Source organism: Panthera leo, chromosome D1, assembly GCF_018350215.1.
Source record: "Panthera leo isolate Ple1 chromosome D1, P.leo_Ple1_pat1.1, whole genome shotgun sequence".
In the NCBI taxonomy this organism is placed as follows: Eukaryota; Metazoa; Chordata; class Mammalia; order Carnivora; family Felidae; genus Panthera; species Panthera leo.
In genome coordinates this window covers 11,685,974-11,753,844 of record NC_056688.1, presented here as the reverse complement: position 1 = coordinate 11,753,844, position 67,871 = coordinate 11,685,974, and the positions used below count along the sequence as shown (strand labels likewise).

Genomic DNA, 67,871 nt, shown 5'->3' with positions numbered 1-67,871 from the left:
GCAGGGGAGGGGCAGAGAGAGAGGGACACACAGAATCTGAAGCAGGCTCCAGGCTAGGAGCTGTCAGCACGGAGCTCGACACGGGGCTCGAACCCACAAGCAGTGAGATCATGACCTGAGCCGAAGTCGGATGCTTAACCGACTGAGCCACCAGGTGCCCCTAAGTTGACTTAAGTACCTTTAAAGGGGGAACTTCAAGCTACTGCCTAATTGGAGAGCCCACATTACTTGTAGCAAATAGGTAACAACCATGAAAACACAGAGCAAAAACGAGCCAGGGTTCAAGTCGTCTGCAGAATTTGGCGTCTGGGCCTGCTGTCTCTGTATTTAGGGGGAAGTTGACAGGCACTGGGAGAGCCACAGAGTGGCACCCCATGGAATCTTTCTCCATGATGTAGTTCGAGGGACTGAAGGAGAACCCAGAAGAAAACCCTTCCTCCCCTCACACATCAGCGATTATTTAATGGCATGTCTACGTGCCACCTGACAAGTGTGGGCCCCAACCATAGGACTTGCCACACTTTTGGAAACAATTCCGCAAGAGGGATCCAACACCCCAAGTGAAGTCCCAAAGGAGTACAGATGCTCGGAAGGAATTCTCGTTCTCCCTCAGTCCCCAGGTTGGGGGTGTGCACTGCCCAGCCTAGAAGGCACCCTGCACACTGCAGTTTATACATTGTCCTCTGTGCAAATGGTGGCCCCCCTTGCAATGTGGTCTGGTGCACGACCTGCACAACCTTACAGGAGGCCTGGTTGGTGGAGGCCGGGAACCAGGGCTGTTTGAGAAGGGGGTGAGGAGGAACTGCCAGGCCTGGTTGTTCCCCGAGGCTGAGGGTGAGGTGGTGGGGAAGGGAAGCTGAGCCTGAGTGGAGCCCAGAACCACCTGCTTCTCTACAGACACCGTGGGTGCTGTGTGCCTGCCAGCTGAGAAGCAAGATTTCCCAAGGGGCTCACAGTGCTGGGTGTCTGGCTGGGGCCACACCGACCCCAGCCACAGTGAGTCAGCTCCCAGGGCCCTGGGTACAAAAGGGGTGGGGGAGTGGGGGAGCATCCTCCCCCCAGGTGACGCACCTCTACCTCCCATGTCCACCTCCCCCCCGGGCCAAATGGCTGTGCCAACCCCCTTTTTCTCTGGTGTCATCGTTGGCCTCAGTCTCCCCTGCCTGGGTCTTCCTGGGAGAACACCCCCTGAGTTTCCCCTGAAGCCAGGCCTTTTATACCCCTGCCCTTTTTCTGGCCTTCTTCACTCTTAAGTCTGACAGACCCCTGCCTCCTTCCCGGGGTCCACAGCTCCCACCTTGGGCTCTGCTCTTTGGGTCTCGTGTCTCCGGGGCCTCTAACCACCTTCCCTCCAGCTGCCGTGTCTTCCTGGCCTTGCTTTGTGCCCCACTGCCCGGCTCTGTATCCCTCCATCTCCATGTCTGCCTCCCGCAGCCCACAACTCAGACACGCTGCAGGACACGGTGGTGCCCCTGCTGGGCACCCGGCTCTGCAACAGCTCCTGCATGTACAGCGGGGCCCTTACCCCCCGCATGCTGTGTGCCGGCTACGTGGACGGGAGGGCCGACGCGTGCCAGGTGCAGCAGTGAGCGGGACCGTGGTCGGGGGCGGGGATGAGGGGTTTCCTGCTGGGGCTTGGCCCCTGGTCTGAGCAGCCTCTCTAGGAGGATGGGCGTCTAGGCGAGTTGAGTAGTGCAGCTAAGGATTAATGGAGGGACGAGGCGAGCGGAGATCCGTGCTGGAAGCAGAAGGGGCCTAGCGTAGAGGGCGTGCTTTGGGGAGTTCTGGTGCGCCTCCACCGGGAAGGACTAACTGCCCGCTTCTCTGTGTCTCTACGTCTGGATCCCTCAGGGTGACAGCGGGGGCCCCCTGGTGTGCCTGGACGGGGGCACGTGGCACTTGGTGGGGGTGGTCAGCTGGGGCCGTGGCTGCGCGGAGCCCAATCACCCTGGCGTCTACGCCAAGGTTGCCGAGTTCCTGGACTGGATCCATGACACTGCGAGGGTGAGTGTGGGGGCAGGGGTGGGCGGGCAGCTTTATAAAGGACCCAACCCTTGGGTGATGCTCAGCTCTTAGGTCTGGGCGTTGCTTGGGGCTGGAGAATGGTCCCTAGATGGGGAGGAGGAAGTGATGCTTATAGCACCGAATGCATTGGATTTCTATCAATTTAAGTATTAGCTAGGGAAGAGTGAACCTGAGTTTGTAGCCCAGATCTGCCATTTACTGGGTGAGCTTCGGCCCGTTCCTAACCTTGGCAAGCCCCAGTTTCTTGGTAGTAGCTCACGGCTACCTCGAATGCTCCTGCGACGATGTAGTGAGGTAAGATTACCACGACACAGCCGCGCAGCCCTAGGCTTGTGGTGGGTGGTCCTCATGTTGTTCGTGGGCATATTTCCGACCATCATTCGTTCCTTCTTTCTAAGGCAGTTGTGAGTGCCTGCACTCCCTGCACTTTGGAGAGAGCTCGGCATTTTGCAGTGTGGGTTCAGCAGGGGACTAATTCTTGTGTGACATCAGGCAAGCCACTTGGCTTCATCCGTTCAGTGGGAGGGTCCAGGAGGATAATGTGCATGAAGACAGGTCCTCTGTGTAAAGTACTTAACAGATGCAGGGCGTGATGATGAGAAGCATCTCTCCCCAGGGTTGGGCACAGGGGCAGGTGGCCGGTAGTACATTTTAGAGTTTCAGGGGACACATACACCCCTGTTCTCATTCAAGCCTCACAGAAAACCTAGAGAAATAGTTTTAGCTGCATTTGATAGAAGTGGAAACCAAGGTTCTGAACGGTGGTTTCCTCAAATGGAAATTTCTCGGCTGGTAGGAGTTGGGGCCATCATGGGTCTGGCTCCTTCCTCCGTCAGCCCAGGCCCCCCTCTCCCAGCCCTGTTCCTCCTCCACCGCACCACACGCAGCCTCACACTTCTTCCTGGGTCTCTGGCAGGCCCGCCAGATGGAGGAGCAGCTGCAGACCCAGGTGCCGAAGGCACGGACCTCCTTTCGCACAAGACAGTCATCGCCCGCAGGCCAGCCTCCGGGTCCGGGCCTCTCCTCTCAGGCCCTGGTTTTGAGTCCCTCTTTCTCACCAGGGAGCCTCAGTAACAGGAGAGCCGATGGGGCTGGGCTGGAAAAGTGGGGGGAGGGGCGGGTGAGGAAGATGCTGCTGGCGGCAGCTGGGCACCCGCCTTCCCCCCCTCTGCCCTTCCCTGCACGCATCTTTTGGGAGGATGCTCGGGGATGCCCTGGGACCGCTTTCTCCATGTCTCTCAGGCAAGGAAAGTGCCTCCTTAGAGGAGCCCCTGGCCCCGAGGCTTCTGGGCAGATGGGGTCAAGGCTGGGCAAGCCCATGCAGTCAGGATCCTCCCCACTCTGCATGTTCTCAAGTGGCTGTGGCTGACCCGACCGGGCAGGGTCGGGGACATTTAAGAATGCTCTGGTTGGCCTTCAGTTAGGACTTTGCTTTTATAACGACAGTTCTGTGAACTGGTTCAAGGACTGCTTTCTTGGAGTGAAGTGATACAGGGTCTCAGTCCCTCATTTTCTCTTGCTCTCTGTGTCTCTCTTTCTCTCGTACACACACACTCTCTATCTGTGTCTCTGTCTCTGTCGGTCTCTCTTTCACACACACACTCTTTGTCTCTGTCTCTCTTTCTCTCTCTCACACACACATACACGCTAAAAGGATAGAATTACAGTTTTCCTCCCATACGTGTTTCTTAAATCTCCGGATCTGACTCCTGCTCCTCTCTCTAGAATCTGGGCATTCACTTATTCAATTCTTTATATTTCTTGAATCTACGTGTCATAACCTGCAGCAAAGAGCCCCCGCCGTCCAGATGGGCTGATGCACAGGTTTGAGGACCTTCCCCCCACCCCAAGTCAGTGCTGTCTTGGAAGGCTCTGGCTTCCTCTTGAGACCTCTGTCTCCTTGGCTCCTGTTCCAGCACTGGGCCTTCTGTCTCGGGGAGATTTCTTTCTGAGTTTATGCCCAGTTAGCATTTTCCTGGTTAAGCTTCTCCCCGACTCTCTTCTCTCTAGCAATTAAAATGCACTTGGCATCTTGTTTCTAAAAAGTGCAATGAATTTTTTATGGTGCTTACCCAAGGAAATGCAATTAGCGTTTAGCAATAACAACTTTTTCATGAATTTATCAGCATTTTTTTGGAGGGGTAGTACAAATGAATATTCATTCCTGGAGGGTCTGCTCACTTTTGGAGAAGTGCACTAAAAAATAAGGACCTCGATTTACTGTCGCTGTATTACCTGGGAGGGGTTGCTGGGAGTTGGCTCTCACATTGCAGAAGTGGTGGGGGAGAGACTCTGGCAGGTGACAGACAGCCTCATCCCCCCGCCCCCACCACCCGGCTCTTAGATCTCCAGCCTCTTCCCTGAGCTCGAACATTTACCACCTGACTCTGGTGAGTCCCCATCTCAAGAGGCAGGTTCAGGGCAGCTGATCCCCCTGGGCAGGAAAGAGTTACCTGCAAATCCATCAACCATAATCTTTTCAGTGTTTCTCATGTCCCTGTGAGTGTTTGCTTATTTAAAGGGAGGTTTTCCTTTACCATAGTCATTGTAGCCGGTTAATAATCAGTAACATGGGGCTATTACAGTTTATCAACACAGCTCACGTGTACCTCATTGAGATCTCACACTAGCTATGCGGTGAAGATATTATTATTGTGCCCACTTTATAGGCAAGAAAATTAGTTCAGAAAGATGAAGCATCTCCCCAAGACCAGCCACTAGTAAGCGCCAGTGAACCCTGGATCTTTTTATTCCACACCCACATCACCGTTTGGCACATGGATGAACGAGATGGTCCAGTGTTGCACAGCAGTGTAGATGTGAAAGGTTCTTTATCACCTAGTGGAGTCACCTGCCTACACAAATGCATCGCCATCCCTGCTTTTTATAGGTGAGGCAACCAAAACCTGGGGAGAAGTGGCTCCTGCCAGAGACCCTTCTTAGGCAATATTCTGACAGATTTCCAGTTCTCCGTGAGATTGATGGCCTGACTTAAACGTTACAAATGAGTATCTTCCACAGGAGGACGATAAAGAGAACCCTAATTAGAGAATTTGCTAAAAGTGATTCCCTGTTTACCTTCAGAAGATCCCAGGATCTTTCATCAAGCTACCAGTCAGATCTGCAGACTCAGAGGCTCCCACCTGCTCTTCCTTTGTTGGCTGGCACCCGCCAATCCAACTCTTAGGAAAACGAGGAGAAAGAGTGCCTGGGCTCTTTCTCCTGGGCCAGCTGCTGGAGTGCAGCGGTGGGGATGGGGGCAAGGAAGGGTGGGAAAATTCAGGTCCAGAAGGATTTTAATGAGGACCAGCTGGGTGCCCAGCTGTGTTAAACTCTGTAGGGAATTCAGAAGTTGAGAAACTGACTGCCTTATTGGAGTCAGTATTTGTAATACTGACTTATTTGTAATAAATTATTAGTGGCCAGCCAGGCACAAAGCTGCGTGGTGAGGCAATAATTGTGAAGGGAGCTCTAGGGGACTATCGTGGAATAAGTCAGGGCATTTCTGTGCAGGAAACTTGTCTGTCCCTTCCAAGGATTCAGCATCCCACCTGCCTGGGCAGAGCTTGTGAGCCCCAGGAGAATTCGTAAGCAGGTTGCTCCTGGCTGCCATGCCCAGGGTGGAAACGTTCTCCTTTTCTGTGCTTTCGGGGTCTGGAAGGTATAGCGGGATGCAGGCTCTCTCTACTTGTTAGAACTTCCGTGGGGTCCTGCTTTTCCTAGAAGGGCTGCTGTGAATGAGGGGGCAGGCCTGCCATTCCTGAGGAACATTTCTCAAGCTCTTTCCTACATTTTATTTTTGGAAGTGCTGGGCTCACCCACAGTAGGACAAAACTGGAAATGCTATAAATGCTAAAAGCTGGTACAGCAGCTGTCAGGGGATGGTTTTCCCCAGTCTCTCTATTGCCTTCTGTGCTCTGCCCTCTCCTGGCCATGCACTTAGGACCCTCCAGGCTAGTGAAGAACCCAGCTACACTATTCAGCCTCTCTCAGCATATCTGGTCTGGATCCCCCCACCCCTCTACTCAGACACATCAAAATGCACTCTTGGGGTACACTTCACTCTTGGGGCTCTGCCTCCTGCTGACCCATTGGAGCCCATTGCTCACGGCTGTTTAAACTGTCTTGAATACCATCGCCTCTAGAAGAGTTCCTAGTAGCAGGCCTGGAGTAGCTTCCTACTCCTGAGGACGAGGCTGATCTTTCTTTTTTTTTTTTTTTTAATGTTTTTATTTATTTTTGAGACAGAGAGAGACAGAGCGCGAGTGGGGGAGGGGCAGAGAGAGGGGGAGACACAGAATCCGAAACAGGCTCCAGGCTCTGAGCTGTCAGCACAGAGCCCAACGCGGGGCTCGAACTCATAGACCGTGAGATCATGACCCGAGCTGAAGTCGCACGCTCAACCGACTGAGCCACTCAGGTGCCCCGAGGCTGATCTTTCTTACACATTCCATTACCTGGACAGGAAGACGCGGGGCAGGCGGGCACACTTCTCGTGCGCTGGAGGCCCTGGGTCAGAGCAGCCCAGGGGAAGCCACTGGAGGGTTTGTACCTGGGGTTGGTGCTGGAGCAGAGCAAGCTGGGGACTCAGACGGAATGGAAAGAGGAGTCCTGGCTCCAGAAGGCGCCGGTCTCGCCCTTGTGTGCCTCTCCCAGAGTGGGGTGAGGGCTGCAGGAAGGCAGGGGGGCTCACAGGGCCGGGCTCATCTCCTGAGCCTCCTCCCTCCCCAGGAATCTTTGGCTGTGGCCTCTGAGGGTGTAGAGTCCCAATCTAGGTCTCCAACCACTTGGGAGTTTGCTTTCCTGAGCTAACGACCCAGCCTCCCTCAAACTTGGGCTCTCACCTGTCAAATAGGGAGTCTGGGCCAAGTGGTCTCCATGGGATTTGCCTTGTCAACTTTCACGCAAACCTCTGTCACCCCCGGAGACATCTGCCCCACACCCTGTAGTTGGGACACAATGGACAGCTGCCTGTTCCCTGGGATGGATCTAAAGGACCAAGACTGTTCTGGCTCCTCAGGCCCATAAGAGGAAGGCACTCACAGCTGCTCTCCCTTGAGGCTCACCCTCTGGGTCCTGGGGGAAAGAGGAGAGACAGCACCAGGCAATTTGAAAAGCCGTCTTTCCCCATGTCCGTCTGTCCAGCGTTTGTATAGGGGTGAAGGGTCCCAGGACAGGCTGAGCCCGGTGACTGGCACTGTTTCAGCTGCTCCTCAGCTCCTTCCCGACACCCTGGGCTCTGTGTGGGGCCTCATGGGCCGCAGACTGCTAAAGACACTGAGGGAATTTCCTCCTTACCTCAAAGATCCACGGACACTTTCCTTTCGCCCATTTTCTCTTGACAGCTCCTGAGCTGGCCGCAGGACCCCCTCTGCTCCCCAGCCTCTCCCCGTGCATGAGGACGAGTAGTGAGGAAAAGTTTTGACTACCAGAACCATTAACAGGCAGCTTTGGTCCAAGATGTCTCCGTTCCTGGCCATGTTACCAGACTCACAGAGGGAGAATCCTTTCCCATGGCCCTTCAGTCAGGGTGACCCTATCTTCCCAATTTGCCTAGGATTGACCTGGTTTTAACACTGAAACTACCATCCCGGCAAACCAGTGGGTCACGCTAAGCCTGCTGCCTCCCTTCTGTATAAAAGGCATTTCTGTAAACTCTGGTGCCCCTCGGCCTCCTCCAGTCCAATCGGGCTTAAAAGAAAGCTTCCCTGGTGACCCAGAGTTGGAGGAAGAGAAGGTTCCCGGGAATTCTCGAGGTCTGGATGGTTTTGTCAAGGCTGCAACGTTAGCAGATAGTGCCTTGGCCCTGAGGCCCTCGGAGCAAGTCTCCCACAGACCTGGCTGTCCGTCCTTCCCTACGGTGGTCCCTCAGAAGCCAGGACAGCCGTACCTCGCTTTACCTAATGTTCTGGGCACACAGCCTGATCCTCCCAGGCCCAGAAGCCCTCCTGCAATTTGGGGGAGGCTAGGAAGGTGATGTACATGTAGCGCTGCTCCCGGAAGCCATGAACATCACTTTCCCACTTTGCCCAGGTCTCACTCATGTCTGGTCCCCAGATCCTGGTCTGGGGCTTGGCATGAGGTGCTCACTGAGCCCCCTTGGGAGGAGGATAAGAGGGGGCTATCGCCCTCCTGGGAGGCGGGTGGGTCTCTTCTCCAGCCTCTGCCCTCTGGAGGGGAGCAGAGAAGAGCAAAGAAGAGACTGCCAGACTGCTGGAGCCCACAGGGATTTTGTGGGGTTTATTTTGCCTCGGCACTGTCTGCAGAGGTGAGGGCATGAATAAAAGAGCGAGGGAAGATTTACTGTTCCCACACTTGGCGGTGGCCCTGTATTTGCACAGCGGATCCTGGCTGGGAGGGGCTGGAGCAGGTGGAGGCCAGGCTGGGACTCAGGGAGAAAGCCAGACTCCAGGCAGTCTTTTCGAAGGGACCCTGGGGTGGAGCAGAAGGTGAGGCTGTGAGGGGGCTACTTAGGCCATCTCTGTGACCCCCCAGGGGCCAGAGCGTCCCCTCCACTCTTCTGCTCTGTCCCTCACATGAACCAGTAGCAAACATCTTGAGTCCAAGAACCTCTTAAACCCAGGGGCATGTGGTGGGCCTGGTAGGGTGCACTGCCAATGAGGACCCCAAAAGATAGGGCCCCAGGCTGCACTCATTTGTATTCATGGCCCTGGTAATGGGCACAATCAAGAAGTGACATTAGTCGTGGCCTAGTCTGGCCTGGGGCTGGGACCTGGAACCTTTCAGCTGAGAGTGACCTTGGACGGGGTCTAGTGTCACCTCTGCATGCACGTCCAAGACAGTACAGCATCGTAGTGTCCTGGGGCCAACAAAAGATGGACCACTTTTTGTACACTCAATCCTGATGGGTCAAAGCTGGTGGTGGGAGGTAGCAGAAAAGAGGAGAGTCTGAGGGACTGGTAGCGGCTTCTGGGAAGTGATAGGATCCATACTGTGTGTGTGTCTATGTATCTGTGTGTCTGCCTGTGTATGTGTATCTTTGTGTGTCTATGTCTGTGTGTGTGTGTGTGTATGTGTCTGTGTGTGTGTGGTCTCTGTGTGTTTTTGGGCGCATGTCTGTGTGTATATTTGTGTGTATACTGGTATGTATATTCTATGAAACGTGAAGGTCTGGAGGGAAGAGGAGACATAAAGGGAGTCTGGGATAAGCCTCTACAGAATTTCTCCCCTAACCTTGAAGAGGCAGATCGAACTCTGGCCAGTTTCCATGTACAGGGCTCCCCCCACCTTTAGCTTCTCCCTCCCCATGACACACACACACACACACACACACACACACACACACACCACCTCAACACTTTACCCTGGCAGATGTGATCATAAATAATTAGGAAGAATCACAGTGGTCACATATAAGAAACACAGACCTCTGGTACTAGCTTGTTTGTATATATGCATATGTGCACGTGTGCATACATGTGTGTGTGCACGTATGTGTGGCCATGTCCCCATGGAAGCTTCTGAATCTTAAGTCAGCCTCTCAAGACTGCTTCCCCCAGGTCCACTTGAACATTTGTGGGGCTTGGGCAGGAGCATGGATGGAATATACCATATGTCTAAAGAGTTAAAAGTAACACATCAAACTAGCAGATCATTCGATTGAAAATGTCTTGCCATGACAAATATACCTCCTTAAAGCTGTGGAATACCAGGTTCAAATTTAGAATCCTAGAATCCTTGGATTCTTTCCTGGGGCATGGCGGGATGGGGAGAACTGGCGTGTGGCTACCTTTTTTTCCCAGCTCCTGATCCCTGCCCTCCTGCACAGGGACTCGTAGGCAGCCAGGAGGGCATTCCTCCTGCCTAGGGCTGTGCCCACCAGTGGGGTCTGCCCTCAGGGAAAGAGGCGAATGCAGCCTCAGGGCCACTTGAATTCCAGGGTGTAGAAGGGGGCACATGGGCTCTGGGTGGGCATGTGACCTCAGCCCTGCGAGCTTCTCCTTTGAGGGAGGGTACGATCAAAAAGGTCCAGGACAGCAGGGTCAGTCCTAGGGTGAGGTTAAGTGAGGCATGGCTCTCAGGATCTCACAGGGTGGGCTGGCTCCTGCCTCATCCTGGTCCTGGCCCTATTGGACAGGGTCTTATTAAGTAAGCAGCCCAGAACGAGGCTGGCTTCTCTTTCTGGTCTCTGTGGGGTCTGATATTTACTGTAGCCCATCATGTGAGACAGAGGTGAGATGACAAAAGTAGACCCCCACCCACTCCTCCAGATGCTGTAAAGTGCCCCTGGCTACATTTCAGAGGGCTCCACTTTACATCAGCCACCCTCCCTCCCCCGCCCCTCATGGCAGTCCCCAGACTCATGCTCAGTGGAAAAATAGAGTGATTCATGATTCCCACTCACTGGCCCTCAGAAATTAACTGAGATAAACACAGGAACAAAACTCTAGTGAACAAATGAACTATATTCCAGAACTCTCTCACAGACAGAATTCGCTAAAACGAAGGCAAGCCAAAGCTAATTAGAAAAATGGATGTGTAGGGTCAGGGGAGGTCTGTGGGAGAGGAGCCAGGATACAATCTGTATGCATTTTGGAGAAATCTGGATTGAACTTGTTATGGACAGAATTATGTCTTCCCCAAATGCATGTGTCGAAACCCCAACCCCCAATGTGATTGTATCTGGAGATAGGACCTTTGGGAGGTAATTAAGGTTGAATGAGGTCTTCACTGGTGTCCTTATAAGAAAAGGAAGAGACACCAGCACTCTCTCTCTTTCCTCACAAGCACAGAGAAGAGGCTATATAGGAGGACACAGTCAGAAGGTGGTCATCAGCAAACCAAGAGGGGAGCTCTCACGAGAACCTGACCGTGATGGCACCTTGATCTTGGACTTCCAGGCTCCAGAACTGTGAGAAATAGATTTCTGTTCTTTAAACCATGCAGTCTGTAGTATTCTGTTAGGGCAGCCCACGGCAATTAATATAAAATTAAATCACTGGAGGGACGCCTGGGTGGCTCAGTCGGTTAAGCCTCTGACTCTTGATTTCGGCTCAGGTCACGATCTCATTGTGAGATCGAGCCCCAAGACGGGCTCTGCACTAGCAGTGTGAAGCCTGCTTGGGATTCTCTCTCTCTCCCTCTCTCTCTGCCCCTTCCCGTCCTTGCACACATGTGCGTGTGTGCTGTCCCTCACTCTCAAAATAAACAAACTTAAAAAAATAGAATCACTGTAGAAGATGCTCATAAAACAGGAGAATAAATAGAAGAGGACATCCGGGGTGTTGGAGACTGATGCTGGAGACCGTGGTTTGGGTTTCCATCACATGATGCATGGGAGGCATTTAGGGGAGGCCAGGTCCAGGACCCCTGGAGCTTGGGTTCCGAACTGGCCTTCATCCCTTGTGATTGAGCCCAGCTGTCTCTGGACTTTGCGAAGTTCCTATTTTCTCCTCTATGTAATGGGACTAATAACATATGTTCTACATAACTCACAGAGTAGATGGGGAGACCAAGTCAAATGAAATAACCAGAAGGCCTCGGAGATTGTGTGGAGCTAGGCAAATGTAACAGGTTATTGCTTCTAATCTGTGTTGGTACATCTGCCACTTGTCACGTTTATCCACTCAAACCCCATTTATTGAATGTCTCCTGACTATCATGCCCCATCTTGAGCCTGGAATACCCAGAACTGAATAGAAGAATAGCACTGTCTTCGAGGGGTTCATGGGCTAGTTGCAGGCAAACACTAAAACACGGCTATAGTTATTATTTGCTGAAAGAGCACAAATATGAAATATTTTGAAAGAGTTTGCTACAATTACTGTACAACCATTTACAGATAGTTGCTTGTTGCCAAGAAAGAACTGATGTGGCAAATGTAGAAATTTCCCACCTACTATCAGCATGTAAGGTTTTAAGAAAACCAATGGAGGCAAATGGTGTTTCGATCGTAACCTCAGAAATGTGGTTTCCATACCAACGTATTTGTGCAGAATAAAAAGCCCAAAACAAAATGCTGCCTCTGATTCACAATAAGGCGAGCCTTAGTTGAATCGTGTTTTTAGTAGAAAAGACTAAGCCCCCAGCCCCCACAGTGCCTTGCCAAATTGTCTGTGCTCCCGTACACATACGTGCAAGCACACAATGGGAGGTAAACTGGGGCCCTTAGAGGGATCAGATCAGGCTCTCTGTGGAATCCTGGGGTTCTAACCCTGGCCTATCACTTTACCTGTCTGGGTCTCAGTTTCCTCGTCTGTATAGGAGGAGTGATTCTGTCTCATTACTTTTATTGTCATGAAACTGAAATTACACCAAAGGTACTAGTATCTTGAAAGAGCAACAGAGTAGTCACATAGGTAGTCCAGCCATAGCTTAATCTGGAAGGTCTTTTATGTTCCTAGGAGGTGAGCAGTGTGGCATGAGAAGCCGTGTTTAGTTCTGTGAGGATGATCACTGTGGAGGATCGGGTCCTCCCCAATCTGTCCTGCTAACGTCTGACCATCCCTTCCTCCCTCCCTCTGTCCTCCCTTTTCCTGTCTCCTCTTTCCTCCTTCCCTCCCTTTCCCCTCCATACTCATTTCCTTCATTTTTATTGAATGCTTGTCATGTACCAGAATGTGGAGATAAGTATCTCACTATTTCAGCAGAAACTCATAATCATGTGGGGGAGATTAGAGATGTGCACCAATCATTTCAATAAGGGCCAGGTGCAAGGTGCTTCATTCCGGAGCGTGAATAAGGTATGTGGCTGGGTAAGGAGACTGCTTGAGCTGGGCCTTGACTGATCAATGTCAGCAATGAGCTGGGGCAGGGGCGTGGATATGGCCGGGAGGGGAAGAGAGAACAAGGCCATTTGGGACCAAGGGAACAGCATGAAACACCTGACATTTCCTGGGAAGCAAGTAGTTTCGTGATTGTGGACCTAGAACAGGGTCTGACACCTGTGAATAAGTGGCAGCCAAGCCAAGAAGTCCTCCTTTGTCTAATGAGAAGTGTGGGGGGAGCTTCTGAGACCTTTAAAGCAGGAGAGAGTCACAGTCATGTATAATGGAGAGATTACCCTGGAGGAGATATGCAGGTGGGCTTTGAGGGGAACTGCGGCATACTAATATAACCATTAGTGTAGGGTCTCAAACTCCTTTTAAAGATAAAATCTTTATTTGGAGCCCTTAAATATTTGAGACAAAGCAGTGTTTTATTAGCATGCATTCATTTTATAATTCCACATTGCCGATACCTATGTAGGATAAAATCAGTCAGTGTGAACAGTGATGCCATTTTGATGAGCATCAGCAGTTGAAGTCAGGAACCATGCATCAAATTACAGAGTTATATTCATTTCACGACCCACCTTAATTCCAGATTTTGGTTTCAGTTGCATTGCACCAAGGAATCCTGACTTAACACAGTTAAGTCGTTGCTAATAGCAATGGGGTTTGCACAGCTTGACTTTTAGTCTCAGGGCATGCTTTAATTAAAAGAGGAAAACTTCATTCAGAGGTCTGTATAAAAATGAGTTAATCTCGTATCCTAAGTTAATGGGGTGGTGGTCTCCAAGTACCAAAATTGGTCATGTTACACATTTTCGTAATGGTCTAGATGGCTAAAATATGTTTTAAACGAAATGTAAATCAAATATTTGAGAACCCCATGCCACTTGCAGAAGGTGAAGAGATGAGTGAAGGGTATTATGTGGTTTGTTTGTGTTGGTCCTGCCATGGCCGAAGTTGGACAGTTAGGGTTACGTTAATACATGCTTCTTCAGTTGGATGTTGATGGGGACTTCTCTCAAAACTGGCAGGAGCAGTGCAGTGGGGTAGCTACATTGGGTTCATCTTCCCTATAGACAGCGTGTGGCACTTCTATAATCTTGGTACCTTTGTGACCTATGATTTGTGGGAGTTGGGAGAACCCAAGCCAAACATCAGGATATCGAGAGACCTTATATTCGTTTGCAAACTTCTACCTGTGTATGCTCAGGGAACTCACCAAGTACAAAAGCACCCCCCTCTACCCTCCAAGAGGAAACTGATAACAAATCCTTTTACTGAACACCTGCTATGTGCTGCACACTGTTTTATGCAGTTTATATGTACCAACACTGTTAACCTTTGCAGCAGTCCTATGAGATGATTGCTCTTATTTTCTCCATTTTAAAGACGAGGAAATTGAGGCACAAAGAGGTTAAGCGTCTCGCCCAAGATCACACAGCTAGGAAGTGACAGAGCTGGGATTTGAATCCATAGTCTGGAGCCTGCGCACCTAATCACTATGCTGTCTTGTGCCTCTTCAAGGTAAGAATTTACATTAGACCTCTGAGGTCACATATCTTTTCATTGGAATGAGCATTGCATTTGTCCCTTAATTTTCCCCAGGAATATCCTCAGTGCTGGTCATAGCACGTAGGTTCTTCTGCTGATGTTGAGGATGGGCTTTCAGTGGAAATTGTGCAATGGGCAGTGTAGGTGGGGAAAGGGACTTCACACACGTGTGAACTTTTTGGAAAAGTATTCTTTGGAGGTGGGCTTGGGCCCTCCATGGTCTGGATTCATGATGCTATTATGAAGCATCAGGTATCATGAAGTCAGGAAATAACCCTAGGGGGTCTGTGAGCCACACAGCCTCTGTTTCTCTGTCAACTGCAGGATCCAAGGTACCAAGAGGGTGGGACAGACCCAGTACAGAGAGGGTGGTGGGAAGCTGAGGCTTGGGGTGACCTGTGTTCCCGGCTCCCAGGTCTGCCTCAGATCCACCCTTTTCTGGCATTGGTCCTTCCGAGTGAAGAGAAGCAGCCAGTTAAGCCTGCACTGAATGTAGGAGGTTGAAAAGCTTAAGAGGAGACTGTAATGAGAGTAAGTTGGCAAAGCAGCTAAATTGATAGGAAACAGCAGGGTGGGATCAGCCATCGCAAAACCAGTCTATTAAAAGAAGGTCCCAAGAGGCCAGGATGGCTTTTTCTCCAGAATAAATGCTGAGCTGAGCAGACTGAGTAAGTGAAGGCACATCAGTCAGGGCTGCACGGATGGGCAGGAGCAGCACCCTCTAGAGTCAGGTCATGGTCAGGGTGGCCTCTGACCTGTTTGCCGGATCTCAAAGTTGAAGTTGGAAAGAGTTTATTTCAGCATCAACAAAAGGAATCTCCTGTTGGCAGAGCTTGTAATCTGTGGTGTGAGCACCAGGGAATAGATATACCATCAAGGAAGGATTTAATGAGTTCTTGGAGTGTGCAGAGCAGAAGGCCTGGGGAGGGGTATAGAGAGGTTCAGGGAAGCTGCTTGACCTTGTGGAATGGCCACCAGGAAGTTCAGCCTCCCCGGGCTCCTGGTGGCACCGTGCAGCCAAGTGAACACAAGCCATGATTGCCACCTGGCCTTCGAGGGCCTCTGCTCAGGTATCCGTGGGCTGTCCCCACCCCCGGGTTAGTCTGAGCACCGTGCTCAGAGATCTCACAGCCCTGCTCACAGCCCACAAACCTCAGGGTGTCAACTCCTGGGGATCACACCGAGCTTAGGTCTCTCCGTGAGCAGGGAGCTGGTTCCAATGCAACCACAGCTCTGAGAATGAGCGTGTGGTCTCTTTCCACGTGGCCAAACCACTGCTCCTGGCTGAAAAGAGCAGGGAGGGAACCGTTGCTTGTGGGACACCGCCTTTGTATCAAGTACTGAGCCGTGCTAAGTACCTTGGTTCACAGAATCTGTACAAAACTGCTTTGAGGAGGTAGCCTGTTCTTTGTGTAAACGAAACTGAGGCTCAGCTATGTTAACACACACAAGTTCACACACCTGGAGAAGGTGGGGATGGGGTTCAACTACACATTTTTTTGGGTTCCAAAAATCTGTGGTCTTTGCACTAGCCCTGCCTCCTGAGCAAAAGACAAGAAACTCACCGCTTTCAGTGGCGCCCAGGAGTGGCCGCCATGGTGTCTCCCGGCAGGGCTCGAGCCAAAATGTTCCCCATGGGACTCGCAGGCTCTCAGCTTTTGCCCTTGGGCAAGTTATTTGACTTTTTTGAGCCTCAGTGTCCAACTCGGGTACGACAGAAATAATATTCTCCCCTTCCCCTTGGTGGGTTGTGAGATAGATGAAAGCAAGTACGCAGAAGCTGTCGTCATGGTCAAGGACACATTTGGTGACAGAACAATCAGCACTGAAGTGTCCAGTGAGTTCACTCTCCTCTTCCCCATTATGTACCCCTGGGGATCTCTGGCATAGCACTGATCTCCAAACATTCTGGGCTTGAACGGATGAAGATCTCACTGTTCAGCCAAGAAGTCATTTATAATTCCTCTCGGGGTCTGGTCACTGTGGGGCAGAATGGGGGGAAAATCCATCTAAAGGCAAAACTTTCTTTTGTGCTGGCACCAGAAAGGAAGTAAGTCATCTTTTGATTCGAGGCCTGGGTAGCCAGCCAAGTCCAGGGAAGGGTGGAAGATGCCCAGGCCGGAGGGGAGGGCAGGCCCGGAGTCGTTACCTGGGATGAGGATGGTGGCTCCTGCCAGAACCCCAGGCGCTTCAGGTCCTTTAAGACTTGGGTGGGAGCAGGAGGGCAGTGCTGGTAAATGCGAGAGGGCACTTCCGGGAAGGTCTGCGGGGCTCGGCTTAGCCCTGCAATGGAGGCCGGGTGGTTTTGGGGCCCTGGCTCCCCAGCTGTCCCATTTCTGTCCTCCTCGCAGGACCCCGCTGACATTGCCCCTCTCTTCAAACACTTCCTGCTCTGAAGAGCCCTCATGCATCCTTAGAACATCCCTCTCCTGCCACCTGTCTCTCAGGCCTGTTCCTCACTGCCTGTCAGGGATAGGACACCATCCGATCAGGCCCTCCCACACCCACCTTGGGTGCCTTCAGAGACAGAAATGCTTCTCCTGTGCTGCTTCTTTGTCTCTTCTGTGAGCATCCACTGAACATCTGCTGTGTGCCAGGCACATGGGAGCGGGCTACATGAATTGGCACTTGTGCTAATCATACCTTTTTATTTTCTGATGCTTTGATGCCTTAGGCTTCAGTGACTCTGGAGGGACTGGCCCTCCCAGGGCTCGCTAATTCTTATGGAGAGTAAAGGACTCCCCTCCAAGGGCACCTTCCATATGCAGACCAACCAATCCAGAGCCCAGACTCCCGGCCACCTGCTTTATTGGGCTCTCAGGGGGCCACTAATCACCCCTGGGTTGGGTGCCAGGCAGCTAGGGCAGCCCCTATACCCAGCTCAGTGAATGGAATCATCCTGCAGCCAGTGCCTAAGCCAGAAACCCAGGGTTATCCCTGATCCTCCCTCATCAATCCGCAGAGTTCCGTGAACCCGGCCTCCTTCACATCATCTTCCTCTTACTCCTCCTTCGTGGCCCCTTCCTTCACACTCTCAGCATCTCCCCTCAGGCTTTCGGCTCCAGTCCTCCACACCTGGTCCTCCCACTGCATCACCACCACACTGTGACTTTTCCAGACGTACACGGTGCCATCTCAGGTCTGTCTGCAGCTGTCCAGCGTCCTCAGGATGGTGTCGGAACCCCTGGGTTGGGCACACACACCCTCTAGCAGAATGCAGGTCCACCTTCTTCCCTTACTCCATCTCTTGACCCTTTGAGATTCCCAGCACCCCAGGGTGCTCCTTCTATGGGGCAGGAGGATGGGATTCACAAGGAAACTGCAGTCATCACTGGTTCTCCACACTGGATGTGTGTTAGAGTTGCCGTGGCAATCACCCTAAAAATACCAACCCATTCCAGAAATTCTGATTCAGTTGCTCCCAGGCTCAGGGTCAGACTTAAAATTTTTTTGAAAGTTCTCTTATTGATTGTAATGTTGAGGATCAATAAACCCTGTGGTCAAAGCTGCTGAAGGCTGAGGAATGAGCTGGCTTTGCACCAAGGCCTACCATTGAGGTAGGAGTAGAGGTAGAACCATCTCAGAATTGACCAAGTCAGTCCTGAACATTCTAGTCCCAGATTAAGGGGATAAGAGACATAACCTGGGGGAGGACGATCACTCTTCTACTTCTACAATATTGAGTTTATGTTGAAGTCAGCACAGTGTAGCTCTAATCAGCTGGAAAACTAAAGTGGGAACCTAAAATAATGCTAAGATAAGTCTGGATCTAGGATATTCTGGATTCCTCCAGTCACTGAAGTGGCTCAAGTTTACTGCCCTTAGCACATGCAATACTCCCCTCTATCTCCTTCCTCCACATTTCCACCCCAAACCAGTGATGGGGATGCAGATTCCTATGACCAGAAGTGAGGCCTCCTCAGTCCTGGCCACATGCAGGGCTCATGAAGCGTGAATGTTTCTCTTCATCGAGTTCCGTGTACATGTGTTTCTCTAATTCTACTTGGGCTTCTCTTTCCTGGGTCCATAGACCTCTCTCAGCTCACAGACCTGTAGTTCTTTAGCATGTATCCAAATCACCTGGAGGGATTGTTAAATGCAGACTGTTAGGCCCCACCACCAGAGTTTCTGATTCTGTAGGATTAGGGTGGGGCTTGAGAACTTGTATTTCTAGAAAATTCCTGCGTGGTGCTGATGCTGCTGGTCCTGGCAGCACGTTTTGAGAATTTCTGCTTGAAAGGACAGGCCCTTTTTGGTCTGGATTCTCTGGGTGTTAACCCAACTTAGGGAGAATCAAACCCTGGAATACTCCTGGAAATCCAAGATATAAAGCTGTGCACTGCCCTCTCCTCATGGAAACTGTAGCAGACATTTTCCAGGTTCCTTTAGCATCAACTTTAACCACCACAAAATGCAATCCTTGTCCTCCTGACTGTTTCTTTTCTCCTGCTTCTCAGCCTTTTCCTCTTTTCTGGCTCTCATTTTCATCTTTTCAAACATTCCAGGCTGTTTTATGACTTGGCTGTGCCATCACATATGCTGAGTTCTGAGCCCGGAATTTCCTTCCTTTCTCTCTGTCTGCCTGTTTTATTTGCCTCTTTTGGTTCGAAGGAACAGGTACTCTCTCGAATTACTTCATTCTATAGGAACTTTATTTTAAAGATCCCAAGAGAGGCAGACCAGATCTCAGGAAGAGCAGGAACAGATGGGCGGTTCTGATTTCAAGGTGTCTGAAGGGATATCAGCCACAGAAATTTGTGTGCATTTCCTCTAATGTTTGGCCACTAAGTGACTCAGCAACTCTGGGCATCTGCTCTTAACTCTGCTCTCTTCCAACTAATATATGCTTCCCCAATATGTTTTGGTTTTTTTTCCATCCAGTTTATAGCTTCTGCTTGCTCTTCCTCATCTTATGTAGTTTCTGTTTCCTTATAACTTTGGCTTGAGCCATAGCTCAAATTCTGCCTCACTGACAATCTTTCAGATAGGGCTACTGGGAGGGTGTTCAGGGCCCTTGTGTATGTAAACAATTTAAAGCACTTATAACAATGGTGAAAGAGGGTCCTCCAAAAATCTTCTTCATTAAAGCCATGAGAACACTGGCAAAAATAGTCAAAATCAACTTTCCTAGAATGCTGGAATTTGACCACAATATACAACAATTTGAGGATCATTCACTCAAGAAATGGCCAAATGTCAGCAAGAACATTATGTTTTCATAGTATTTTAGCTTGCTCTATTCCCATTCCCCTCTCCCTTGCTCCACAGCAACCTTGGAAATGAGCAGCCTCACAACTATGGTTTATGTGAAAATTAGCAGCTTAATAGCTGCCAAAAAGGGAAGAATGGGCTTGGACTCTCCAAAAAACCCTATACTCAGAGAAGAGCTTTATTTGAGTTGTATGGATGCTCCCTGGAAGAGAGCCATTCTCAAGGCTTGCCTTTGTTTGACCCAACTCAGAGCTCAGACATGTAGGACACCATCAAGTTACCAACATATAAATAATGGGAGTCCCAGAAGGAAAGGAGTTCGAGAAAAGGACAGAGAGAAAATCTGAAGGAATAATGGCTAAAAACTTAACAAATTTGATTTAGAATACTAATCTATAAAAGCTTGACAAACTCCAAGGAAGACAAACTCAAAGAGATTCACTCCAAGACACATTATAGTCAAAATAACAAAAGCCAAAGGCAGAGAATTTTGAAAGCAGCAAGAGAGAAGTAACTCATCATTTACAAAGGATCCTCCAATAAAAAAAAGAATAAATAAATAAAAATACAAAGGATCCTCCACGAGGTTAACAGCTGACTTCTCATGAGAACCCATGGAGGCCAGGAGGAAGTGGGATTACATGTTCAAAGTTCTGATAGAAAGACTGTCAACCAAGAAGTTTATATCCAGCAAAAGTATCCTTAAAAAAAAAAATGAAGGTGAATTTAAGACATTCCTAATTAAGTCTTGTTTTGACTTTTTCGGACACTTTAGAATATGATTTCTTTCAATGTTGACTCCACTGTAGTACTCTATACACTGCCATCTGCAGGGAGGATAGATGAAGGACACACAGGTGGAGGAAGAAGGAAAGTCCCTTGTTTTAGACAGTTAAAGACTAACCTGGAAGAATATGATGTCGTCACATCTATCAGAATCAAGAGAAGACATTGATCATAAGGGCCTATTGGCATTGTGGAACCATGATCTCTAAAGCCCTTGGAGGAGATGGTCTGACCATCCCCAGAGGATCATCTGACATGTGGCATGGAGCCCACAGAAAGCAGAAGTACTACAGATGGTGGGGGAACATGGGTGTCTCCGCTGTCCTTGGGTGCTATAGATTGAAGGGAGCACCATGGATGAACACCTGATACATGAGCCCAAAGATTGATAGTGAACCTTTGGTAGCCCAAAGTCCTGAATTCATCTTGTGTCTGACATGAGTGAGTGTCACCAAAAGAAATGTGACAATACCATCCTGGTTTCCTGACCTTGTGTAATCCCTTGAAAGAAATACTTTGCATTGGCCAGCAGAAGCAATCCTCTTGCCAAGCTGCCCTCCTAGAATCAGGACCCACCTATGAGGGCCTGTGACAACCACATTGCTGTGAGCCCCAGGGCTCTCAGGGAATCTGGTTAATCCCACATATGAGGTAGAGGGTCTGTGAGCTCCCCAAAGGAAAGAAATAAAACAGGGCCTTTGCAGGTCCTCATCCAGGCTTGGGGTGCCCCTTCTAGATGATACTGATAGTCTCCTTAGTCTGATGCTACTAGGCATCAGAGAGAAAGTACTAGCCTCCCCTGAGGTGGGAGGCCAATCCAGGACAGGGGCCCTGCTGGTTCTGATCTAAGGGTGCTACCTTCTCAAGTTCACTTTTCCCTACGAGCCACCTTGTTGGTTAAGTGTTTCTTGGTTTAGAAAATTTCTGAGAGGGAATCTGATTCCCTAGCTGATCAGTTTTGCTCTAGGCCAGTAGTACTCAGGGTATTGTCTGAGGACCCCTGGGGTCTGAGACTCCTTCAGGCTATCTGTATGGTTAAAACTCTTTTCATGATAATACTAAGATTTCATTTGCCCCTTTCTTAGTGTTGACACTGCGAAAATGATGGTGGGCAAAACTGCTGGTGCCTTGGCACAGATGAAGGCAATGCCACCAAACTGTTCTAGTGGTTTTCCACCATATTTTTCACTACCACAGACATTTTAAAAAATCCAGTTTCACTGAAGCGTATATTTGATGAAGCAATAGAGTACTAGTTTTTTTAAGTCTTGGCTTTTGAGACAAGACATGTATGTCTTTTTTAGGTCTGCGTGGAGCCCCCCTACAGCCCTTCTGCTGCATACTGAAATACAGAGGATGTCTTTAGGAAAAGCACTCATATGACCGAGTTGCAAGCTGAACTAGCCACTTTTTCCCTAGAATGTCATTTTACTTGTGAGATATATTGATAGAAAAACTATGATTATTCAGATTTGATATTTTGCAGACATTTAAAAATGAACAGAGGGAATCTGCCAGTTCAAGGAAAACAACTGATGGGTTGACAACGATGGCATTTGAAGTTTCAAGCGAACAGTAGGGTTTTGGAAAGCTTGTGCCCACCAGGATCTGGATAGCTTCCCACTTCTTCAAGACTTTCTGATACTGGTGGTGATATTAATGAATGTGTACAGATAGAGGGGAAGATCAAACATTCTGATTCCGGCTTGCTAGGTATGAGGTGCTTTCATTATAGAAAGCAGCCTCAGGGAAGGGGCTTGAAGTCAGACTCTGAGAGCCCCAATAGGTAGGGCTCTGGGGTGGACATTGCCTGAGTTGACACTGGTGGTCTGTATCCTTTGTGGGAGCATGTGGCCCACTTCCTCATGTGGACTGAGAGTTTCTCTAGAAGTTTACTTGTATCATCGAACAACTGTAGAGCTCCTATGGCAAAGGCTTAGGAGAGGGTGGCACTTGAGGCTGGGCTCAACTCCCTCCCCTTAAGCTTACTACACTTGTCTTGAAGGCTCTAGGCATCCTGGGAAGTGACCTCTGAGACCCAAAGGGGAGAAGGGGGTTTGGATGGGCCCACTTAACCCTGACCATAACAATGCTAAAAATAAATGGCTCAGTATCTCAAGCTCTGCCTAGAAGTGGGCTAGACAGCCCCAGTCTTCTATAGCATATCAGATACTGTGTTTTTCAGAAATCCCAACTGAATCCTGAGTATTGCTGCACAAACACTTTGAGCCAAAATGCAAGGGAAGACAAACAAGTCTGAAGACCTTGCAGAGTGACTGAAACCAATGGAGCAAGAGGGAGAGAGCTGGAAAAACATCAAAGCAAAGCCAGTTTTCTTCCAGAGACTCCAGGCTAGTTACAAATGCAGTAATCAAATATCTGGAGGAGCAGAGGATTTGTCCTGGGCTAGGGTTGTGGTGAAAGGTCCCCTCTGATAGAGATGCTCATGTTTAGCACTTTTCTACATGTTTCTGCCACTAAGGAGGTGATGCATAGCGTAGGCTGGTGGTCACAACCCCCATACCCACACTAGTCCCACAGAGGTGGCTGTGGTGAATGTGGAGGCGGGTGGGGAGATTGGAGTTTGGCATGGAGGGATTTTAGCTGAAACAGAGATGCTGGTCCTGGGTGCTCTGAAGTCTTTAATGGAAATCTTTCACTTGTAAATAGGTTTTATTTGTCTTTGTATATTCAGTCTAGTGCTGGCCAGCACAGACAGCTGGTGCTTGGTAAATACTTGGGGCATTGTACTGTGAATTGCTTTGTAGGAATAATGTAAATGGGATAAAACAGTCATCATGGGGCCAGCAGCAGAGGAGGCTGGAATTTCCCCAGTGGGCTTATAGAGGAAGGTGAAGCTGTTGGAAGAAAAAAGGTGGGGGCTGGCAGAATGGGAGCATGAGGGCTGACAAAGGAGAGCAGGGAGAGGGCTGGAAGATCCCTGATGGAGGTAAAAATGCAAGGGTGGATTGGCAGGTCTTCTGTTGGCTGGAAGGAGAAGTAGAGAGACCAGTTTCCAGGCCTAGGCTCCCTTGCCTGCCAAGCCCCTGGTCAGAGGCATTAGAAACTAGAGTGGAGATTGCACACTAAGATGGCAATTTTGCCAGCAGGGCCCTTCGGTAAACCACGGTTCTACAGACCTTTCTCAGCAAACATCCCCAAATATTTCCCATGTCCTAACATTCACCAACCGTATGGCCCCCCAGTACTCATAGCTGTAGGTCTCTCACCTTTATCCATTCATATGATACTTACTCATTAATTAATCAATTAAAAAATTTTTATTGGGGCACCTGGATGGATCAGTCAGTTGAGCATTGGACTGGCTCAGGTTATGATCTCACAGTTCGTGAGTTTGCGCCGTGCATTGGGCTCATTGCTGTTGGCACAGAGCCCCTTTGGATCCTCTGTTCCCCCCACCCCACCCCACCCTGTATCCTACTTGCATTCTCTCTCTTGCTCAAAAATAAATAAACATTAAAAAAAACACATTTATTAAGTGCATCCTGTGTGCCAGGCACATGCTAGGTACAAAGGTTAAAATAGCACAGCCATTCTTTAAGTGTGGTCTCTGGGCCAGCCACATCCGCACCATCTGGTGTGTTAGTTACCTATGGATGCCTAACAAATGATTCCAAAACTTAGTGGCCTAAATCAATAATAACCATCTCTTATCCCTCCTAGTTTCTGGAGCTTCTGGCTTAGGATCTATCATGGAGCTGCTGGGAGTGCAGTCAGGAGGCTTGAAGTAGGACTGGAGGGCCTGCCTCCGAGGTGGCCCATTCACATCGCTGGCACATTGGTGTTGGTTGCTGGCTGGAGGCTTCAGTTCCAACCCCTGTGCACCTCTCCTCAGCGTTGCTTGAGTGTCCTCACAACATGGTGGCTGGAGCAGCCTAAGAGAAAAAGCGACAAGCTGCAATTTCTTTTGTAATCTCATCTCAGAAGCCACACACCTTCACTCCCACAATAGCCCCTTGGTCCCACAAGTCAGATCTACTCAGTGTGGGAGGAAAGCCCACAGGGGATTGACCAGGAAGCAAGCATCAGGAGGGCCATTTGTGAGACTGGGAACTTGTTTGCATAACCCCTCCCGGTGCCTCAGATGCATGCTACAGTCTGGGAACCACTGCAGTGAGATATGAAACCTTCTCTGCTCTTAAGCTGCTCATGGCTTAGCTGACGTTACTGAACAATCATGACGCAGTGTTGTAGCAAGGCCATGGGAAGTCAGGGATGTGTTCCCAGCCCAGCATGCCAGGTCCTCCTTAACCTGAGCTCCTCTGCCCCCACCTCTCATTCCTTATTCATTCCCCTCCTACTTGGGCCCTCTGCTGTAGTCTGGTCTCTTCCCATCCCCGTTCCCTCATGTTGTGCTTACTCTCTCTTCTGTGGAATGAGCTGTTAATGGATGTGATGGCATCTGGCATGGTGCCAGACACATAACAATCGCTCCATAAATGCATCCTTGCTTTCCTTTCCCTGTTCTGGATTTCACACTGGGAAGACCCAGCTCCTGCACCCTTCACTTAAGCAGATTCTAAGCTTTCTTAAGGCCCTCCACTTCCATGAAGCGTCTCAGACACTGTTTACCCTAGTTTCTCCCTTCCCTGAGTCTCTGAGCACTTAGCATGTGACTCATACAGCCCAGTCCTTGAGTCCACTGATGCATTTGGTCCTGTATTTTTCCCCTAAAATCCCCCATTTGTGACTATCTGAGATTGCTTTATTATTCTGTGTTCTTGCCGCTTCCTATCACCACCACCTATGTGGCAGCGCCTACCTCCACCACTAGGCTTAGGTCACCTCCCCCCGGGCCCCCCAAGCAGGCTCCTGCTTGGAGAATAGCCTCCAAGTTTGGTTTGTTTTAGCTAATGAGCTCTGACAATGTGCATGGCCCCAAGGTAGGTCCTGGGCTGTGGGCGGGGGTTCTCTTTTAAATGCTAATACCTGTGGAACGACTCTGGGCAGATGAGGCTCCTCACGTGGCAGAAAGAGTAAAGGGCGTAAGGCCTGCTGGCTTCCCGGCTTCTCTGGCTACCTGGTAATCCTGGGCAGGTCCTCCTCACTGGCTCAAACTCCAGTTTTCCATCTGTGAAATGGTGCTCATAGCCACCTACATCTGAAAGGTAATAAATACCTAAGTGAAGGACGGATATGATAGAATTAAACTATAATGTTGTAAGGAAACGAATGCCGATGCTTGAAGGTTATCGGTTATTTAACACTTATTTAATACGTGCTTACTGCACACCAGGACCTGTATCAGGCTCTGGATATAAAATGATGAGGGTCCCTCACTTGTCACTTGAGACTTTGCAATGGTTATCAGGGAGAACGAGGCAGAGTGAAGAAGGAGTGGACTGTGTGTGAGGGCAGGGGGAGGGAACGGGACCCTGAGTGGGTGGGCAGGCAGGGGCTGGGTCCACAGGTAGCTCCCAGGCCCTTCAATGTCCTTTTCTCCCTGGCCCCAGCCTGTCCACTTCCACTGATGCACATTGCTCTCCTGTGTCTTCCTGGTGGACCAGGGCTGGGAAGAGAGGGCAGATGGGGTCTCCGCGGATTTTCCTGAGTTTGGTTTCATGTGGAAGAGGGCCTTTGAAGAGCCTGGCCCAGCAGCCATTATCCCTTCCTTAGGGCCATCCCTCAGGCTCATCCTGCTTTTTCTCCCCCCAAATGTGACAACTGAACTGTGACTAACTTAAATATCCTCAGATTGTTTTCATTATTAAAAGCAGGTGTCCGTTCTAATTGGGTCTAGGATGAAGTCCCCTGAACAGCTGGCTTAGTAGCAGATGTAAACTTGCTTACCAACATCCGTCTCTTCAAAAGCAGGGTAGAGGGTGGTGGTTGGGGGGCAAAGAAGAACCGGGATCAGTTTGAACATGGCTACATCACCACATTGCCTTCTTTCTTATCAAGAACTGTGTTTGGCTCTCTTGCTAAGTGATGCTCTTGTGGTCCCTCTGGCCTGCTTGGGAAGGAAAGCAGTCATCTGCTTGTCTCTGATGATTTCTTGTTCAGGGAACATGACAGACAGGTGTAGTGGGAAGATCATCGAAGTGGAGTCAGGAGACTACACTTTGTCCCAGGCCTGTCACTAGCTGGCCAGTGGCCTTGGCCAACTCTTGGAGCCACCTGGGACCATCTGTCAGATGAGCAGGAAGAATGAGGGTGATTTCTTAAGTTCCTTCTGCCCTCTTGGTCTTGTATTATGGGAGGAGTTTCCAGATTTGTGTCATGCCCTATGATTTTATGAATTCTTCCTGGACCCCCTCAAACCTCTGTCTCCCTCTTCACAAACTAAAATTGCTTTGCACATTAGCATCACTGATGGGAGGAAGGGTTAAATATTACACAAAACATAAGAGATGAATGTTGTAATGCTAATTCCTGGCAGCCTATATGTAATGTTTTATGTCCTATTTCTGTAAGAAAAATTCAAATGAAACATCATGAAGGCAAACTCTGGAGACTGTTCAGGCCTAGATTTCATGACTGGTCTAAATTTGGGTCTGTGTCATTGCCCCAACTTAAATGGCCACCTCTCCAGCCCAATGGTCCTATATGAGGTAATAATATTCTCTATGACAAGCCGGCGAAATGGTTCATCCTTGGTCATTAAGGAATTTAACTCCATTTATCAAATAGCTTCTGAATTCCTATTATGTGCAAAACCTTATCAGGCATGCCGTAGGCAATGAAAAGGACAGAATACTCTTTTCCTTAGGGACGTAATTTTATATAGTGTATTTTATGCACTGATTTTCCAAGGAGATAATCATGTGTTGAACATCTCAGGGTGTTAGCATATTGCCTTCATAATAACAGCAATGACTAATTTTTTAAGTTCACACAAAACTATGTGCCTGCCGTCACGTTAAGCACTTTGTGGGTACTGCCTCATTAACCTTCACAACAATCCTGTTCTAGAGATGTAGGAACTGAGGCCCAGGGACTTCAGTAACTTACCAGTGTCTTAAAGCCAGTAACGACAGAACAGGGACTCAGCCGAGGTCTGTCTGTCCCTAAAACCTGTGACATTTATCATATGAATAGTCTGCTCTGTGTAAAGTTGACAGTCCAGAAATATTAGTTGAGTAATTGAGTAAGCAAAGAGTGAGAACTTGAAAGAATAAATAAATGGAAAGACTTTGGGGTAGTCCCTGAGGGGCTTCAGGGAGTCACAGGCCACCTCCTTCACCTCACTGAATAGGCCCCAGATCCTGTAGTTGGGAACTGTCTTCTGGGGTTCCTTTCCATTCTAGTCTCTGCTCTCACATCATAAATGCCCAGCACACATTCACCAGTATCTACTTTTTTGAGTGAAGCGTCTGCTTTGAGTCAACCGGGTTTTTTTGTGTTTTTTTGTTTGTTGTTTTGGTTTCGTTTTGTCTTCGCTCTACCTCTTCCCCAAGCCTACTTCCAGGTAGGCTATTATGCATCCATTTTCTGGACTCAGATTCTGAGATGCCCTGGGATGTGTCCTCAGAGTTGTTCACTTATCTCCTTTCCAGATGCCCAGAGTGGAGACCAGTCAGAGGAGCAGGGGACAGCCTGATTTATTGCCCTCAGCCCCAACCTGGCACCCTCATCCACACTCAGAGGCTCTGCCAAGCTAAGGAGAGACCCAGGAACTGGGAGGCTCCAGCCAGGGACAGCTCTGCCATTGAGTCCTCCAAATTCATGAGGAAGGGAGAAGCCTGGTCAGATGCCTCCAGGCATCAGCCTCTGAAGATTCAATGAGGGGGGCATGCCTCTGAGGGCTGATCAGGAAGTCTGTGAACTCACCACAGACCATGCTAGAAAATCGAGGGCCTGGTCCTGGTCTGCACAGCCCTGCTTCAAGAAAGGCTGCCTTGTGCTACCTTTGTGTTCACATCGGGAGCCCAGTTTCTTCCACCCTCCTCAGCCTCTCTGCAATCTCAGCCCTGCCTCAAGAAAGGCTGAAAGACCCATTCCCCCTGAAATGCTGAGGCTGTCCTAGAGATGGTGATGGGTTTTGGAGTCGTGGGGGTCCAGAGCTGTTGGCCAAGAAAGAATTCTTGAGATGTCTTTGGAGCAAAACGGTGATTTTATTGAAGCACAGCGATAGGATGCATGGGCAGAAAGAGCTGCACTGGGGTTGTGAAGAGTGACTGGTTCTGTACTGTGGAGTTGGGGGAGGTAAAGGCAAAAGGGAGGCCTCCAGAAGGATTTTTATGTGCTAAAGACTCATAAGATGCCAGGGGCCTTGCTATTGTCAAGCTAAGGCTGTTTTCCCTCTAGTAAGGCATTAATATTAGGACAGCAGGGGGTTCCTGGAGACCTGTTATACTCTGTATTTGCCTCAAGTATTTGTCAATGGGCTGCAGGTTATAAGGAAATTTAATTTTACCTGCCATTTCCTTCTCGCCTTTGTTTCCCTTATCACTATTGAGGGATGATGTTGGGGCTCCAGGAAACTGAGTCTATGGGTTTCTGGAGATTAGGCTGTGGACAAGATTGCCTTTTTCTTTCTTTTTTTTTTTTTTAATTTTTTTTAACGTTTATTTATTTTTGAGGCAGAGAGAGACAGAGCATGAACGGGGGAGGGTCAGAGAGAGGGAGACACAGAATGTGAAACAGGCTCCAGGCTCTGAGCGGTCAGCACAGAGCCCGACGCGGGGCTCGAACTCATGGACCGCGAGATCATGACCTGAGCCGAAGTCAGCCGCTTAACCGACTGAGCCACCCAGGCGCCCCAAGATTGCCTTTTTCTTATAATTTACTAAGATATTTGTAAACTGACAGAGACTCCTGTCCTGCAGGACTTTGATCTCTATCAGTTAACCATTTGTTTTCTTTCCTTTCCTTTGTTCTTGTTCCGACAGGAGTGCCTGAGGGATGTCACACAAGTCCCACCTGGTGGGAGGCAGGGGGGCTGTATTTGCTGGCTATCAGCTTGCCCTATGCTCCCTCATCAATGGGAAGGGCAGGAATGGGCCCAGTGCAAGCTGGAGAGCAGTGAGGAATCAGGGCACCTCTCAGAGGGTGAGTGCCTCCTGGACCTCTATAATTGTGAGTTGACCCCGCAGGCCTGGCCTTCATTGCCAACTGAGGGGAGAAGGGCAAGAGGGAATGTGATTTGTTGAGAGCTTGCTACCATGTCCAGGGCTGAACGGGGACCTCCATACATGGTTCCTTTGACTATTACAATTATCTTCTGAGTTGGGTTTGACTACTCCCATCTTACAGATGAGGAAGCTGAGGCTCAGGAAGGTAAAATAATTCAACTATATTCTCACAGCAAGTGGTGGAGCTTGAATTTGAACCCAGATGTGTCTGATTTCAAAGCCCATGCTGCTCATCCCTGGGTGCTTCTCACCTGGCTCCATTCCTAATGTGGACTCCATGGTTTCCCTCCTGCTTCCTGGCAGCTTCCTGCAGCTGGCTCAGACTGGTGCTTCTAGGGTTAGAAGGTGAATCCTATGCTGTGTGTGCGCGTGTGTATGTATGTGCTCATGTACAGCATACATGTACATTGTAGGAAGCATGGACAGGAGGAGGAAGGTCTGGGGTCTGCAGAGATGCTTCCTCCCCACCACACCTGCCCCACTTCAGGCTGTCCCCAGGCTGCCCTGGGGCTTTGGGGTGGGGGTTTGTTATTGTGTTGTAGGCTCTTGTATCTTTCCCCAAGGTGGGTAATTGCAGATGACTCACCTGTGGAACAGGATCAAAACCAACTTTATTTTACTGAATTCCCCCTTCCTCTATGTGCTAAGAAGCCTTAGGGGTGGGGGTGCGAAGGCTTTCCCAGAAAATTACACCCTGCATTTCCCTTTCTGCTGCTTCTAGGACGTCATTTAAGATGGAAATTAGAGCCCATTATTGCACATTTAATTATCCACCAAATGAATGGCATATTTAATGGAAATGGCAAAATCTTCCAACTTGTGTAAGATTTCTAGTTCATGCATCTCCAGACGTGTTGCAAAATAATTCATTAACTAGAGATGTGAGCTGTTGGGGCTGCCTCAGGGGAAAAGCAGGGCCAAGGAATGGGGCCAAGGATGTGTGAACTAATTAGCTGACATCCCTGCCCTCGGGAACTGAGGTAATGGAGAATTTGCTTCTACTGTGCTTGAAGGTGCAGCCCCCACCCCTTACTAGGGGTGGGGCAGGGAGGCCAGCCCTGGGGCCTCTGGGGCTGAGTGGGGAGAAGGTTGGGGTGGCCCATCTCTTGTCATCTCCCCAGCCCCAGGTTCCCATAGCAACACACTGCAGCCCTAGGCAATATATACAAGTAGCTGTGGGATGGGGGAGAGCTTCAGAGATGGCAGGCACAAGGGAACAATCTCTGAGGCAGTTAGTGGGGGGCAGCCTCTATCACCCCTCTCCCCCTCCAATGTTCTAGCTGTGGCCTCTCTGGCTTTGGCTCGAGGCTGTTGTTATATTTTAGGGATATTTGTTCATTCACTCAACCAGCCAACATTTATGGAACATCTGCTATTTGTGGAAAATCTGTTTGTTAATTCAACCATGCAAACAGCCAACCTTCTTATTAAATACCTATTATTCATTCATTTCCTTGTTCATTCATTTGTTTTAAGCAGTGAACTAACCAGCCAACATGTATTGAATAGCTACTGAATTACTTACTCATGCAACCAATCAGTAACAAAGTGCCTACTCTTTGACCACCCATCCCTCCATCCATCCATCCATCCATCCATCCAATCAACCAACCAACCAACCAACCCACCAACTAACAACCAACAAGCAATCAATAAATTAATTCAGTATTTATTGAATAGTAAAGGCATATTCATTCATGCAGCTCACAAACATATTGAGCACCCACTATATACCAGGCATTGTATAGACACTAGGGAAACAAAGATCAAGACACAAGTCCTGTGTTCAAGGGGCTCAGAGTGAAGTAATGATATTAAGCTAAAATTTATTCAGCACTGAATATATATGTCCATCAATGTGCTAAATCAGCGCTTTACATATATTAACTCATTTGCTATGAAAGGTGCTGTGAAGAAACAGGCATAGAGAGGTTAAATAAATTCCTCAGTGTTACACAGTTTTTGAGTTGATAGAGTTTTGGGGTTTGAACTCAGATTTGAAAGTGTGTGCTCCTAACTATGGTGTTGCCTCCCTAGGTGGGGTAGGGGGCCAAGTATACAGTGCACAGAGGATATGTGGGATTAGCATTTAATGGTACCTTAAAGAAGGCATAGGAGCCTGTGAGCTAGGGGAAGGAAGGAGAGACACCTTGAGCAGGACAATGTTGAGAATGAGGGAATGTAGGCATACAAGATATGGTTTCTACCCTGCAGGAGCTTTTTTTTTTTTTTTTAATTTTTTTTTTAACGTTTATTTATTTTTGGGACAGAGAGAGACAGAGCATGAACAGGGGAGGGGCAGAGAGAGAGGGAGACACAGAATCGGAAGCAGGCTCCAGGCTCTGAGCCATCAGCCCAGAGCCCGACGCGGGGCTCGAACTCACGGACCGTGAGATCGTGACCTGAGCTGAAGTCGGATGCCCAACCGACTGAGCCACCCAGGCGCCCTTCCAGGAGCTTTTAATCAAACAGGGGAAGTGGTAGACACAGATAACTTCACTACAAGGAATAGTGAGGATGGATGACAGGTGTAGGTGTAGGATGTGCTGAATCATACAAAAGGCACAAATGAAATTCGTAGTAATAGAAGGAAAGAAGAATCCTTTCAGCTGGAGGTGATTAGAGATATCATGATGGAAGGGACAGAGCTCAAGACCCACTCTAAATTAAGGCTGAGTGGAATCTCCTAAAACGGGGCTGGGCAGAACATTCCAGCAGGTGGACTGGCTTGAGAAGATGGGCTAGAAAACAAGTGGTGCTGGCTGATTTTCATTTCAGACTCAAGTATGTGAGCGGTGAGTGGAAGAAGAGTCTTTCCAGACTCTTTCTGTAGGTATGAAGGGACTGGCGTGTTCAGTTAGGGAGATTAGGCTTAGTTTAGTAGGGAGTAGGCAGCCACTGAAGGTTTTGAGAAGGGGAGAGTGTGAATTATTCTGTGTTTGTACCCTTGTTTGTATGTGCTAGGAGAAAGACTCCCACAAGCTGCCTTACCCATCCTCCATGATGGCCAGCTTCTGGCAAGATTCAGTCAACAAGAGCCCTGGAAGTACCTCCAACCTGTCAAGAAACATGTTCCCTGCTCTGCCCTTGCTAGTCAGAGCTGTGTCCCTCCAGGAACTGTATTTTTAGCCTTTATTGTAGGTAATTTTAGTACTCAGGTAGGCCTGGGAATCATTGACCTGTATGCTGTTTACCAATCGCTTTTTCCTTTAATCTTAGAACCCAAACCAATATTCTTATCCATATTTTACAGTTGAGAAAACTACGGTTCAGGAAGGTTGTGATGTGTCCAATGTCACCAACTTTTAAGCAGAGTAGCTGGGCTTAAAATCCACATTTCTGAGTCCAATTTAAGCTTCTTGGGAGAACCAGAACCAAGATAGAAGATCTTCGCAATAACTGAGTCCTCATATATTTTCCTCAAACTTGTTTCCTCCAGTCTTTGCATTGCTAAATATTGCCCATCTGAACTAGTATTTGCTACACACAGTCCTCTATGGTCCCCCAGCTGATAATAACCTCATAATCTTGTGGCTGCACCTGGTTTGTATTTGCATGTTTTCTTTCTCCAGTTGTCTCTAAAACTTTTAAAGACAGGCGGTATGAAATAGCATGGCTTTTGGAATCTTTGATCTCTTGTACTCCATAATCTCACTCACCCCATCACTCAACCCTTGTATCTCATTCTCTATGAGATGATGAATGGCTTCATTTATGAGATTCTAGGACATCATTCCCTGATCACTCCCCCCATCCCTCCAGTTTTATCACTCACCATTTATGGATTCTTTGTTAGTAATTGCTCAATAAATACGAGCCATTTTCTTATTAGGGTGAGTAGGAGGGAGATGAGCTAGCCAGCTAGACAGAGATAATTTCTAGGGCAAGGAAGGAGCCCCGAGGGCAGGGTATATTATATTTTATGTCACGGGGACCCCAGGAAAGACCATTATTGCATACCTATTCTGTGCCAGGTACTTAAAGACACTATCTGATTTAATCTTCCCAATAGTCTTATGCTTTGTGCATCTATTTTTATTTTATTGAAATAAACTAAATTTCAGGGAGATAAAGTTAAATTCTCTATGTCCCTCTACTTTCAGTGGCAAAGCCAGGGCTTGAATTCACACACATCTGTGTGACTCGGGAGTCCAAGCCCTATCTGCCACAGCCATGGCCTCTGAGTTACGGGTGCTGAGATGAATAACCCAAGGCAGAGGACCACAACTAGATGACAGGGTCTCAGGCCACAAGCTATGTCCAAGGATCTCAGCTCTGTTTTCAGGTTGCTTGTGATTCCCTCTGTCCCATCGGCTCCTACCCCCCACCTTACCCCCCCCCCCCCCCCCCCCCCACCAATTTCACCAGAGAGGCCCTGGGTAATGACTCAGCTGGGAGCTGTCCAGCTTCATCTTCCAGACCTATTGGGAAAGACTTCTGAAGTAGATAATGGCTTTCAAAATGTAATTTAACTTAATACACTGCTGTATTGTTACTAATGTAAGTCCCATTGTGTGTGTCTCTGAGGCAGCCAATTATAGAAACTTTGATAAAGAATATGTCTAAGCCAAGGCAACTGTTACTTTTCTGAACAAATGGGATGAGATTTAAGCCATCTGTCTAGGACTGGCATTTGAGGCCTCACTGTAGTTGAGATTCCAGGCTTCCAAGAAAATGTAAGGAAGAAGGTCCTTATTATCCCCTCAAGAGTAGCACTGGAATCTGTGCTGGGCGATCCCTCTGTTCTCATGCTTTATCCCCAGCCTTTCAGCACAGCATGGTGGAAGAAGGCCACCAACATCAGCTTGGGGATTTCTGTGTGCCCATGGGCTGAATTCTTCATGTTAATAAAAAGACATCTCAGAAGACAGAAAAAAAGGACTTTTAAGAAGTATTCTTCAGTTTCAGTGATTAGAGTGGGTCTTGTAACAGACTGCTGGCATCTGGGGACACTGAGTCAAGTCACAATTCAACCCTCATCTAACTGGTATACGGAGAAAGTGCTTAAAATACACACAAGTAGGGGCTCCACTTACCTTCTTTCCAGTTTCTGACATTAATCTCCCCTCCTCTTCCCTCCTACACCAAAGCTGTCACCAAGGGGTTCCACTAGGTTCCCTGCAGAGAGCCACCCTCCCTCCTCCTCTCTGTCACTCAAGCCACACTTCAACAGGCCCTGCACTCTGGAGACGAGTGTGTGATCCACTTCCTAGGAAAGTGTCTGCCTTGTCCATCTGGCTGTAGAGCCAGGCACCTCTGAGATTTCTGAGGATCATCCACTGAACCTCATAGCAACTTGCTTGAAATTCTCATTTTTTTTAATATGATGACAAAAAAAAATCAATCTGTGTATCTGGTATTAAGTTCTCTGTTTAAGAATGTCGGCTCAGGGGCACCTGGATGGCTCAGTCGGTCAAGCGTCTGACTTCGGCTCGGGTCATCATCTCACAGCTTGTGAGTTTGAGCCCCGCATCAGGCTCTGTGCTGACAGCTCGGGGCCTGGAGCCTGCTTTGGATTCTCTGTCTCCCTCTCTCTCTGCCCCTAACCCATTCATATTCTGTCTCTGTCTCTCTCAAAAATAAACAAACATTTAAAAAAAAAAAAAGAATGTCGGTTCGGAAGGGTCCTTCCTCTGGGACTTGGAGGTCAAGGGACTTTAGTGCTGTTGGGTGGGGGCACTTGGAGTGTGTGTGTGTGTGTGTGTTTACATGAAGTGACTAGAGCAGGTGAGGAGTATTGGATGGATGACACAACCTTCTCTATGTCGTCAAGATGAGCACACAGAGGGGAGAGAGCACTGGGCCTAATGGTGTAGCCTTTGCTTTGCCACTGGCCTTGTAGGATTAGGCAACCAGAAGAAGAATGAAACACCTCAGCCTTGATGGAGCCCAGCTGTGCTTTAGGCTTGGCTGTGATATCCAAGATCTTCCCATCTGCCATCACTCCATCAGTCCATCCATTTGTCCATCTTTTCATCCTTCCGGCCAAATTAGTCAGAAACATTATCTTCAGGAGGGTCCAAACTTTAATGAAGGTTCCAAGGCTCTTCAGCCCAGCCTGTCTCCTCTCCATCCTTTCTCTCTTGACCCTCTCCTTCATGCTCTACACCCCGCTGAAATGGCCACACTCTCACCTCCCAGCTGTGGTGCATGTTGTCTCCCCTACATCACACCCTGTCTACTCTGACTCGTCTACCGGGTTCATCTTCCACTCAGCCTTCAGGCTTGAACTGAGATGTCATTTCCTCCAGGAAGCCTGTTCTCACATCCTCCCCATTGCCTGTTGGTGCTCCTTATCTGTGCTTCTTTAGCTTTTGAATTTACTCCATGAGGACACCTGTCACCCTATAGGGGAAGACATGAGTGTCCTCTCGCCTTGGCTGGGTTGTTCGTGGTCTGTGCCCCTGGTGGCTGTGGCTCAGTCTGGTTCTCTGCCTCCCTCTTGGGGCCGTCCAGGTGGCTGAAATCTCTCCCAGAGTCATCCTGGTTAGTGGATCTCCCTCAAGGGGCAGTTTCTACCCATGAATGAAATCTCACATAATTGATCTGTGGTTGGTTTGGGGCATCACAGGGGTTAGGAGGTCAGGGGTTAGAGGATGTGCGATGATTCATTTTATATGTCAACTTGACTGGGCTAAGGAATGCCCAGACAGCTGGTGAAACATTGTTTTCTGGGTGTGTCTGTGAGGATGCCTACCGGAGAGATTAGCATTTGAATTGGTAGACTGAGCGAGGAAAATTACCCTCACCCATGTGGGTGGACATCATCCCATCTGTTGAGGGCTCGAATAGAACATAAAAGGTGGAGGAAGGGTAGATTCACTCTCTTTACTTGAACTAAGACATGAATCTTCTCCTGCCCTTGGACATCAGGGCTCCTGGTTCTCAGGCTTTCAGACTCAGACCAGGACTTTAACTTTCAGCTCCTGATGCACAGGCCTTCAGATCTGCCCTGAATGACACCATTGGCTTTCCTGCTTCTCCAGTTTGTAGGAGACTGTGGGACTTCAGGGTCTCTGTAACCACATTAACTAATTCCTAGAATAAACCTCCTCTTAAATATGTCTCTGTAGATTCTACTGGTACTGTTCCTCTGGAGAACACTGACTAATATGGGGGAGGGGGGATATATATTCTAACTTTTGTGCATTTCTAGGGACTAGTATCATGGCCAATCTAGCCCTCTCTGAGCTCTGCATTCAGCCAGGGGAGGGAGAGTTGTCAGAGAGCGCATATTTAGATGTTCTGAAAGTCTAGTCTTCCCCGCTGGGGAAGAGTGTGAAAATGGGAAATCCCAGAGAGGAATTTGGGGTATTTATGATTGTGTGGAGGGAGGCAACCTCACTGCTCAATGGCCCATGTTTGTTGGTAAATGTACTGTCTCATTACGTGTTTCCTGGGTCCTGGAGCTCATCTCTCCCGTCCAGGTGGAATTTCAAAGCCCATTGCAACAGACTCCTGGGAAAGAAGCAGCACCATGTACAGGTTTTTATGGCAGAGTCATCCCTGGAATTTTAATTACCTATCTTCACACTATTATGTATTTACATATCCTAATGATGAGATTACACATTTCAATTAGCATGTAATTATGAGTTCTATTACTTAAAGAAAAAATACTTGGGGATAATCACACAATTACGAAGTACAATTAGAAAATGACATATAATTAAATTTAGAAAAGCTTTTCAAACACTCCTCCTACCCTCCCATCCCGCCGCCTGTACAAGAGATTTCTTGTATTTATTCTTTCTCTCTTTTTCTTCTTCTAGTACAAGCGCAGTCCAGTCTAGTGTGAACAAAGGGTCCAGGGACACTGTAACTTGGGGATGTAAGCCCTCATGACCTCTTGGGGGTTTCGAGGCATCTCTTGACTTTGGAAGCTCTACCTGAGGTTTTGGAATCATGCGGGCATTTTTTGGGGGTGTCGTAGGGAGTAGTTGTCCAAACCTTCCTGGCTATTCCATCTGCTGGGAGTGCAGAAAGTCAGGGAGCAGGGTGGGACTGCTGGGAATGTTGCAGGCCGGCTGGGCTCCTGATGGTGGTAGGAAACCGATAGGGTATCCGAAGTGACATCTTCCATGGCTGCCACAGCTCACCATTTTCTTTTTTTTTTTTTTATTTTTTTTTAACGTTTATTTATTTTTGAGACAGAGAGAGACAGAGCATGAATGGGGGAGGATCAGAGAGAGGGAGACACAGAATCTGAAACAGGCTGCAGGCTCTGAGCTGTCAGCACAGAGCCCGACGCGGGGCTCGAACTCACGGACGTGAGATCATGACCTGAGCCGAAGCCGGCCGCTCAACCGACTGCACAGCATACCATTTTCAAAGCACTTCATTTCCCCAGCTCATTCAACCCTCCACACCATCTGATGAGGAAAAAAGACAGGTTAAGTGTTCTCATTTCCCTTGTTGGGATGCCTTTCTTTGAGCTCAGTGTGTCCACATTTCTGGTTTTTGTCTTCAGTCCTTGGATTTCCATTCTTAGTTTTCTTCATTTGCTTCTTTTTCTACTTGGCTCACAGATGACATGTTCTTTTCCTCCAGTGTTCTGTCCCATCTTCTGTTCCTTTCTGTCTCTTTGGCAATTGCAGTGGGGTGAGGGGAGCAGCTGGGGGAAGGTTGGATGGGAGCAGGGAACGTAGCCAGGGAATGCTAAGAAGCCTCTGTGGCACAGACTGGCTACTGTTTACACACGCATTTCCCCTCCCTCTGGGGTGTGTGGTTGGAACATCTTCCCCAGACTTCCCTGAAGTTATGTTGTGTGTGTGTGGCATGTAACCGTGGATGGGGGTAAGGTACCTCACTTCCAGGCGTGGCCCATAGAACTTCCCTCTTGATCCTTTACTTCTCTTCCACCATTTTCTGGCTGAATGCTGATGTCCAGGATTACCTTCGAAGCCCCTTTGAAGGAGGCAGGGACCCCGCCATCTCTAGAGCAGAGCACTCCTATCATTGTTGCCACTAATTAGAGTTTGGACAAGAAAAACTCTAACTTGGATGCCTGGGTAGCTCAGTCAGTTAAGCATCTGACTTCAGCTCAGGTCATGATCTCACCATTTGTGAGTTTGAGCCTCATGTCGGGCTCTGTGCTGACAGCTCAGAGCCTGGAGCCTGCTTCGGATTCTGTGTCTCCCTCTCTCTCTGCCCCTCCTCTGTTCATGCTCTGTCTGTCTCTCAAAAATAAATAAACATTAAAAAAATTTTTAAAAAGGAAGAGAAACTTTTACTATATGGAACCATTGAGATCTCTGGGTTTATCTGTTGAAAGCGAAATGGCTTGAAAATGAAAACAACCTTACTAATATGAAATACAGCTTGGGCCCGGATATTTGCACGGGCAGTGTTTTTATTCTCTCCTCAGGTAGGTCTGAATGGGAAGCCAGCTTGTATTCAGTGTTGGTGAAGTTGGTTAGTCTAGCGGATGTCTCAGGCCCCTCCCTGAAACCCATTTCCCTTACCTGTGGCAGCTATCTCAGTTTTGTTCAGGTCCCCTGCCCTTGTCCGCCCCCACCCTCAGCTCCAAGGTTTGGCCTGTTGGGCTTAAGAATAACTACATTTTCTTGGCATTAGGGATCCAGGCCGCTGTGAATCAGTCATGGCCTCAGGATTCTTTCAGGAAAGGTTGTGACCCACTTGGTCCAGTGAGGCGGGGGGCCAGGTTTACTGGGGTCTGTTTGGAAAGATCCTTCTTCACTCTTTTTTTTTTTTTTAATTAGAAAACCATATAGAGAATACTTTATTACCTTGGTGTAAAAAGTAGTTTTTAGACAAAATACAAAAAATCACAAAGGAAAATATTGGCAATTTAAAATTGGTAATTAAAGTTGTGAACTTTTTTTTTGCTTCATCACTGCAAACCCATATAATCTCCTTTTTTAAATTTCTAGTAGGTTCTAGTTTTCTTTTTTAAAAATTTTTTTTATTTTTAAAAATTTATATCCAAATTAGTAAGCATGTAGTGCAACAATGATTTCAAGAGTAGATTCCTTAGTGCCCGTCACTCATTTAGGCCATCCCCTCTCCCACAACCCTTCTAGTAACCTTCTGTTTGTTCTCCATATTTATTAGTCTCTTCTGTTTTGTCCTCCTCCCTGTTTTTATATTATTTTTGTTTCCCTTCCCTTAGGTTCATCTGTTTTGTCTCTTAAGTCCTCACATGAGTGAAGTCATATGATATTTGTCTTTCTCTGACTAATTTTACTTAGCATAATACCCTGTAGTTCCATCCATGTAGTTGCAAATGGCAAGATTTCATTCTTTTTGATTGCTGAGTAATACTCCATTGTATCTATATATCACATCTTCTTTATCCATTCATCCATCGATGGACATTTGGACTCTTTCCATACTTTGACTATTGTGGATAGTGCTGCTATAAACATGGGGGTGCATGTGTCCCTTCGAAACAGCACACCTGTATCCCTTGGATAAATGCCTAGTAGTGCAATTGCTGGGTCGTAGGGTAGTTCTATTTTTAGTTTTTTGAGGAACCTCCATACTGTTTTCCAGAGTGGCTGCACCAGCTTGCATTCCCAGATGCTTCTTCACTCTTAAGAGCCACAGGGGTGCCTGGGTGGCTCAGTCGGCTGAGCGTCTGATGTCAGCTCAGGACATGATCTTGCGGTCTGTGAGTTTGAGCCCCGCATCAGGCTCTGTGCCGACCGTTTGGTGCCTGGAGCCTGCTTCGGATTCTGTGTCTCTCTCTCTCTCTCTTCCCCTCCCCCGCTTGTGCTCTGTCTCTCTCTGTCTCAAAAATGAATAAGCGTTAAACAAATTTTGTTTTAAGAAAGAGCCACAGAAATTGTATCCCTGATGACTCTGGAGTTCTGAAAACAGGGAGCCAAGATCCAGACCCCATGCAAGCAGTGATCCTGGGAAGCCTGGTCCGTCCCTTAGACTTGAGTCCCCTGGTTCCCCGACAGCTGTGTCCTACTGGGACTCATTCATTACCTCCTCCTGCCATGCTTCCAGGCTCACTGGGGATACCAGCTTGGGATGCTTTTTTTTTTTAATTTATTTTTGAGAGAGAGAGAGAGAGAGAGAGAGGGCAGGGGAGGGGCAGAGAGAAGTGGGGACAGAGGATCTGAAGCAGGCTCTGTGCAGACCGCAGAGAGCCTGACTCAGTACTCAAACTCATGAACTGTGAAATCATGACCTGAGCCGAAGTCAGACACTTAACTGACTGAGTCACCCAGGTGCCCCGAGCTTAGGATGCTTTTAACCGAAAGTATCAGGAAACACAATTCAAATAAGCCAAAAGCAGTAAAAGAGATTGGTTGGATCATGTAACTGATAAAGGCCAGGCGTGGAGCATGGTTCAAACATGGCTCATGCTCGCTTTCTTTGAGATGCTCTTGGCACACCTACCTTTCTTCAGGCTGGTACCCTGCACCGAGCCCAGGCCTCACAGCTATAAATGAGGTCCAAGCAAAGGAGGTTACACCAGGCTGTTCTGATTGGTGTTTTAGCCCTTTTCAATTCATGGGGCCCTTGGCTACAGACATCTTGGTTGACTCCCACCGTTAGCTCCTCACATCCGCTGTTTATTACTGTTTCATTCTTAGAAGAGTGTCTGTATTTCCTCATCTCCAAGTTCTTAGGCAGAATGAGCGTGTGGCCGTGGCTCCCAGGCATGGCCAGTGCAGGTTACCTCCTCTCCCATGGCTGAGCCGTTGCCTGTCCACTGACGACCCCAAGCCTACAGCTCCAGGGTGGACTTTCCTGCAGACTCTTCACAGACTCTTCTGGTTCTGGGCACCCACTGCACAGCTCTGTACACACTGAGCGAGCATCTAGATGGGAAACCCTCCTGTGCTCTCAGGCCGGTGTCCTCTAACTCAGTGAGTGGTGCCTCGATTTACTCAGTCACTCAAGTTTGAAACGTCACCACCATCGCTGCCTCCTCCTTCTTCTTCCCTGGTGCATCCAAGGGATCCAACCTGATGTTGGGATCCAACCTTAGTTGAGACCCTTCTTCTCTTTTTCCTGGAGTGTGAAGGGAGTTTTCCTGACTAGTCCCCTCTGCTTCTGGTCTCATGCCTTTCAAGTCCATCCTTCCTACGATCCCTAGAGCAGCCTTTCTGTAATACAAACATTCACTTGTTGGCTTCAAAGAGGAGCCTTCACTGGCTCTCCATTATTGCTCGACAACAAGATCCAAATTCCTTAGCCTGGCATTCGAAGCTCTTCGTGTCTGGCTCTGATCCTCGGCTCTACCAACGTCTTCTACCATGATTTCCCTCACACTCTACCTTCCAGTCATACCCAATTGTTTGTTCTTCTCCCTCTTCCTTGAAACCCTACCTCGTGGGTCACCTCCTCAGGGCACCATCCCTCACCCTTCTGCCCACAGCCAGCAGCTCTGTCTCGCACTCCCCGCCACCACACGCTCATCATGCCTTCCATGGCACTCATCAGTGCATTTGCCATCATGTGTATATATGTCTGTCTCCTTCACTGGACGATGAAGGCCTTTCATTCATGCCCTCAGCCTTTATGGAGTGTTCGGCACGTGTCAGACCCTGTGCTGGGAGTTGGGGACAGAGAGATAAACGATAGCAGCTAACATACCTATACGACTTGCTGCAGACCAGGCTCTCCTCAAAACACTTGGCGCACATTAACTGAGAGAGCAGTAATCTGTTGGGAGCCATGGAGAGAATGTGAGCTGTGTTGGCCATGCATGGGGGCAGCAGTGAGGTGCCCGTCCCCTCCCCAGGAACATGGAAATAAGAGAAATGCAGCCATTTTTGTAAGAGTTAATCCACAAACACAGTTATTATTGCAGCTTTGGTTGGTGGAGAGGCAGGGCTTGGCTCCCGATTTTTCAGGCCCAGAGCTCACGTCCTTTCTGCCACGCCTGTTTCGCTTCACCTCCTCGCAGCGTCCTCATCTGTCAAGTGGTGAATATACCTTCCTTTTCTACTTCATCTGATTTGTGAGAAAGATCCAATATGGTGGTGGTAGAATTTTGCAAACTCTAAAGCTCTATTACAAATGTGAGTTCTCACTGCGTCTATACGTGTGTCTCAGGGACTGTACTGAGCATCCATTGCACCTAAAATAAGGCACCTCTTAAAGCTGTCGTCTGCTAGCATCTCTGGGTTGCACAAGAAAACACTGTTGCCCTGATGGGGTCACGGATCTCTGGTCGCTTCTGGATCCTCCTTGGCGCCTGACAACAGGTTGTTTCTAAGTAAGTGACCCATTTGCCTTCGTTGGAAGAGTTTTAATCCACTGTTTACTCTTCCCTCATTACCGTATGCGCCTCCAAACTCTTCTGTCTCTCCTTTGGTCTACACAATCCCAAACCCCTCACTTCCAGGTTCTCTCCATGAGAGTGGGAAACCCTGCCAGAACTGAGAGCTGGTGCAGGTTGCCCAGAAGGTCCTGTCCTGGAGTGGCGTTCTCACAGTGTCCACTTATAGTCAGCCTCAGGGTAGAAACCCCTCTGGGCTCAGAGGCAGGACTCTGCCTTCCCCGGTTAGCAGAGCCAGCAGCAGGCAGGCCCCTCGGGAAAGGCATCCACTGGGCTGACAGCCGCTCAGTGTTCAGGCCACTTGCTCCCCAGGGATGTCCTAGAGCACCCCCAGCAGCCTCACTCCGGAAATGTGCTGACTTTGGGCAGGAGAGAGGGGCTGGTCTCTTGGGGTTGTGGTGATGGCCTCAGAAGCATCTAAGTGTGAGTGTGGAGGGAGTCTCTGGGCATCTTTTATAAACACAGACTCAGCCTGATGTGATGGGGCGCAGTTGGCTAAAAGGCAATGGAGAGCTTACCGAAGGCCCTGTCTGTGTGCAGGGAAGGCTGGGGCGCCTGTCCTGTCCCGGGCATTGGAGGGACCTGGGGCATTCCCTTCAGATGTGGGTTCAAGAGAGCTTTGGACCTTGCAGGCTTATGCTGGTTCTGTAAGGGGATTATTAAGGGACTCCTCCCATCTTCTGTCTCCTATCTTCTGCCTTTTTTTTTTTAACTTTTATTTTTTTTTACCAATTGCTGTGACACCAGTGCTGAGCATGTCAAAGATAACAAAGAGCCCAAGGTCAAGGTGCTGCTTCTAAGAGAAACGATTCTAAATTGCAGATCTAATTATGTCATTTGCTCCCCATCTGCATGCTGTCCCTCTCCCCTACTCACTTAAGACTATCCAGATACGCTTAGGACAATGTCCAGAGTCCTTAAAGCGCCTATAATCCACTACCCAGGCTCCCCTCCCACCAACGAGCCTCCCCCTTCCTTTCTGCTCCAGCTACACTGATCTTTCTGAGGCATAAGATTTGGCTGCTCTCTCTGTCCGCAGCAACTTGTCTCCCCTTCCTCCTTGTAAAGTCCTCAGGTTAGACATGACTTCCTCTAGGACTCCCTCCTGCCTTGGGCTTTAGACTTTCCTCCTCTGTGCCCCTCAACACCTCAATTTGCATGCCTCCGAGAAAACAGATCAGATGTTTTATAATCGCAAATACTATTTTCTCTTCCCATGGAAACAGTTCTTTTTTTTTTTTAAAGATTTTTAAAAAATATTTATTTATTGGGCGAGCACAAGTGGGGGAGGGGCAGAGAGAGGGAGACAGAGGATCTGAAGCGGGCTCTGCATTGACTTGCTGACAGCAGCAAGCCCAACGCGAGGCCCGAACTCACAAACCGCGAGATCATGATCTGAGCTGAAGTTGCTGCTTAACCGACTGTACCACCTGGGCGCCCCGCGTGAAAACAGTTCTAGTAGGACAAGGACTGCTGTGACCCCTAACACTTGTTAGGTCCTTAGTGAATGAATGAATGAACGAATGAATGAGTGGCAACCTGTCCAGTCTGGAGCTATCTGGGTTTTTGAGAGACACAAACAGTGATGTCTACTGACATCTGTCCTTCCCCTGGGGTGGTTCCTACATTTCACATCCGTTGCTTCTGCCAGTGGCCTCAGACCTCTCCTCATGCACAGAACCACCGTGCGGCTGCAGGGGGCCCCGGCCTCATCAGGGGTTCCTCGAAGCTCTGAAACTGAGTGTTTTTGTCGGGCCTCTCAGTATCTGTGAGAGCAGGGCACCCCTGGGGAAGGCATTGCCTCTAGGCTTCAGAATAATGGCTTGTAGAGACTCCTCAGGGCAGGCTTATCACAGAACAACTCACTGGATTTCCCCCCCCCTTATTTGATATTTTTCTGCTTCCTACAGTTGGTGAAACCTTTTGAATTCTAGCTGCCAGCTCTTGCGGTAGAGTGGCCCGGGGCCTCCCCAGTGTTGCCCTGCTGGCCGGGTTTTGAGCAGGGAGGATGACTCTGGGCTGCCTCTGCAGCTCACAGGCCTGGATGAGAAGGGGTGGGTCACCCACTCCCCTGAGCACGGCTGGAAGATAAAACTCTGTTGATGCTCTGGTGAAGGCTAAGGTGATAAAATTTCAAAGCCAGCCCAAGAGGGAGGTAGGGAAGGTAGTCATAGGATGACAGCTATTTAAAGCAATTGATCCCTGGAATCCACAGTGCTGGCCTTGCCCCTGGACTTGTTCTTGAGGGTATCACACTGGCTCTGTTTTGGCCCCAGGTCCCTTCAGGCAGTGGGATTACCGTGTGCTTGGTTTTGAACTAAACCGTCTAGTGTTTGAGCTTGATGTCTGCTGGAAAAAATACCGCACACAGGTTTCTCTCTCTCTCTCTCTCTCTCTCTCTCTCTCTGTCTCTCTCTCTCTGTCTCTCTCTCTCTCTTTTGTTTTTTTCAAATCCATTATGGATTTTATTGTGGCATGATGTGATTTGAATGCACACGAACCAGTGCCTTTGAATGAAAAATATAAGCTATAGTAGTGAAGGCTGTTGATTTGCCCTCTGTCTCTGTCCTTTCGGTTTGGTGTGCACACTGTATGTATATATATATATTTTTAATCAAGCATGATTAAGTATTTATTTTTGGTTGGGAACCATCTGCCACCTCTAACAGGGAAGGCATAGAAACCCACAGAAATTTCTTTCTTATCATACTCACTTTCTGGCTGGTAATGGGATGTGATGGGTAAATAACAACATTTGCAGGCTTTTGTGGGGCTTTGCTAAGAATACTGCAGTATTCTGTGTGCCTTCGTGAAACGATCAGAAGGTTACTTACTGGTGAGGAAATAGGAGCTGGATTAAGGAGTTGAGAATTCTGCTCTGATTCCTTCAGAGGGGAGAGGAGAACTCAGGGGTGGACGTAAGCCTAGCCTTTCGAGGGTCCTTTCAGGGCAGGAGAACAGGACGAGCGGGCTTGGGGTGAGAGGAGAAGCTGAGATGTCCCTGAGCAGGACAGTGAGGCCGAATGGGGGTCTTGCAAGAGAGATGATGGTTTCTGGGCTGAACAACTTCAACTCTGTGGTTCGAATGTAGAGACCTTCAAGATCAAACTGTCTGCCTTTGCCCCCTTCATACAGAGGAGAAAACGGGACTGGAGAGTGGAAGTGAGAAGCAGGAAGTCATGCAACTATGTGGTGAAGGGCAACAGGAAGCTGACCGAATCTCTGCCTGGTTGTGAGAGGGGTGGATGAGGGGTGGTTTCAAGGAAGCCTCAAAGAGTAGCATGGGTTTGGGGGAGAACGGCCAGGCAGGCGGAGGGGAGTAAAGCTTTCAGGATGAGGAAGTGTGTTGCTTCCTGTCAATATCCGAGCTTCTTAAGTTCTGAGGTTCTCTAGAAACGATAAAGACGCCTTTCTGCTGGTAGTAACGTGGAAAGTTAAGGAACTTTGCAGGGAAGAATAAAATGACTTCTCAAGATGGGCTCAAAGGGATACATTTAGAGCTAGGTTTATACAGATGCCAGAAGGGGCATCTCTTATTTTCATAATGTATGTCAGGAGGCTTAGGTGGTCGAATGGTGCCCCCCTCCCACCAAATACAGCCATGTCCTAATCCCTGGAACCTGTGAGTTTGACCTTAGTTGGAAAAATGGCCTTTGCGGGTATAATTAAGTTGCCTCTGCTTTTCCACTGGTCTTTTTCTCTCCAAGAAGTGCTCAGAGAGCTCCGAGTGTGGGAAGGTAAGTACCTGTTGATGGCTCCTCCAGGCCCCAGATCCCTTTTCAAAATGAATGTAAGAAGACTAATAAATTTAACTTTAAGGTTTCATTTTAACATGCCAAAATTTTGATTCCGACAGGGAGTGACTCACTGAATTCTTCAAAGTGTTTGAGCCGTTTTCCATATTCAGTGGGTCCAGATGCTGGATGGCTGTTTCAGTAAAACGAGCTGGCATCCTAAGAGCAAAGGCCCATGGGTCCCTACCTTCCTTGTCGAAGCCCCCTTACAACGACCGCTGGGAAATGCAGTGATTTTGCAAAATGGAGCTTATTCAACATGCTGAGAAAGGGGATTGTCATGTTGGCAGCATCTCAGTAGTAGCTGAAAAGGGGGAAGTTCCTGAGCTCTTGTGATAGGGTGGTTTTAGGGGAGAAGTTAGTAAGTGAGGTCTGGACGAGGATTGGTCAGAATTTGCAAACAGGTGAATGGTCAGTGGTCTTGTCTCTAGAACCTGAGTTCATATGGAATTACTGTTAAATCATTTTCATCATGGAGCCCATGGGTGTGTAGGAGCTGGTGTTACATTATTTTGATCTTAGGTTGTATAGCAAAGTGTGGTTTCATACAGTTGATCTCTTTTGCAAATTCTAGTACAGTTTTGCTATTCATGGATTCAGTTTTATTTTTGCCCTCTGAAGACAGGAGAATATGATTTCTTAAGAGCTGCTACTTCTTTGATTCAGTCCAGGAGGAGATCCCTGATGCTAGAAGGGATACATGTTCCCAATGGAAGCTTCCCATTTTCTGCCTCCTCAGGCTCTACCTGAGATCATCTGAATCTTCTTGCTGAATTAGGGACCTCCAAGGACCTGGCCCCCACCACTCACCAGCCACTGCCATCACTCCCCTCTTCCAGGGCCACCACCCACTCTCTCTCACCATCACCCATCACCCCCCCACCCCCACTCCCCTCCCACCTACATCACCATCTCACCATCACAACCAGAGCCACTTTTTAAGCAAACACTGGATTCCAGGACCTGGGCTGCGTGGGGTTGGTAACCATCATTCTGTTCAATCGCCACTGCAGCTTTTATTATGGATTAGTGGTTCTTGAGCAGAAAGATATTGATGGATCCCAGCCTAGAAGTACTGAGACGGAAGCTCTTGGATGAGAGCTCAGGAATCTGTATTTTAAAAATATTCCATAGATGATTTTGGTGCATACACAGCATTCAAGAACCACAGTTGTTGGGGCGCCTGGGTGGCTCAGTCGGTTGAGCGTCCGACTTCGGCTCAGGTCATGATCTCATGGTCTGTGAGTTCAAGCCCCGCGTCAGGCTCTGTGCTGACAGCTCAGAGCCTGGAGCCTGCTTCAGATTCTGTGTCTCCCTCTCTCTCTTCCCCTCCCCTGCTCATGCTCTGTCTCTGTCTCAAAAATAAAAATAAAAACATTAAAAAAAAAAAAAAAAAAAAAAAAAAAGAACCACAGTTGTAAACAATATTTTCCCTGGGCCAATGGACAGGGGATGAAGAAACGATTTCCCCTGTGATCCCAGGAATTGCTATATCTGAGATGAGTTTGGGAAGTAGTCTTACAGGTCAAGGAAAAAGAATGGCTTCTGTTTAGCCACCTATTGTTTATCTCATTTTATGGAGGAGGAAACTCAAGTCTAGAAAGGTTAAGTAAATTGCCTAAGCTCACACAGCTCACAAGGGCTGAGCTAGGATTCAGAGGCCGATCTGCCTGATGCCAGGTGCTGGGCTCTTTCCTGAACACTTTCCAGTTGTCTTCAGGAAGCTTCTCTCAGCCTGGCCTAGGCACTCGTCTAACAGACAAGCCCCTCACGTTCCCGCTTCTCCACCAGTGGAAACGTAGCTTCCCAACCCAAAACGACCTCTCTGCTGCCCTACCCTTTATGAACAAAGCATCTCACCATCGACACCTTCCTTCCTCTTCTGCAGCCCCTTGCAATACTCTTTCCTTCTCCCTGGAACCCAGGTTTGAGACTTTAATATTTTGTCTCCTTGTTTACCTCTCTCCAGCTATCACTTCCTGTCTCTTTCTTCCAACATATTTCTTGCCTGTCTTTCTTTAATTCCACTGCTATTGTACTTGTTCTCATGCTGTCTGAAACCATGTACATCTCTGAAAGTGGCCTTAGTGACACCTCTAGTTTCTTTTCCATGCTATCTACTGTAAGATCATAGAAAATATACATGTTCATCTCTGCCTCTGGTTCCTGATATAGAGCCCCCCAAACCATGTAAATTCCTATGTGATAAGAGAAATAGGAACATCTTTTGCTGTAATGAGGTGGCTCTGGGAGGCTGCTGGATGACTCCTGATCCTAAAATGCATCCAGCCCAAACTGCTCATCCCAGGCTCTCGTGAAGGGGGCTCGACTGAGTCTGCACGTTTATTAAAAAATCACAAATGATAACAAACCTGTTTTTGTTTTAAAATTACTGTACAAACAGGGGCGCCTGGGCGGCTCAGTTGGTTAAGCGTCTGACTTCGGCTCGGGTCATGATCCAGTGGTCCGTGAGTTTGAGCCCCGCATCAGGCTCTGTGCTGGCAGCTTGGAGCCTGGAGCCTGCTTCAGATTCTGTGACTCCCTCTCTCTCTGACCCTCCCCTGCTCGTGCTCTCTCTCTCCCCTTCTCAAAACTAAATAAACATTAAAAAAATTTTTTTAATTATTGTACAAACAGCTACACAATTTTGACATCCACTTAATTTTACTCTTACTGAAACATTAACAGATTGCCTTCAACATAATGTCAGTGTTGATAAAAATCAAGTGAATTTGGACATAAACACTTGCTCTAATTTCATATAACATGAACATTTCTAATATTTATTTAGTTTCCTTTCTTAGAAATAAATTTCTTTCTACATAATTATGATTTTTGTAATGTTCAATATCCAACTCTCAAAAGTATCCTTTTATATGCGCTTTCTGCAATTTCGAAAATGGTTGCTTTTTACTTTATATTCCACTTGAGATAAGATTTCTAACTTAGCACAATCATCTCCAGTTAAGTATATAAAATAGGCCCATTAATTCTAGCAACAAATGTATAATCAGCTTTTAGGAAAAAAAGAATCTTTGGCTGTTTCAGGAAGAATATTACTACCCTCCCCCCAACCGTCGCAAATAATAACTTGTGTTACATTGACAATTCTGTAAATTTAGATGTGATTTTCATCTCCACTATAATTCAGAACTTTAATTTGCCAGTAGTGACACTAGTTTATACACACAGTACAACTTTAAATATTATTTTCTGGCAAAAGGCCATTCTGTGTGTTAGAGTAACCCTGACTAATATATAAGCAATTACTTTTACTTACTCTTGTCTCAGACGTTCGGAAAATCTCGCCTTTTTGGCTTCTTGGGCTGGATCCCAGATGGCGTGATAGGTTAGTAGCACTCTCTAGCCACCGTAAGTAACGCTAGCCATTATATCAACCCTCAAATATCAGTGGCCCATCAACATAAAATTTTATGCTGATGGGGTTGGGTTATGCTGTCGGATGTCTCCTTCCAAGTGGTGACTTGGGCCCAGCTAGGCTCCTTCTCTTTTGTGGTTCTGCCAGGCTCTCCGATGGAATTTGGTGTGGGATTTGCTGGGGGCCTGGAAGTGGCACACATCACTTTCTCCCGCACCCTATTGACCAGAACTCCATCACTTGGCCAGTCTATGACAAGGGGTCTGGGAAGTGGTGAGGCACACACAGATTTGGGTGAGGTCCACCAGCTTCTAAAATGGGGCTGCCACACACTATCAACAGTAGCTAAAGTATGGAAAGAACCCAAGTGTCCATCAACTGATGATAAAGAAGATGTGGTACATATATACAGTGGAATATTACTCAGCAATTAAAAAGAAAGAAACCTTGCCATTCTCTTATCGGAGAAAGACAAATATCACATGATTTCACTCATATGTGGAACTTAAGATACAAAACAGATGAACATAGGGGAAGGGAAGCAAAAATAAGATGAAAACAGGGAGACAAACCATAAGAGACTGTTAAATACAGAGGCTGCTGGAGGGGTTATGAGTTGGGCTAAATGGGTGATGGGCATTAAGGAGGACGCTTGTTGGGATGAGCACTGGGTGTTATATTTAAGTGATGAATCACTAAATTCTATTCCTGAAATCATTATCACACTATATGTTAACTTGGATTTAAATTTTTAAAAATGTGAAAAAAATAAAAATGGGGCTGCTACATTCACCCTCATAGAATCTGGATGTCTTGGGAACTAGGGTGGGAAGGTTTCACTTTCTGAGTCTTCATTAGAATATAGAACTCCCTGGAGATTCAAATAGGAGTCAGGAACCCTGAATTGCCTCTCTTGGTCTGCAGCCCATGGTCCCAGATGAGGTCTACCTATAGGTTTTTGCAAACTTAAAAACATTTTAATTACCTAACGCAAAACTCATGAACAGGAAGAATGGGAAGAACTGTAGGGCAAACATTTATACTAAGAGGCTTGGATCAATTAATAAATTTACATTTAGTTGTTTACAGTTGACTGAATCAGTTATGTCATTTTGAACTCTTCAGGTTTAAACGCACTGAAGCTGTTCTCCAACTTCAGTGTGCGTAAGACTTACCTGTGTACCTTGTCCAAGTGTGGATCCCAATTTAGTCAGGTTGAGATCCTGTGTTTTTAGCAAGCTTCTAGGTCGTGCCCATGGTGCTGGTCTGAGGGGAACCCTGAGCAGTGAGGCACCGAAGTAGCACATAAAACAGGGCATTATCCCGACTCACTTTTGTGTCATGTTCAATATTAGTCTGTATGTGTGTGCTAACAGATACAACATAACCTAACATATAAAAAGAAGTGCTCTGGAGTTAGTAAGACATGGGTGCGAATCCTGCCACTGTCATCTGTTGGCTTTGTGAACTTGAGTGAATGATTGAAGGCTCCAAGTCTTTGATTCCTCCTCTATGAAGAGCCGTGAACAATACCTGCATCCAGTGATGCGAGGTTTAAAGGAAGTCTTGGGTGAGTCTCTGGCACAGAGCTGGCAGTGAATGAGAGGAGGTTATTACTCTCCCCTCCCTTTTGGTATCAGCGAAGGAATCATGTGGCTGGCTTGCAGAAGAATTTCTGGTCCTGGCCCTAGATTAAAAAATAAAAACCCATTACGTTGCCGAGCCCGGTGTGGCCTGGTCCTTTCAGACTTAGGCAACTGACTCGACTTCTCCCATCACCAGAACCCAGGATTCTGTCTTGAGTTCTGGGACTGATTTCAGTTGAAGCATCCAGAACCTTTGTGCTTTGTCTCTTTCAGTCTGGGAGTCACATTTATCTTTCATGCACTGTACTTGACTGACCTCTGTGTCTCTGGGCACAGTCACTGGAGTCCCCAGTCTCTGGGACCACATGAAATAAGCTTACTGCTTTGTTTGCCAGATTCCACATGCTAACCCTGTGGGTTTATAATCTACTTGTCCAGCTTTTTAAAAAGTCATTTTAAAATTTTTATTTATTTCATTTTTTATTAAAATGAAATTTTTATTAAAATTATTTTTTTAGTGTTTATTTTTGAGTCAGAGACAGAGTGTGAGCAGGGGAGGGGCAGAGAGAGAGGGAGACACAGAATCTGAAGCAGGCTCCAGGCTCCGAGCTGTCAGCACAGAGCCTGACCTGGGGCTCCAGCCCACGAACCACAACACCATGACCTGAGTTGAAGTCGGACACTTAACCAATTGAGCTGTCCAGGTGCCCCTATTTAATTTTTTTTAGTTTACTTATTTATTTTTAGAGAGAGCATGAGCAGGAGAAGGGTAGAGAGAGAGGGGGGAGAGAGAGAATCCCAAGTAGGCTCCACTCTGTCAGCATAGAAGCCAATGCAGAGCTCGTTCTCATGAACTGTGAGATCGTGACCTGAGCTGAAATCAAGAGTCGGACACTTAACTAACTGAGCCACCCAGGTGCCCCTGTGATTTTCCACTTTTAATAATGAATACTATTACATATAACGCATTCCATTTACATTTACTATGGGAAATTTCAAACACGTACAAAAGTGCAAGAGTGTAACACGTAGCCACGTCCTCATCATCCTGCTTTACCAACAATTTACTTACAGCCCATCTCGTTTCATACCATCCCCACTCTTATCTCTCCATCCCTACGTTGTTTCCAGGCAAATCCTAGAGATCCTACCATGTTATTCATAAATATTCTGTTTGCATCTTTAAATGATGAGCGACCTATAAAAATAACTGTAATACCATTACCTAAATTATGAATAATTCCTTAATATGACCAGGTATCCAGTTAGTGTTCAAATCAATCCTATTGTATCCTAATTTATTTATTTATTTTTATGGTTCTTTCAAATCAAGATCCAAATAAGGTCCATACCTCACAACTAGTTGATGTTTTTAAATCTCTCTTCATTGCTAGCTTTCTTCTTCCTGTTTTTCCCTTCTTTGCAATTTATCTGTTGTACTAACAGGGTGATTTGTTTGTGGAATTAGTTTCCTATTTTCAAGATTTTGCTCATTGTGTGCTCATGGTATCATTTACCTCATCTCTTCCACCTGTATCTACTGAATTTAGTAGCTAAATATAAAGTATCAGATTATAGGGGCGCCTGGGTGGCTCAGTCGGTTGGGCGTCCGACTTCGGCTCCGGTCACGATCTCGCGGTATGTGATTTCGAGCCCCGCGTCGGGCTCTGTGCTGACTGCTCAGAGCCTGGAGCCTGTTTCGGATTCTGTGTCTCCCTCTCTCTCTGACCCTCCCCCGTTCATGCTCTGTCTCTCTCTGTCTCAAAAATAAATAAACGTTAAAAAAAAATAAAGTATCAGATTATATATATGTGTATACACACACACACACACACACACACACACACACACACACATTTTAAAGTAGGTTCCACACCCACTGTGGGGCTTGAACTCATGACCCTGAGATCAAGAGTCCCATGATCTACTGACTGAGCCAGCCATGTGCCCCCAGTGTTGATATTTTAAGAAAAAAATCCATCCTAGGCAATGTTGTATACTTTTATTGAGAGGCATTAACATTGGTTAGCTGTTGTCTTGTATTGTTAGTGCTTATTGTATTGGTGGGTATTGCTTCGATCTGTCCTACAAAATAGAAGCATAATTCAAGCCATATAAGTAATTTAAAATTTTCTAGTAGTTATATTTAGAAAAAGTAAAAAGAAACAGGTAATATTAATCTTAATAATATATTACATTTAGTCTAATATGTTTCAAATATTATCATTTCAACATGAAATCAATAGAAATATTACTAATGGATTATTTTACATTCTTTTTTTTAAATGAAGTCTTTGAAATTCAGTGTGGATCTTACACTTAAAGCACATCTCAATTCGAACTTGCCACATTTCAAGTGCTCGGTAGCCACATGTGGCTACTGGCTACCCTACTGGACAGAACTACTATGGGCTGGATCCGTTCTCCACTGGAGGATGCATATTCATGATATTCTAATTCTGGCATGCTGCCTTCATTTTTTAGCTGCCAGACAGCTGAAAAAGAAAGTTACTCTCATCAATTATTTGCTTTTCTTGAGATAGTTCACAAAAAAAGGGGCAAGATAGATCTTGATTTTTTTGTTGTTGTTATTTGCCAGTTTTTAGGTAATGGTTCCCTAGAATTCTCCAAAGATAACCGTCCAATGAAGTTTTTAAAAAAATGTAACATTACAAACTCATGGATTTAAACATATATGATGTGTTTAAATAATTGTATTTATTCTTACTGATGTTCAAAGTGTTCCCTCTTTCGCCCATAGGAGCCTCTTCAAGTTGGCTCCTGCATATCCTAGACATGGCCCTGGTTGTCTTTGATAGGTCTCTGGTAAGATAAGATCTTCTAAGCTCCTATTGCAAATTTCCTGTCTAAGACCTAGAATCAGCCATTTCTCCTTAGACCCCTGGTTCATTTTAGGGGGAAATGACTATAAAGGTCATAGTCTAGTGCTAGGATTTGCTCATTGCTCTAGGTTTAGCCATTGCTTTTGGTCTTTTCAATGGTCAAAGCTAGAAAATACATATAAAAAAAACATATCATTAGTTAATATTGATACTTCCAGTGCAAATTCAGGACTGCAGGAGTTTTAATCTTTTTAAGACTTCATTGTTTTTTGTTTTTTGGTTTTTTTTTTAGAGCAGTTTTAGGTTCACAGCAAAATTGAGGGCAAGGTGTAGAGATTTCCCATATACCACTTACCCCACACATGCATAGCCTCCCCCATTATCAATATCCCTGACCAGAGAGTCACTTTGTTATAGTTGATTAACCTACAGTGATATATCAAAATTGGTGTTGTACCTTCTGTGGATTTGGACAAATGTATGATGACATATATCCATTATTATAGTATCACGTGGAGCATTTTCACTGCCCTGAAAAGTCTTCTGCACTCTGTCCCCATCCCAACTTCTGGGTACCAGTGTTTTTTTTTTTTAACCATATCCATAGTTTTGTCTTTTCCAGAACGTCATATAGTTGGAATCACACAGTATGTAACCTTGAGAATGGAGACTCCATCTGATTTTTGAATTTCTTTTCTAGACTTCTTTCCTTTCCCTACACTGTTGCCAGTTTCTGGACTAAGAAACAAGAGCCAGCTTTCTGGTATAGAGCTAATGTCTCTGTTTATTCCTGCTACTCTAATTTTACTGTGAGGATCCTGGCTTTGGAAGCATCTTGCTTTGGCTCCTGGCCATGATCTGCTGAGGTCACCTGAGAGGCCAGTGCTGTCATCACGGCCACCAGTCTGTAAGGGTCTATCCTGGGGCTCGTCCAAGCCCCAGCTCCAGGAGGCAAACTGCAGATGGTTCTTCTATTTTTAGATCCTGGGATGTTGCCCATGAATGAGCCAGTGACCTGGAAGAGCCAATTCTCCCTCCAGTCTATGTTTCTGACTCCCTCATTTCCCTTATTGTTTTACTAGAATTTCCTTCTGTCTGTGGGACTGGGATGAAATGACCCAGAGTTAACTGAGCTGCACCTTAGCGTGGGGACACACACCTTAAAATCCCAGGCACCTGCCAAGACTGTTCCTACCAAGACTGGTTTTAAGTCTAATAGATCACACTTCTTGTTACATCAGGGATCCACAATTTTTGATCATGTTTTCCTTTGAGCACACACTCCAGTTTTTGCTTATGTATTTATTCATAAGTTCTCTACCTGTACATTTGCACTAATGTATATGTTATAAAGCCTATGGGAAATTTATAGGCTGAGAAAGTTGTGAAGAATGAGAAGGTTGGTTTCGTATTCTTTTCTCATACTTCATAGATCTTCTGGCATATCCCATGGTGGAAATCACAGCTGCATGGGGAAAGTCACTACATAGTGGAATGAGGAAATGTTCTAGGGAGACTTTGTTTTGACCTGTAATGCCAGGTATTGTTGGCATTATGAGGAATAATGGAAATGTTTTTGCTGGCCAAAGTATTTTCTCTTCCCCAATAGATAGCAATATCTTGGGGCGCTTGGGTGGCTCAGTCGGTTGAGCGCCGACTTCGGCTCGGGTCACGGTCTCGCGGTCTGTGAGTTCGAGCCCCGCATCGGGCCCCTGTGCTGACAGCTCACAGCCCGGAGCCTGTTTCAGATTCTGTGTCTCCCTCTCTCTGACCCTCCCCCGTTCATGCTCTGTCTCTCTCTGTCTCAAAAATAAATAAACATTAAAAAAAAAAAATTAAAAAAAAAAATCTTAAAACCCTCTATTAGAGAAGTGATAACCTTTGGGTTAAGCATTGCTTTCTCTCTGAAGGCTCTTAAAACACAAATCCTCATGACAGAAGTTGGCAGAAGGAGCATTTTACATCTCCAGGTCTTTGGGTTGGTGCCTAAATCCTTGTTTTCCTCAGAGTCCTGGATGCCAGACATTGTGCCTGGCACATAGGAAGAGCTCAAGAAGTATTTGTTGTGTGAGTGAATGAGTGAGGAAAGGGCACAGCAAGGAAAGACCAAAAAGGGCAAGAAGGAAAAAGGGTACTGAGAGATAGAGCACAGTTGAGTTTCCTCCTCTTCCTAATTTTGCTCCGGCTGGAGCCATCATTCAGCACAGAGTGGTTCCTCTCAGTACAGGGCTTCTCTTTCCCCAAGATTCTGTTTATCAGGGTGGCAGGGGAGCCTGGGTCCCTTCAGGTTTGAGAATGGACCCTCCACCATACAGACATCTGGAAAGAGGTCCCTCCTGCCTTTCCAATAAGCTTAGCAAAGTCTCTGTTCCATTTCTTACCACTTCAGTCTGTTCTGAGAGCATCTGTCCGTCTACAGACTCAGCGGGTATCTGTGGAACCAAAGAAGGATCTGCCCACTTTGGTATCTCGAGAACATTTCTTTTGGGTAAAAGAAGGAGGCTTCTTTCTCCAGAGAAGAGATGCATGGTGAAATGGCTTCCACTTATCTAGTTAGCCTTTTGTTTGTTTCTTTTTTAACTCCTTCCCCCCAAACCAGAAGAGGCTTTTGACAGATTGGATTAAGATGATAGAGGGGAGCCTGGGTGGCTCAGTTGGTTAAGCGTCCGACTTCAACTCAGGTCATGAGCTCACGGTCCGTGAGTTTGAGCCCCGGGTTGGACTCTGTGCTGACAGCTCTGAAGCAGGAGCCTGCTCCAGATTCTGTGTCTCTGTCTCTTTCTGCCCCTCCCTGCTCATGCTCATGCTCTGACTCTCTCTCTCAAAAATAAACATTATAAAAAATTTAAAAAATGACAGACTGAGCCAGAGTATCTTTTCCCTTTGTTCTCTAGAGTTTTGGTGCACACCTAGATTCAAAGGTGCATGTGATGTGTAAGTACAGGTATACATGAGTGCGTCTCCAGAAACAGCACAATTTTTGAACTTCGATAAATTTATAGATTTACTTGGCAAAAATGGATATATTTGCCATATCGAACTTCCACATTCAGGAAAATGGTATGGTCTTCTTTAACATCTTCCAGCCATGTTTTACACTTATCATCATGTAGACCAGCTGAATTTTTATTTGTCTAATCCTAGGGATTTTATATTTTCTTTTACTGTTGTGTATTGGTTATTTTTTCTGCTGTATTTTTTATGGTAGTAAAATATACATAATGTAAAATTTACCATTTTAACAATTTTTAAGTGTACAATTCGGTGGTGCGAAGTCCATTCGTAAGGCTGGGTAATCATTGCCACTGTCCATTTCCAGAAACTTTTCATCATCCCAAACAGGCACTATGTACCCGTTAAACAGTAATTCCCCAACCCCTCCTCCCCCTCACCCCTGGTAACCTCTAGTCTACTTTCTCTCTCTCTCTGTTTGCCTATTTCAGGAACCTCCTATGAGTGGAATCGACAGTATTTGTCGTTTTGTGACTGACTTATTTCATTTAAGCATAATGCCTTCAGGATTCATCCATGCTGTAGCATGTTTCAGGATTTCCTTCCATTTTATGACTGAGCAATATTCCATTGTATGCATGTATCATATTGATTTAATCGTTTGTGATATATGTTTGGGTTGTTTCTACCTTTTTTTTTTTTAAAGCTTATTTATTTATTTTGAGATAGAAAGAGAACATAAGCAGGGGAGGGGCAGAGGGAGAGGGAGAGAGGGAGAATCCTAAGCAGGCTCTGCACTGTCAGTAAAGATCCCAATGCAGGGCTCGAAGCCGCGACTGTGAGATCATGACTTGAGCCAAAATCAAGAGTCAGACACTCGACCGACTGAACCACCCAGGAACATGTGATTGTTTCTACCTCTTGACTGTTGTGAATAATTCTGCAGTAAACATGGGTGTACAAGTATCTGTTCGCTCAGTTCTCTTGGGTAAATACCTAGAAGTGGAATGGTTGGATCAGATGGTAATACTATATTTTACTTTTTGAAGAAGTGCCAAAATGTTTTCCACAGTGGCTGCACCATTTTACATTTCCAACAGCAATGCATCAGGGCTCCAGTTCTCCACATTCCTGCCCACACACCTTGTTTTCTGGTGTTTTTATGATAGACATCCTAGTAGGTGACAAGTGACATCTCTTTGTGGTTTTGTTTGCTCTCCCCTAATGACCAGTGGTTTGGAGTACTGTATTTTTAAGTTGATTTTTGCTAGTTGACATCCTTATTTTTCCAAATAAATTGTAGAAGTATTTGTCAAGTTCCTCCAAAAATTCAGCTTACATTCTAATTGGATTGCATTGATTTTATAGATTAATTTGGGGGAAAAAAGAGCTCTCCATTTAGTTGTCTTCTTTATATCTTTTAAACAAGCTTTAAACACTAATAGTATTTTAAATTTATGCCTTTAGAAGAATGTGCATTCTTTATTAGCTTATTTCCTGATTATGTTATCGATTTTGTCACTGTTGTGAATCATGTCTTTTTTTGTTTCTATTTCTAGATAGTTATTATAGATCCGCAGAAATGCTTCTGATCTTTGGAGACTGTTTTTGTATCCAGCCTCCTTGCTGAATTTTACAGTTTGGCATTCCTCATAGATGAGCATATAATTTGCAAATGATAGCAGTTTCATCACTTCCCATTGGGTTCTTACAACTTCTTTTTTTTTTAATTAAAAAAATTTTTCATGTTTATTTATTTTTGAGAGAGGGAGAGAGACAGAGAGGGAGGGAGACACAGAATCCGAAGCAGGCTCCAGTCTTTGAGCTGTTAGCACAGAGCCTGATGCAGCTCTCGAACTCACAAACTGTGAGATCATGACCTGAGCCAAAGTCAGACACTTAACCGACTGAGTCACTCAGGCACCCCTGAATTCTTACAACTTCTTGTTGTTGTGCTGTTGTTATTAGTATGACAAGTCTTGGCCAGGATACCCAGAAATGGTGATAATGAACACCATGTCTAATCTAATCTTCTCTATTCAGTATGATATGTGCTGTATATTTGGGGCATAAGTCCTTTATTAAGTTAAGGGAATTCCCTTTTATTTATTCTGAGGGTTTCTATCATAAGTATATGTGGAATTCTAATAAAATTAAAAATTTTGAAATCATTTAGTGTTTTTCCTTTAGTCTAGGATATGGATCATATCCAGTGATTTCTGGTGTCAAATGATCTTTACATTACTGGGATAAACCTAATTTAATTATGACTTATTACTTTTTTATATTTTGTTGACTTTGGTTGGCTTATATTTTATTTAAGATCTGGGGGATCTGTAAGTGAAAAAGAGCCATTCTCTTTATTTCTTCCTTTTTTATTAGGGTTTGGAATTAATCTAATACTAGTCTAATAGAACGAGCTGGGTAGCTTTTTCTTTTTCTCTACTTTCTGAAGCAAATTGTTCCAGATGTTTTTTGAGCTCTCATCTGTAAAACCAACTGCCTGAGGCCATGTTTCCCCCTTGTGATAGGGGTATGTGTCCCTTTTTTGTTGTTATTAATCATTTCAGTTTCTTTTCTTTTCTTTTCTTTTTTTTTAAATGTTTATTCAGATTTAAAAGACAGAGAGCAAGCAGGGGTGGGGCAGAGAGAGAGGGAGACACACAATCCGAAGCAGGCCCCAGGCTCTGAGCTGTCAGCACAGAGCCTGACGCAGGGCTTGAACTCACAAGCTGTGAGATCATGACCTGAGCCGAAGACACCTAACTGACTGAGCCACCCAGGCGCCCCAATCATTTCAATTTCTTTATTGGTTGCCAATTTGTTCAAGTTTCCTAATTTTTCTTGGGTCAATTTTATATTTTATACTTTTTCTATAAATTTTAAATATTTTAATGTTTTAAATATATTTTATCTTTGCTTTTATTTTACTAGTGAATAGCTATCCGGAATGCTCTTTTATATGATTATTTTGATCTCTTTGGTGTCTATAAGTATTTTCCCTTTTTTGATTCTGAATTTTGTATATCTGCATCTTTTTTCACGTTTATCGGTTCTTGATGGAGGTTAGTACATCTTAGCAATCTTTCCAAAAGTCCAGATTCTGGCTTGGTTTTTACTTACTTTGTAGTTGGTGCTGCTTTGGTCCAGTTGTTTATTGAATTCTGCCCTTACTTTTTCTCTTTCTTCTTCTTCTTTTTTTTATATTTGTTCTATTGTTCATTCCCTAAATTCTTGAGTTAAAACCTTAGCTCCTTAGAGCGCTGGGTGTCATATGTAAGTGATTAATAACTAAATTTTACTCCTGAAACCAATACTACACCATATGTTAATTAATCTTGGAAGGAAAGAAGCCTACAACCTTAGCTCATTTTTAATTGTTATTTTTTTCTGATAAATACGTTCAGAGCCATAAATTTTATTCTTCAGGCTGTTTTAGCTGTCTTTTAAATTCTGTCATGTACTTTTCCCATTATCATTCATTTCCAAGTATTTTATAATTTCCTCTGTATTTTCTTATTAACCCAAGGGTTATTGAGTATCATGCCATTTACTCTCCAGATGTAAAGGCCTTAAAGGTATTAAAGTGATAGCTTATCACTTTAATCCATTGTGCTCAGATAATAATGTGTATAATGTTGATTTTTAGTACCTGTGTTGAGTCTCTCTTTCTGATCTGCTAAATGGTAAATTGTTTAAATGTTCAGTGTGTGCTCAAAAAATGTGTTTTTCCCACTTGTTAGTCAGTTTTTTTAAGTTATTCTCCCTTCCCATATAATTATTATTTCAAGTGTGTGAATCATGTCATTTGAATATCCTCTGTCATCCCTTATTATTTGCCTGCTCATTTTCTTAGTTTCTTAGATGGTTGTACAAAAGTTTCTAACATAGGGGTGCCCGGGTGACTCAGTAGGTTGAGCACCCGACTTTGGCTCAGGTCATGATCTCACAGTTTGTGAGTTCGAGCTGTGCACTGGGCTGGACACTGTCAGCATGGAGCCTGCTTGGGATCCTCTGTAGCTCTCTCTGCCCCTCCCCCACTGACGATCTCTGTCTTTCTCAAAAATAAATAAACATTTTTTAAAAGTTTCTGAAATAATTTCTATATGTTTCTCTCTGTAGTTACGCTATTGCATCTTATATCTTGAAGCTGTTCTTTAAAGGCATGTATGTTCAAAATTGTTACAGCTTTCTGATTTTGTTTTCCTTAAAAAACATCCCTCATTATGATTTATTTTTGCTTTGAATTCAGTTTTATTTGACACTCAATTCACTCTCCTGTTTTATTTGGCTCAAAATTACTGCATATCCCCTTTCCATCCTTTTATTTGTGGCTTTCCTGTCACCTTGTATTTTATGAATATTCCTTTGAGAAAACATTGCCGATTATTATTTTTCGAAAGAGAAAAACCTTCCAGTCTGTGAATCTCTGTCTTCTGACTGGTGACTTTCATCCATTACAAATTGTATTCGTTTCCTAGGGTTGCCATTTACAAAGTACCACAAACTGGGTTTTTAAAACAACAGAAATCCGGGTGCGAGGGTGGCTCAGTCAGTTAAGCCTGAACTCTTGGTTTTGGCTCAGGTCATGATCTTCTGGTTTCCTGAGTTCAAGCCCCGCACCGGGCTCTGCTCTGAGACTGTGGAGACTGCTTAGGATTCTCTGATTCCCTCTCTCTCTCTGCCCCTCCCCAACTCACACTCTCACTGTCTCTCTCAAAATAAATAAATAAACTTAAAAAAAAAAACCACTTTATAAAAAGAAATGTACTGTTTTGTGGTTCTGGTGGCCAGAGGCCTGGAATCAAGGTGTCAGGAGAGCCATGCTCCCTCTGAAAACTGCAGGAGAATCCTTTTCCATCTCTTCCTAGGCATTTCTTGGCTTGCTGCTGGATAATTCCAGTCTCTGCCTTTGTTGTCACATGGCCTTCTCCCTGCGTCTCTGTCGTCTTGTGGCCATCTTTTTCTTAGGACACCAGTTATATTGAGTTAGGGTCCCACCCTGCTCCAGTATGACCTCATCTTAATTTGGCTGATTACGTCTGAGACAACCCTATTTCCAAATAAGGTTACATTCTGAGGTACTGGGGTTTAAAAGTCCAATGTGTCTTTTTTGTGGGGACACAATTCAATCCAGAACACAAATTATGTAGTTGATTTTATATTAGTGTTTATTTCACTCCTCTTATTTCTAATTTATACTTACTGTATTTTACTTTTCTTTGCTTTTTTTCCCTTTCATGTCTTTCATCAGATACAGTTTTCTTCTGCCTGTTCGAAAACTTGACTTCTATTTTTACTCATTTTGATGGTTATATTAAGCTTATTAAAAATCATATATGTGTTTATTTTTTTCTCATAGGTTCTCTATCAGTGTTTATATGTTTCTCTATAACAAAATAAGTATATGCTCACTTTGCACTTGGCTCCCTTTGCAAAGAACTATTTTTCATCCACTGCTCATTTGTTGTGTTAGTGTTGCCCAGAGTTTATTTCCGGGTGGTTATGAATACTTTTGATATTCTCTCTTTCTCTCTCAGTCTCACTCTTTTTCTCTCTCCATCTCTTTATTTTTAGCTCTAGCTCTCCTTCTCCCTCTACTTTTCAATACAGAATTAACTTTTTTAAGTTATTTATTGATTCTCATTTCATTTTTATCTCATAGTAGTGTCATGGATTCATTTCTTTTCCAATTAGAACACATTCGCTAAGAGAGAATTTTGTTTGAAAGAGACTTTCATGTATTAGCTTATTTGGGCCTTTTATGCCCGAGATTATTTTTATGGCATATTTAAATCTTTGTTTTTGTTCAAGGTAGATCCTTGGTTTGAAGTTCATTAACACTTTGAAAAGAATATATGTCTGTCTTTTGGCCTGTGTTGTAACTATTGAACAGAAATTGGATGTCTATCAGATTCTCATTCCTTCATGAAGGACCATCTCCTTTTCTTTGGCAGCCTTTAGAGTTTTGCCTTTGTCTCCATGTTTTTAAATGTTCTTGTAATGTGTCTAGGCGTGAGTTTTCTCATGTCTTTCTGATTAGACACCCCATGAGCCCATGTAGCTTTTCCTCTTTTTTTTAATCTTGGAAAATGCTTAGCTATTTTTTTTCTTTGACACATTCCTTTTTAAAATTTCTTTCTTTCTTTTCTTCAAGACTTCCTAGTATACAGGTGATAACACCTACATTTTATTAGCTTATTTTTCTATTTATTAGCTTCTGATTCTATATATTTCTTTTTTTTAAATTATTTTTAATGTTTATTCTTGACAGAGAGAGAACCAGAGCATGAGCAGGGGAGAGGCAGAGAGAGAGAGGGAGACACAGAATCCAAAGCAGGCTCCAGGCTCCAAGCTGTCAGCACAGAGCCCAACGCGGGGCTTGAACCCATGGACCGCGAGATCATGACCTGAGCTGAAGTCGGCTTAACCGAATCAGCCACCCAGGCGCCCCTCTGTTATATCTTTCTTATTCCCGGTGTCATTCTGGAGAAGACATCAACCTGATCACCTTGCTCACTTGTCTATGTTCCAGTGGAATCCATTTTTATTATTTACATCATCTATTGAATGCTTTGTTTCAATGATTAAATTTTTTGTATCTGGTGTTTCTATTTGACTCTTTTTAATAACTGCTTTGTTTTGCTTCATCTTACCATTGCCTCCTCTTATTTATTATACCTATTTTGCATTATTGATCAGTTTGTGCCATTGGTTCTTATTTATCCTGTATTGATTGTGCAGTTTGTTGTCTTTCTTTTTACAGTGATGCTTCTCAGGTGGCTGGTGGATTTTGCCTGTGAGTTCATTTTCCCCTGGGATGTCAGAATCTTGGCTTGAACTGTGACAGGGGAGGAGACCAAGACCCACACCTCACTGTGAGCTGCTCCATTCTGAGTGAAGAAGGGAGCCGGACAACGAGAGGCGCACACAGCCTGGGCTTGCTGTCCCCACATTTGCCTCTAGACATAGCAATCCTGCCTGAGTTTCTAGCTGGCCTGTCCTATGGTTTTGGCACTTGAGACTACAACATCACCTCTTAGCTGAATTTCCACCCTGCCAGCTTTTGGCTGCTCCACAGAGTTTGGACTCACCCGTCCCCATAATTGCTCGAGCCAATTTACAAAAAATAAATCAATCTCTCTCTCTCTCTCTCTCTTTCTCTATTTCATTGTATAAAATATAATGTTATACATGTATATATTTGGTTCTGTTTCCCCGGAGAACCCTGACTGATACTGTGATCTTATTTGGAAATAGAGTTTTGCAGATGTAACCAAGTTAAGACAAAGTCATTAATGTGCGCCCTAATCCAATATGCTTGGTGTCCTTATAAAAAGAGGAAACTGCCACAGCCTGTGAAGACAGAGACACACAGAGAGATGTCACACACAGTGACGGTGGAAGCAGAGAGTAGAGATATGGGGCTGCCGGCCAAGGACACCAAGGTGGCCATTCACCAACAGAAGCTGGAAGAAGCAAGGAAGGATTTCACCCAGAGTCTCAGAGGGAGCTTGGCCCTGCTGACACCTTCGTTTTGGACTTCTGTCTTCCAGAACTGTGAGAGAATACATATTGGTTCTTTTAAGCCACCCAGTTTGTGGTACTCATCCCAGCGTCCTAAGGAAACGACCACCACCCCACACATAAACATTCATTCCAGAGGAATTAAACAGATAAGTCTAAAAAAACCCATACACTTATTTTAACGACAGAGACTAATATCTAAAATGTAGATTACTGTCTAGATGCAGGCTGACTGGCTCACTTGGCAGATATCATCACTGTCTCTGTGTTGCATGGAGCCAGCCAGAGTCAGAGTCAAGATGTAAACCCATGAAGTCAACAGGAGAAAGAAAATGTTGGCAAAGGGAGGGGCTCTTCTCTGAAAGATACAAACCCAAGAACCAAAAGCAAGAGAGGTCTGTTGCTTAACTACATGAAGACTCAACAGTTCAGTATGTCCAAGGCATCATAAACAAAGTTAGGACAAGGGACAGGTAAAAAATACTTTCAGTATGTTTAATAGACAAAGGTGCTCTTTGTTTTGTTAACGAGGTGACTTTTGAAAGGCACCCAAAGTGGGGTATGGGGGTGTATGGGGGTGTATGGGGGTGGGGAGAGGGGGTAGGAGATGGAGGGGCTTGTTGCCAGGAGAACCAACCATGTGATTAGAGGGAAGGAACTTTAAATTCCACCTCCTGACCTCCGGGAGGCTTGACTCAGTTGCCAATGGCCAAAGATTTAACCAACTTTGCCTGTGTAACAAAGCCTCCATTGAAAACCTGAAAGGACAGGGTTCACAGAGCTTCTGGGTGGTGAAAAGGGGAGATTCAGGAAGAAGAGTGCACTCAGCATGGAAGCTCCACCCCCTCTCCCCATGCCTTTCCCTAAGCATCTCTTCCTTCTGGCTGTTCCTGAGTTATACCCTTTTATAATAAACTGGTAATCTAGTAAGTAAACTGTTTCTCTCAGTTTGTGAGCTGCTCTAAAAGTTAATTGAGGGGCGCCTGGGTGGCTCAGTTGGTTAAGCGGCTGACTTCGGCTCAGGTCATGATCTTGCGGTCTGTGGGTTCGAGCCCCGCGTCGGGCTCTGCTGACTGACCGCTCAGAGCCTGGAGCCTGTTTCGGATTCTGTGTCTCCCTCTCTCTGACCCTCCCCCGTTCATGCTCTGTCTCTCTCTGTCTCAAAAATAAATAAACATTAAAAAAAATTTTTTTTAAATAAATAAATAAATAAATAAATAAATAAAAGTTAATTGAATCCTAGAAGGGGGTCATGGGGACCTCTGATTTCTAGCCGATTGATCAGAAGCACAGGTGACAGACAGCCTGCACTTGCAGATGATGTCTGAAGTTGGGGTGTGTGTGTGCAGTCTTGTAGGACTGAGCCCTGAGCCTATAAACCAAGAAGGGGGTTGTTAGAATCTCCATTTTGTAGCCTGCTGATCACCTGCAGCAGAGAGCTGACCTGTGGGACCGAGCTCTTAACCTATGGGACCTGATGCCATCTCTGGGTAGATAGTATCAGAATTGAGTTGAAAGGTAGGGAGCCCCACTGGGGTCAGAGAAATTGCCAGGTGTCTGGGGTGCTCCTCAATTCTGAATTAATGAACAGAATTTACTGAATGCATATATTTTGTTTTCTGGAAAGCTGGTTTTAAAAAATTTGCCAGCACGTTTTAGGACAGCATGCCTATCAATTTAATTATAATGTTAACTACCAACAGGGCATTACTATGAATGAATCTTTCTCAATATAAGTGAAAGACTTAAATCCCAAAAGATTAGATACAAGATGATAGTCTTTTTATAAAATTAAAAGTAACTTTAGGGGTGTCTGGGTGACTCAGTCAGTTGGGCGTGCGACTTCGGCTCAGGTCATGATCTCAGGGTTCGTGACTTTGAGACGCGCGACAGGCTCTGTGCTGACAGCTCAGAGCCTGAAGCCTGCTTCGAATTCTGGGTCTCCCTCTCTCTCTGCTTTTCCCTCACTCATGCTGTCTCTCTCTCTCTCTAAAAATAAACATTAAAAACTTTTTTTAATTGAAAGTAATTTTCTTTTCTTTCTTTTTCTTTTAATTTAATTTAATTTAATTTAATTTTTAAAATTTACGTAAATATCCAAGTTAGTTAGCATATAGTGCAACAATGATTTCAGGAGTAGATTCCTTAATGCTGCTTACCCATTTAGCCCAACCCCCACCCACAACCCCTCCAGTAACCCTCTGTTTGTTCTCCATAGTTAAGAGTCTCTTATGTTTTGTCCCCCTTCCTGTTTTTATATTATTTTTGCTTCCCTTCCCTTGTGTTCATCTCTTCTGTGTCTTAAAGTCCTCATGAGTGAAGTCCTATGATATTTGTCTTTCTCTGACTAATTCTGCTTAGCATAATACCCTCCTGTTCCATCCATGTAGTTGCAAATGGCAAGATTTCATTCTTTTTGATTGCTGAGTAATATTCCATTGTGTGTGTGTGTGTGTGTGTATATATATATATATATATACCACATCTTCCTTATCCACTCATCCATCGATGGACATTTGGGCTCTTTCCATACTTTGGCTATTGTCTATAGTGCTGCTATAAACATTGGGGTACATGTGCCCCTTCGAAACAGCATACGTGCATACCTTGGATAAATACCTAGTAGTGCAATTGCTGGGTCATAGGGTAGTTCTATTTTTAATTTTTTCAAGAACCTCCATACTGTTTTCTAGAGTGGCTGCACCAGTTTACATTCCCATCAACAGTGCAGAAGTGTTCCCCTTTCTCCACATCCTCATCAACATCTGTTGCCTGAGTTGTTAATGTTAGCCATTCTGACAGGTGTGAGGAGTTATCTAATTGTGATTGTGGTTTGTATTTCTCTGATGACGAGTGATGTTGAACATGTTTTCATGTGTTGGTTGGCCATCTGGATGTCTTCTTTGGAGAAGCGTCTATTCATGTCTTTTGCCCATTTCTTCACTGGATTATTTGTTTTTTTGGGTGTTGAATTTGATAAGTTCTGTATAGATTTTGGATACTAACCCTTCATCTAATATGGTGTTTGCAAATATCTTCTCATATTGTGTCGGTTGCCTTTTAGTTTTGCTGATTGTTTCCTTCACTGTGCAGAAGCTCTTTATTTTGATGAGGTTCCAATAGTT

General features: G+C 46.0%; 1 protein-coding gene and 1 long non-coding RNA gene across 2 annotated transcripts in view; both read left to right on the top strand.

Annotated features, from left to right (window-relative positions):
- The window catches only part of TMPRSS5 (transmembrane serine protease 5), a 9,450-nt gene extending 7,374 nt beyond the window's left edge, over positions 1-2,076 (top strand). The window contains exons 10-12 of the mRNA XM_042905956.1: positions 898-996; positions 1,435-1,577; positions 1,852-2,076. Of these exons, the coding sequence (XP_042761890.1) occupies positions 898-996; positions 1,435-1,577; positions 1,852-2,076 (467 nt within the window). The remainder of the gene's footprint in view (positions 1-897; positions 997-1,434; positions 1,578-1,851) is intronic.
- An 11,369-nt stretch (positions 2,077-13,445) lies between these two features.
- LOC122200766 lies at positions 13,446-64,373 on the top strand. The gene is made up of 2 exons (XR_006193926.1): positions 13,446-14,282; positions 63,986-64,373. It is a non-coding gene; the product is annotated as an uncharacterized LOC122200766 (long non-coding RNA).
- The last annotated feature ends 3,498 nt before the right edge of the window (positions 64,374-67,871 follow it).